This window comes from Lathyrus oleraceus, chromosome 6 (genome assembly GCF_024323335.1).
Source record: "Lathyrus oleraceus cultivar Zhongwan6 chromosome 6, CAAS_Psat_ZW6_1.0, whole genome shotgun sequence".
NCBI lineage: Eukaryota > Viridiplantae > Streptophyta > Magnoliopsida > Fabales > Fabaceae > Lathyrus > Lathyrus oleraceus.
Window position 1 is genome coordinate 414205874 of NC_066584.1, and position 72089 is coordinate 414277962.

The 72089-nt window shown below is 35.0% G+C and overlaps 4 protein-coding genes across 5 annotated transcripts; all 4 read right to left on the reverse strand.

Moving 5' to 3' along the window:
- Positions 1 to 21102: 21102 nt before the first annotated feature.
- Positions 21103 to 22344, reverse strand: LOC127095960 (uncharacterized). Its single transcript, XM_051034597.1, has 2 exons — positions 21810 to 22344; positions 21103 to 21647 (listed from the first exon to the last, which is right to left on the reverse strand). Exons 1-2 carry the CDS (start codon positions 22342 to 22344, stop codon positions 21103 to 21105), a joined length of 1080 nt encoding a protein of 359 aa, XP_050890554.1.
- Positions 22345 to 22707: 363 nt separating this feature from the next.
- On the reverse strand, positions 22708 to 23115 carry LOC127095962 (uncharacterized). Its single transcript, XM_051034598.1, has one exon. It carries the CDS (start codon positions 23113 to 23115, stop codon positions 22708 to 22710), a length of 408 nt encoding a protein of 135 aa, XP_050890555.1.
- Positions 23116 to 31440: 8325 nt separating this feature from the next.
- Positions 31441 to 40419, reverse strand: LOC127097937 (protein PSK SIMULATOR 1). Of its 2 annotated transcripts, XM_051036434.1 has the most exons (14): positions 40142 to 40417; positions 39851 to 39969; positions 39456 to 39768; positions 38003 to 38328; positions 37773 to 37865; positions 37589 to 37679; positions 37283 to 37376; positions 35553 to 35650; positions 35209 to 35278; positions 34170 to 34273; positions 32922 to 33038; positions 32502 to 32578; positions 32265 to 32309; positions 31441 to 32186 (listed from the first exon to the last, which is right to left on the reverse strand). In XM_051036434.1, the coding sequence occupies exons 3-14, from the start codon at positions 39657 to 39659 to the stop codon at positions 31667 to 31669; spliced, it is 1839 nt and encodes a 612-aa protein (XP_050892391.1). In that variant the 5' UTR covers positions 39660 to 39768; positions 39851 to 39969; positions 40142 to 40417; the 3' UTR covers positions 31441 to 31666. The 2 variants fall into 2 exon arrangements, with proteins under 2 accessions (XP_050892391.1, XP_050892390.1); XM_051036433.1 differs by having other exon boundaries at positions 39456 to 39969; positions 40142 to 40419.
- Positions 40420 to 42688: 2269 nt separating this feature from the next.
- Positions 42689 to 48474, reverse strand: LOC127097938 (protein-tyrosine-phosphatase PTP1). The gene is made up of 9 exons (XM_051036435.1): positions 48115 to 48474; positions 47938 to 48034; positions 47256 to 47338; positions 47011 to 47151; positions 46786 to 46920; positions 45588 to 45736; positions 45349 to 45490; positions 43166 to 43244; positions 42689 to 42981 (listed from the first exon to the last, which is right to left on the reverse strand). The coding sequence occupies exons 1-8, from the start codon at positions 48298 to 48300 to the stop codon at positions 43179 to 43181; spliced, it is 999 nt and encodes a 332-aa protein (XP_050892392.1). The 5' UTR covers positions 48301 to 48474; the 3' UTR covers positions 42689 to 42981; positions 43166 to 43178.
- Positions 48475 to 72089: the final 23615 nt, after the last annotated feature.

A 72089-nucleotide genomic window follows, 5' to 3' on the forward strand; every position in this document is an offset into this window, starting at 1 on the left:
TATGCCAGAGGGTTCAAGTGTGCTTGGATTTCAGTTAGACCAGAGATTTTATTAAATGTTAACCAGGAAAAGCCGATTATGCCAGAGGCTTCAAGTGCGTTTGGACTTTAGTTAGGCCAGAGATTTTATTAAACGTTACTCGAGTGAAGCCGATTATGCCAAAGGATTCAAGTGTGCTTGGAATTCAGTTAGACTAGAGGTTTTATTAAACGTTACCCAAATGAAGCCGATTATGCCAGAGGCTTCAAGTGAGATTGGACTTCAGTTAGGCCATAGGTTTTGTTAAACATTACCCGACCGAAGTTGATTATGCCAGAGGCTTCAAATGCGTTTGTACTTTTTCCTATATCATGTCTTGGGATTTTCTTTATAAAGACATTTGTTTTAACTATGGGTGCCTCATTAAAAACCGTTTTCCTTGCAAGGGAAAAGAGTGCATCCCCATCATTTTTATATATTACATAGTCTAACTGAGATAAAATTTGAGACTAGTTACATTCCAAGTTCTGGGTATTTCAACACCATCTAAGATCTCTAACTTATAAGCCCATTTATTTAACCTCTGACGAACACGGTAGGACCCTCCCAATTCATAGCCAATTTTCCTCTCTTCGTGGGATTAATCACTTTTTTTACCACTAAGTCACCCTCGTGAAACCCCCTCTGCCTCCTTTTGATATTGAGCCTCCGAGCAATTCTTTGTTTATCTGCAAATTCTCTTACGTGAGTCGTTTCCCTAATTTCACCCAGCAAGTCCTCTGAAACGTCCAAGCCTTCTGAGTTGATGCTTTTATCAAAATCTAAACACCTTCATGTCGGTGTGTTGATCTCAACTGGTATCATTCCAACCGCGCTATAAACCATTCTGAGTGAAGTTTCTCGAGTAGTTGAATGCAGAATAGTGTGGTAATGCCATAAAATTTCATATAGGTACTCGACCCATAATCCTTTGGCTTTGTCCAGCTTTTTCTTCGTCTCCGACAACATGAATTTGTTTGCTGCTTATGTCTGACCATTGGCTTGAGGAGGCTCTACCGAGATGAACTGATTTTGTATTCCCAGGTTTTTGAAAAATTCAAAAATTGAGGTACTAGCAAATTGAGCGCCATTGTCATATACGATAACTCAAGGCAGACCAAAGTGGAAAATTATGTTTCGCCAGTAAAATTGGCATACCCTTTCTGTTGTGATATGGGCCACGACCTATGCCCTCACCCATTTAATGAAGTAATCAACAACCACTATTAAGAATTTTAACTATCCAAATGCTACAGAAAATGGACCTAAAATATCTGCTCCCCATTGATAAAACATTCATGGTGAAAACATCGAATGTAACGCTTCTACGGGAGAATGAATAAAATGAGCAAACATCTGACACTTTTCACACATGCTTACAAACTTTGCACAATCCTGCAACATGCTCGGACAATAGTATCCTACTCTTAGTATCTTTCTGGATAATTCTCTTCCTCCAATGTGACTGTCACAGACTCCTTCATGTACCTCCTTCATGACAAAAAATGAGTCTTCCTCCGAGATGCACCTCAATATAGTAATCTCTCTGTCCATATTATAAAGGTGATTGACCATGATGAGGTATCTCGTGGATATTCTTTTAAAATGCTTGGCTTCTCTTTCCTCTTCGGGTAGTTCGTTTTACATTAAATACCGAATGATAGGCGCCATCTAGCTCTTAGCCTCCTTCAGTGTCATGACTTCCTCTACTTTGGTAATTGGTGTCTCTAGGGTTTCTTGAATTACTATTTTATTTACCCAATGCCCTTGGTACTTGTTAACTAGGCCAAGAGGTCGGCTTTGGTATTCTCTCCCCTATGGATGTGATTTATCTCAATCTCTTTGAATGCTTGGGACATCTTGATAGCTTTTTGTAGATATTTGATCAATGAAGGGTCCTTTTTCTGAAATTCTCCTTTGACTTGACTGGCGATCAACTGGGAGTCGGTTTGAACGAGTAAGTGTGTCACTTCGACCTTGTTCGCCAACTTCATTCTTGCAATTAAAGCTTTGCATTATTCCTGGTTGTTGCTATCCTCTTTAAAAGCCTTTTCACATTCCTCCATCCATTAGAGTTTCATTGATTTCCTCACCGCAACAAAGAAATGGATTGACTTATCCCCTGCACAAGATAAAAAACAAGATAAGGCAGCCAAACGCCTTGTTAACTTTTGTACCTCTTTTACTGTCGATGGACTTCTCATGTTAATGATTGCTTGGTACTCGTTCGGGTTTGCTTCTATACCTCGGTTGGTTAACATAAATCCCAGGAACTTCCCTGTTTGTACTCCAAACCAACATTTGTCTAGATTCAGCCTCATATCATAACCCAAATTGATGCGATCTTTTCTTCTATGTCCTCAACATGCTTCTGATCTTCTGGGGTTTTTACCACCATATCATACACATATACCTCCAAGTTCCATCATGTTTGGGAGGCGAACACCATGATCATCAGTCTCTAGTAGGTACATGAAACTGGGCAGAATGTACTCGAACGTGTTGCACGATCGAACATACAACGGATTCGCCACCGAAATTTATTTATCCCAAAAGAGAGAAGGGAAAATATCAATAAAACCCAAGGGGAAATAGAGAAACGAGTAAGGAAGTCGGTTATGCAATGGGAAGGTATTAGCACCCCTTACATCCATAGTACTCCATGGAAACTATTTTAATTACTCTTAATTGGATGGGTGTTGATATCTTCATTTACCTGCAAAATAGAAAATGGGTAAGAGAAAGAGTGCTCAAGGAGGAATGAGGCCCTCATGCCTACGTATTCTCATGGTGCAATGAAAAGTTAGAGCCTCGTAGTTCATGGAACCAGAGAAAGAAAGGGGAAAAGAAAGAAAAGCTATCTCCAAGGATTCGGATCCTTGTGCCTACATATCCTTATAGTGCAATAAGAAAGTCAGAATTCTGTAGTTCGGAGGACTAAGACCGAAAGAGAGATGAATCGGGTGCTGTTTAAACCATAAAAGGCTAAAAACTAACTAAAGTGGTATCAAAACCAAGAGAGGGAAGGGGTTAACCATAGAGGTGTGTCCCAAAAATAAAGGTAAAAGGGTGTATAACCATGAAGGTGTCAACTCAAATTGTGGTGTAATAACCAAGAAAGGAAAGGGGGCTAACCATAAAGGTGATTAACCTAAAAGAGAAAGGTAAAAGGGTGTATAACCATGAAGGTGCCAATCCAAATTATGATGGGATAACCAAGAAAGGGAAGGGAGTTAACCATAGAGGTGTGTCCCAAGAAGGAACAGAGTTAACCATAAAGGTGTGTCCCAAAAAGGAAGGGGGTTAACCATAAAGGTGTATCCCAAAAGGAAGGGGGTTAACCATAAACTTGTGTCCCAAAATGGAAGGGTGGTAATCATAAAGGTGTGTCTCAAAAGGAAGGGGGTTAACCATAAAGGTGTGTCCCAAAAGGAAGGGGGTTAACCATAAAGGTGTGTCACAAAAGGAAAGGGGGTTAACCATAAAGGTGTGCCTAAAAGTAAGGGGGTTAACCATAAAGGTATGTCCTACAAGTAAGGGGGTTAACCATAAAGGTGTGTCCCAAAAGGAAGGGGGTTCACCATAAAGGTGTGTCCCAAAAAGGAAAGGGGGTTAACCATAAAGGTGTGCCCCAAAATGAAAAGGAGGTTAACCATAAATGTGTGACCCAAAAGTAAATAGGGTTAACCATAAAGGTGTGTCCTAGAAGGAAGGGGTTTAACCATAAAGGTATATCCCAAAAGGAAGAGGGTTAACCATAAAGGTGTATACCAAAAGGAAGGGGGTTAATCATAAAGGTGTGTCCTACAAGGAATGGGGTTAACCATAAAGGTATGTACCAAAAGTAAGGGGGTTAACCATAAATGTGTGTCCCAAAATGAAGGGAAAGAGGAGCCACAAGGCTAAATGCAGACTTGGCAGTGCATTCACTGGAATTGTACTAAGGTATATGAATATAGGTGAGTTCTCTTAGCAACTGGGTCATTCATCCCATACTCAAAATATTCAGAATGAGGATTGGAATGCTCCCTCTCACCCCTTCTCTATTGCTTAAGGCTCATGGCATGCAATCCTTGTCAATATCTGACAAGTTGTTGAAATAGGTTCTTAAGGGTGATTTGTGGAGATGAGAAGATGACTAATGTAATGACTAGTGCTTGAGGTTTTTACTTGTTGGGAATTTGAGCTCCAAAGTAGAAGAGACAAGTCCATCTAGTGACCAAAAGGCTTATGGTGACTTGACAAAGACAAAGGGAAAGTGCAAAGTCAAAGGATCTAGTTGATCAAATGGAACTTGATCAAGCTAAATCAAAGGGAATGAGATGGATAAACATATAATGCATGATCATACAAAGACTAGCCTATGGTCTCATTGTTAGGTAGCTCAAGAGAAAGCCATATGGGTGTCAAAAGTGTATTGAGCCTGGGTCTCATTGTTAGGTAGCCCAAGAGAAATTCATGTGTGTGAAAATGTATGTTAAACCTAAATAGATGGATGTGATAAGAAGAGGCAAGGCAATGAACTAAACAAGATGGCAAGGTCATAAGTTTTAAAGTTCAACAGGTGAACAAGGTGCAAGTGACCAAGAGGTCAAAGAGTCCAAAGTCACTCCAGATCAAGCAAAGGTCTAAGTCCTAAGTCCAAAGTCCAAAGTGTCAAAGTCCAAAGTCTCAAAGCATCACTCCAAGTCAAGCATAGGTCTTAAGGATCAAGTTTATTCATTTTATCATATTTTAACTCATTGAGATTGTCAAACAAACCAAACACAAGATAAGAAGCATAAGATGAATAAGAGAAGATGAATAAGGTATGAAGTGAGATGATGAAGAATGAGACATGAAAGTAAATTGCATAAAGTAAAGGCATGAAAGTAAATTGCATAAAGTAAAGGCATGAAAGTAAATGTTAGGAGGTTAGTTGCAACAAGTTAGTGATCGTAAGGCAAGCAATCTATATGGAAAACATGTTATAGTATTTATATCAAATCAAACCCTCAAGGCATGAAGCACAATGTTCAAAATTCAAAGAAGAAAGAAAGGAACACAAGGCAAAAAGAAAGCAAGCTCAAGTGTTTGACTTATGATCCACTATCAAGCAAGTCAAAGGACCCAAACATATGGCAGAGCTTAGGGATAACTTATCACTAACTCAAAGTGTCAAAAATATGATTAAATAATCATCTATCAACATATTGAATTAGAGAAGATTGAATCAACCTAAGAGACCATCTATGGATGACTTGAAATGTAGAAGCATTGATCAACCAAGTCAAGAGCTCAAGAAAAGTCAAAGGCATGACCAAATTCAATTAAAAATAAAGTAAAAAGGTTTTTAAAATGATTAAAAATGGGAAGTTAAAGAGAAAATCCAAAACTAACATTAAAACAAAGAATAAATGGCCAAGAAAATTATACAAAATCCCAAATATAGCACATGAAAAGATCTCAAAGCTCTGATGCAAAAAGGTTTGAAAATGATTGAAAAATAAATTAAAAATAAAATGAAATAAAAATATTAATAAATGAAAAAATGATTTTAAAAAATGTGAGAAAAATGTATATAATGCAAAATATTTTTAGAGATCTTGTGTAAAAAAATGGGATAAAAAATGTTTAAAAATGAGTGAGAAATTAATTTGGAGAGAAAAGGAATAAAAGAAAATAAAATATAAAATAAAAGGAAAAAGGCGCCAACGGTCAGAAGTTTTGAAAAATCGCATTGATACGTTGTGAATGGTCTGATTTGAAATTTGCACCAAAGCGCACGCAACCTCGCTTCATCTTCAACCTTCAGCTTGTAAATCATGAACTAGTATTTTTAGCAACACCCAAGCATAGAGTTAGCTTCATAACACATCATTGTTCATGTCTCCCTGCATCAGAGTCATTGATTAACTCTTAGTAGGAGTATTTTGCTCAAGAATACAATGAACCCTAAGTGTTCAAAGTAAAATTAAATGACTAATACAAAAGATAAATTAATGGTAGGAGAGGGTTTTTGATCAATGGAACACGGTGAAGAGAGTGGTAACCTGTTTTCTCAAAGATTTAACTCGTTGCTACCTTTCCATTTTAAGCTTCGAAAGTCAACAATGGTAGAAATGGGGAGCACGATGCAAGAGATTTCAATGCAAAGTGATGATGCAGTTAGCTTCACAGGGTTCAGATAAAGCTTTCTAGGTAAATATTTGAGGTTGAAAGAGCTTGAAATGAAGAAACCACAAACTGGTTTTGAAGCAATATTAAGTTTAAGTGAGGCGGGGTTTTTCTGGATGTTCAAGCTTACAAATCAAGCAAAAATTATCCTCTATTTATATGAAATTAAATGGGAAGCTCACACATGCCAAACAAATTTGAATTCGTGTGAACTAGGGTTGACATTTTGGCAAATGGTGCTCGTGTGTGATGAGGCATGGAATGTGTGATTAGATGATGAAACATGGTCGTTTTGTGTTTGGTTGCATGTGGTTTAGCATCAGAAACAAGTTTCACATATGCAAGTGATCCCAATATGAGAAATGACTTGTAATTGCAAATTCTGGGCATCGGGCAAAATAGAGTTCAACACGTCATGTTTGAGGCCAAATGGAATCCACTCGTGCATTTTGTGATTTTCTTTGTGCCTTTTATTCATCTCATTACAATGAATTGAATTAAAAAATAACCAACTCAAAAGGATACTTAAGGTGAAAATGACAAGTGTTGAAAGTTGAGGTCGTGACATGCTTTCCAGGTCAGACATTTGGTCAAGCAATCTTGGCACATTTTGGGCATCTTGAGGCGCCAAGTTCATGAGACCATAAATTTTTATTTCCTCGTTCATTTTAGGTCAAACTTGGTCCAAATGATCATTGACATAAGCTTAACAAAATGCAAAAAGAATGGGAACAAAAAGATACTTGAGCTGAAAATGGCATGGCTGCCAAGTGGGGGTCATGACAAGGTTTTGGCATATTATGGCAACTTAACCCCTTCCAAAATTGAGGTCCTTATAGGTTGAATTTATTATTTATCCTTGAAGAAAACTTGTAGAGGAACTAAATAGTAACATTTGGATCAAAGAAGCTTATCAGTTGGTTGAAAATTGAAGGAGTTATGGGGTTTGGACCAAAAGTAAGCCATTCTTGTAAATTAGGTCAACCAAACTTGTGTCAACTTATGCAAACTTGAAGTTTCCTTGTATCCTAATCCAAAATGAGGATGGAATGAACATACCTTGAAGAAAACTTGATTAAATCTTGAATGATCTTGAGGATGGCTTGATGATTGGATGAAATGGCGTGGAAATAAACACATGAACCACCCTTGAATCAATTAACCAAAACTTGCATCCTTCTTGACCAAAATGACCATTTATTTTGTCTTGAATTTAGGCATGACCATATACATGAACAATGGAATAAACAAGTAACATCTCTTATGATGCTTTGGTTAGTTGAAAAGTAAACAAAGTGAAAAAAACCTAATGTTACGATTAAAACTAAGAATGTGGCCATGCTTGTGAATCCATGACCAAATGCAATGGTCATGCTAATGTTATGATGATGCATGATATGATTCCATGTATGCAAATGAGGCAAAGCAAAAGGTAAGAAAGGGGAGAGTAAATTTTTGGGTATGAAAATAGCCATTACGTTTTTTAGCCCGAAGGGCACCGCCTCGTAATAGTAATTGTTCTTGTTGGTCATAAATGTCATTTTAGGGGCATCTAATGAATTCATTTGAATATGGTTATATCCCGAGTAAGCATCTAAAAAACTAAGAAGACGAAAACTGGAAGTCCCATCAACGAGCTGGTCAATGTGAAGGAGCGGGTAGGGATTTTTTGGGCATGCTTTATTCAAGTCGGTGAAGTCTACACACATCATTTTCCTGACTTCTTCTTCACCATAACTATGTTAGCTAGCCAAGTTGGGTACCTGATCTCCTTAATGAAGTTGACATTCATTAGCTTTCTGACTTCATCTTCTATAACTCTTCTCTTTTCTTATCCTAAGTGGTGACAAATAATGTTGGGATCAATGTCAGGCATATCAGACGACTTCCACGCGAACAGATTCACGTTATTCCTTAAAACTATGATGATCTCGTCTTCTCCTCTAGGGGTATATTAGAGCCAATCTGAGTTGTTTGCGATGATTAAACATTAATATGTATTGTTTTTACATCCTTAATAGGTGTGAGACTATCCTATATCAAATCTTCCCTTGGGTCGATGTCAACTGAGTTCACTTTTACCTAATCGTCTTTGACTGACTCATCGGTGAGAGTTCTCTTCTTAAGCTTCAGACTATCTTTATAAGACTTCCTTTCTATCTCTCGATCCCCTTTTATTATTCCTACTCGACCGTATTTCAGAAGGTATTTCAGTGTGAGGTACAAAGTGGATAACGCTGCCTCTAGAGAATTAAAAGAAGTTCTACCTATAATAACATTATAGGGAGAGGCAGTGTTGACAGTTAAGTACATTATCAGAACACTTTTTACGCTTTCCCCATTACCGAGAGTAGTTATCATGGGCAAGTGTCCCAGCACCTACGTCGGTTCTCCCAAGAATCCAACCATCGAACTTTTAAAGGAAACAACTCGGTGATATCAAAGTTCACTCTCTTGAATGTTTCCCAGTATAGAACATCTGTCGAGCTTCTCGAGTCGACTAAAACATGTTTCACCTTCCAATTTTGGATTTGTGCTTTGATCATCATTGGCTCATCCTCGTGAGGGATCACTCTTTTGGCGTCCTTTTAGAGAATGTGATTGTGGTCATTTGTCTGTCTCTTCCGAAGGTGACTCCTGTCTGACGTGCATCACTATCCAGACATATCTTTTTCTAGCCGAACTTGTTTCTCCCTTTCCAAAAAATACTCCGGAAATAGTGTTTAATGAGTAACGAGCCATGTGATTACACTTGAGTGAGTCAGTAGCCCCTACTATTGTCATCTGATTATTGATGACAATAGTGTGCTCATGTGGGTCAGTTTTACCATTGAAAGATACTAGTGATGGTGGCTTGAAGTTCTCCATGGATAGATCATCTCAGATGGCATCGGATAAAAGTTGAGAATCCATAGGCTCCTCCTCTGTACCTCATTCCTAAAGACTTTATGTTTGCAAGACTTGGTCAATATCTTGCAAGGTTTTCCTTTGCTGGAGAAATGTCTCCACCACCATGAACAATTGAGTGATATCTGGTGGCGGGGATGGATCGCTTCGATTGGGAGACGATCCTGACATAGTCTAGCTGAAATGCTAACATTTTTTATGATAGTTTTGTATGGTCTGGGAAAGTTTTACTGAGGCCCCATGGTAGGTGCCAAATGTTCTTTCTAAAAAACACTAAAAGGTTGACTTCCTTGTTCTAAGTCAAGGAGAGCATAAAATGAATGGTTGGGGTGTCTGTTATGTATGTTGGTCTCGTTTTTGCTTGTCATTTACCCTCTGAACATCCTCCTATTTATAGGTATCCATCTCCTTCCCTTTTTTCCTCACTTGACTCTACATGTTCTTCATAAATATTTCTAGAAGTAACGTTTGCTTCCTTATAATTATCATGTAACGTCCTCTCCTTCACTAAATATAACTCCCTTTCCATAATGCATCATCTTGTAATTGTTCTTTTATGACCCTTCAGATGGCATCTTAGCCTTGTCATCGGATCCGATTTGTACTAGTTGAATCATCCTTGACTTATGGGAAGTTGGTTCTGTCCTGCTTACTCGGATAGCCTAACCAAATTCCGATTATTAGATGACATCCAAACTATCTGATTTGTTAACCCTACCATACTCGACTATCATGCCAACTCGACCTCAAATAACTCATGTGTTCAAAATAGGCTTCATCAATCTCATACATTGGTTGGTCAACTAGTTTTACTCGATTATCATGCCAAGTCGGCTTAAAAGAACTCATGTATTAAAAATAGGCTTCATCGATCTTATACCTCGATTGGTCAACTAATTTTATGGGATGTACACTAGGGGTACTCAAACTCTTACAACAAAACTTGGATCAAAGTTCCGAGGAAAAAGTAACAACTAAGAAACCCAATAAGACACTAAAAACAAAAGAGAAGAAGAGGGATAACCTTTAATGTAAAACTCCCACTAATTAACTTAATAAAGCCTTAAGAAAGATCTACCTATATAGAATAACAAGCCTGCAAATGAGACCGGAGGCAGCCAACCACGGAAAGGAATATAGCATCAATACTGCTTATAGCATTCATCTCACACCACCCACAACCTACAACCAATAGAACAACCACTAAAAGGAATATAAACCAAAGATCAACAGTAAAGCCAATCTGCAACCAAAACAAAGTGAAGCACCAACAACCGATAAAAGGTGTCACCACATAAAAGAAACAAAAAGCAACAACTCACAAAACCGAGGAATACTCCTCACACAACAAATTACCCATCCGCTAAACAAATTGTAATGAACAACAACATTAAGAGCACATTGAGAAGGCAACATGACAACACACTCAAAAATAGGCCCACAATTGCCTCAAATCCCACCAACTGTCCGCCCGATCCAACTTACGCCAAGCAAATTCTTGACTCAATGCACCAAAATGGCCAAACAAAATCCCTAAGGCAGTAAATAGTTGCACAAATTCGCTAACCAATTATGCCAATCAATGTGCGGAAGCCTCTTATTCCTAACCGACCACCACTCCCAAATGAGAAACTTTACGGACTCGACAATGTCCTAAATATTCAACACTTCATCCTTAAATAAAAATATATTCCTACTAATCCATAAAGACCAACAAATAGCTAACTAAAAGAAGTAAGAAAGATTGAACCTCCTATTAGAAGCAACAATGAAATAATGGAAGTGGGAAGAAAATTGTTCTTCACTTATATCAATCTCCAACTATAAGTTCATTAAGAACCAAACCTTCCTACTTGTAGGACACTTTATGAACAAGTGCTCCAGATTCTCCATAGCTTGCCAATAACGAGGGCCTATATTATGACATATATCGGATTTGTAATTGCAAGTGTACTTCAAGCACCCCACCATTTGCTTGTATATAATACTATCAATAACCTTGTCATCTTTATTTTAGCTTATTTTGAATATGGTTTCATAGGGCTATTGTTGAGTTACAATTCAATATATTAAATCTCTTCAATATATCATTGGTGCACTTCCTCTAGTGAATTACTGAAGCTTTTATGATAACAGCAAATACATGGCCAAGAAAGTAACTTAGGTCTCCTAAGTTAGTTAATTAAATTCAATGATCTTGCTAATATTGATATTTTCAAGCTTATTGCGATTTCTTCAAGTGATGAATAGATCATCCATATATAGACAAATTATGTTGAGATTGTCCTGACTCATGCCTTTTATATATACCGCTACAAGAAAAACAAACTTAACCTTAATTTTTTAGTGTTTTACGTCACCAAAGACGGACACTAACATGGTTATTCATTTAATATTTAATTTAGTCTTTAGTAATAACATCACAAAAAGCAAATGTTAGCTCCTTTCCTAATCTATATTAATTATATATTATTTATTTATTCATTTATTAAATATAAGTGTCTCATGGGGTTGGCGCTAAAAATTTTTTTTTTTTATTTATTTATTTATTAAAATTGTAGTATTTGTTCCAATCGAAGCTAGTTTATTCCCAAACAGTATATTTTTTTTAGATTAAATTACAGTTTTTGTCCTCTAATTTTATCTGATTCACGAAATTAATCCCCCTAATTTAAATTCAAACAATTTTAATCTCTCTCACATTTTTCATAGAAAATCAATGAGATGTTTTTTTTACTTATATTTTATCTATAAAATTTCACAATAAGTTTATATATGATGATTTGTCATGTTTCCCAATAAACTTATCATTTAAAAATGGAAACAATGTTAATTTTGACAAAATTGTTTAAATATAAAATAGGAGTCCAATTTTGTGAATCAGAAAAAAAATAAGGGGACAAAAACTGTAATTAAGTATTTTTTATTTGTTTTTATTGTTTATTTATTTATAAAATTTAGCGTCATCAAAAGGCCGATGCTACCTATTTATTTATTAAGTACTTATTTATTTATTAAATATTAGCGGCAGTCATATTTGACGCTAGAGTATTATTAGTGCGAAAAATATTACATTTTCCCCACATATTTTGTTTCTCCCTCCGCTTTTTTTTTCTTTCTGGGAACAAAAAATGAAGAAAAGAAAATTAAATTAAGAAAAAAGAAAAAAGAAAAAATTAACAAACAAAATTTAAAAAAAAAACTCTTTTTTCTCTTCTTTGATTACTTTCTTCTTCTTCTTCTTCACAGTTTAGAGTTTTCAAAAATTCATAATTCCTTAGCTAAGAGAAAGGAAAGGATTTCATAACAATACAACACAATGTAGCGCAACACGATTCCTTTTCCTTTTCTTCGTCTCCATTTCCTCTTCTTCTTCTTCTTCGTTTCCATTTCTTCTTTAAGTGTTTGCTATTCATTTGTGTAAAATCTACTTGTGTAGAAGTATCTTGTAACACACAAAATATTATTCAAACTATTTATTTGATTCCTTAAGGAAGTTATACTTGAGAAGACAAAGAAGGTTGTTCTTTGTAAGTCCTTAAGGAGACTAGGGTATAGTTGGATCCTTGAGAAGACAAATAAGGTTATTCTTTATATTTGTTGTAATTTGTTGATTATAGTGGATTAATTCCTTGTGTATAAGGCAAAATCACCTTGGCGGGTGGACTAGATTAGCTTTGAGTTTCAAGCGAATCAGGATAAAAAAAATACTTATGTTTTTATCTCTTTGTTATTAACTTGTTAATGGTGTTCTTGTTTTGGGAAAATCCTTTTCTTGTAAAACCCAATTCAAACCCTCGTTTCTTGTGTTTTTCATAACTTCAAAGAGGATAAAGGGCATATGGACATTGGCACAATTCACCTATCCGGCGATATTTGATAAAAGGGTTTCTAATGAATCGGATGAAGAAGCTCATTCCTCTAAAGAATTCCTAGATACCCTTTCAAATTCATAATCATCAAATAAAGGTATGAATTTTGGTTCTGGACTATCATTATCAAGAGAAGGTAGATGAGAATCGGGGTATTTCCCCATTCTCAAGGCAGATGAAGTTTCCTTCTCATAATCACTCACTAAGTTAACAGTATTATCACTCATCCGGACTAGAAAAATGGAAATGGCAAAGATAAAAGCTTGAGTTGAAGAGGTTACCTTGTTGTGTGAGATTGATGAAGCGTGGAAACTTCGGTCAAGTAACTGCAATCGTTCTGATTAATGCTCTTAAGAAAGAAGAGGTGAAAGTGTTTGTAAATAAAGTGTATGTGAATGAGCTCGAATGACAAAGATTGAAAATATATTCCAAAATGCTCAACTCCTCTTATTTATTGGCAAGAAAGGTAGGACAACCCACATCAGATAAAGAAAGGAGTTACAAAATCAACGAAAAGAAGAAGGAAGTTCAAGTGCACTATAAGTTGCATTGTGCCCTAACCTATCGCTATAACCCACGTGTTAGAAGAAGGCAGTGAAACGTTTCAATGATGGGAGTGAATTTAATGCACTTGTTCACCACTAATTTTTCAACTGACTCCAAGGTTTTCGATTCTAGCTCACACTGGAAAACATCTTAGAGGCCATCCAAAATCACTAAAGTCTTCCCCCTGGTCATTCAAAGCCCAGCAAAACCTTGGGGCAACTGTTCTGGTCCAACTAGAGGCCTAAATAGCTAAGTCTCAATTCATCTCAAATCCACCCCATGTAGCCCAAGGTATAAATCAGTTCACACAAGAAAGTAAAATACACTTTTTTGATATCCACTTTTCATTATAGTCATCTTGAAACTCGAACTTACTTGGGCGTTGGAGTGTTAATCATTCAAAATCATGTTGTATCATTTTATTCGATATCAGCACCAATAACTCAAGAGGTTATGTTCGCGAACTGTGTCCATTTATGGTTCTTGAATGGAAGAAGTCCACATCAATCATGAACCTCATACATATATAGTTCGTTTTGGCTCCCTCGATCTTGATGAGGTGGTGATGAAGGAAGATTTTGAGAATTTTTACTAAAACCTTGGCTACAATGAGGGATTTGGGCCCACTAAGGTGAAGCTTTCTCTTGAGAGGAAGTGATCCATTGATACCCATGTTATCATGGGTGTATGTGATTGTCTAGAGAGGAAAGATAATTTTGGTAAGGGTGAAGTCACCCTTTTTATTAACATGGGTGTTTGATAATGGAGTCATCCTTTGCACCATGTTTACCTTTGGGGGCGTGTTGTGTATGCTTTCTTTCAGATAAAGCAAGCTGTCTTTCATCCCCTGCAAGTTTTTTTTAACTATGTTATACATATTATTCAGTAATTCACTAGCATCTTGTACTCTGAGGTTAACTTGCAATAACTAGGAACCAGACAATGACTATGGTCTTGAGTCTTGTGGTGCTACCAGAGGTTTGAGTGAAGGATTGCCTTGTCAGAGATGCAAAATAAATCATGTGATTTGAGGGTGTTAGAGTAGATCTAGATGTAGTGGAGTGTTGACAACAGCTTGATCTGTTTTGCCTTGAGGAGGAGAAGGAGGAGGAAGAGGCTGATTTCTTATGGCTTGAGCAATAATGATTTTTTCGTGTAAAGAGGCAGAGCGAGTGGATTTAATCCAACCATCAGTGGAGGATTTTAAGATCAAAGATTCAAAAATTCTAGAAATCAGAGTTGATCAGTTACTAGAATAAATTGAGGACAGTGAACCTGGAGTTCGATATGAGGAACTTTGATTTAATAAGTTGAGAAAGCTTTGAAATGAATCGAAGTGAGAATGTGAAATCTTGGAAAATATGGGAATTTCTATAATTCCTATAGATGGTGCCATTGTTTCATTATGGAAACACAAATGATCGGAGAACGGAGGTTGTGGTGTGCAACGGTGGCTCTGGGCTTCTATTACGGTACATGAGGGGTTGGCCTACAAGGTTAGAACTTCAATGCTTAATTCAGTATGTGAATGAGATGAGTGAATAAAGTTTAAATTTGAAAATGTGTACGAAAAATTGGCGCATGTTCTCTTTATATAATGGAGTGGTTATAACAACTAGATATTCTTTAAGTGTGGGATACGAGGAAGTGTTAGATGTATCTTGGCTCAGGACCTCATATGCTCTTCCCCATGGTAACTCCCCTATATGAAATCAGTTTAGCGAATCATTGCTTTCTCTGAGCCACGGTCAATGATTGTTCTAGTTGGCCCAAGACCCAAAAATCTAAGGGCCAATCCAATACTAATCCACTCCAAATGACCCATCGTATAAATTCTTCAAATATGATACTCAAGGTACACTTTTTATCTCCACATTTTACTATACTCATCTTGAATTTTGAACTGACTTGGGTGTTTGAGTGCTAACCTTGTAGGTCTACCCCGCACCACCTATCAGAGATTAGCACCACTGATTCATGATTTCTCACTATCAACGTACTTCTAATTCTAGTTCCTGAACATAATAGTGGTGTCGTCTGTGGGAATTGACTCCTAGTTCCTGCAAAATTCCACAAGACGATCATCCATAATTCCAATCCATATATCTACCAAAATAAGATATGGGGATTATAACTCCATTCACCACATCAAAGATTCCTATTGAAGCTTCTAGTTGCGTCTGACCTTAATTATCAACTATTGATGAGATCTGCAGCACAACCCCATCCAACATAGATCTGCCATCGGAATGCCTCCTATGAATAGAAATCAATGCCAAACAGCAAAGTGGATATCGAGTGGAAATAGGATTTCTAGATCGAGAAAAGATCGATGGAGCTCTGAACACTGATCCATCGCTAATCTTAGCCACCACACTAATCGTACTTTGACAGGATTCCTCGTAGATGGTGGAGTCTTTTGCAACATCCTATATGCCAACACTTCGGAGCAATTAGGCCTCTAGCAACCAAATTTGAATTCATATTATGATGGAGATTCTCTGGCCTTCAAAGATTCGATAACTCGCACTTGCTAAAGGGTAGATAAAACATTGTCATTGGGAGAATGAGTATATGAGAGAAAGGTAACCCTTAACTTCCTTGTAATTTTGTGTAGCAGCTTCTTCAAGGGTATTATAGGAAGATCCTTCTTGGGAAAACTAGATGCGGTAGCATCCCATGTCCACCTGAAGATAACATATCATGATATGGAAGGAAAGTCAACTATTATCATCACCGATCTTGAGGAGGAAAAGTGTATCAAATAAATCATCCTTAAAGACCTCTTCGATTTCTCAATAGTAACAAAGGAAGGTCTTTGGTATGTCAATATGTTCGATCTGGATGCACGTGAATATGGAGTTATTCCCATCCTGGATAGTGAGTTTGAGGTTATCCATCTCGACGACAGTGTCGCCTGGCCGGTGAAAATAGGATTGGGGCTTCCCTTTGAGGCAAAGTCCACATTAATCGAATGTCTCACGGAAAACGCTGATCTCTTTTCTATCTCTTTGCATGAGATGCCTGAAAATGATCCCATGGTGGCCTACCATCATCTAAATGTCGACTCTGAAATATGATGACACTAGAACAAAGAAACGTGGATGTCCTTTTAAGTTGTGTGGGTACCACAAGGAAAATAATACTTGAACATTACTATGATGTGTGGTCTACATGGTCATGGATTGAGTTGTAAGTTAGGTGGTCATCTGATTATCAGTCATTTTGATTGTTAAGAGAAGACACTTTTTTCTGAGATGGCAATGATCATGGTTCATCCTAAAAATATATTTGCAACTTTGAAAAGAAAAAATATGAAAGTGTCTCTAATATTTAGCAAGTTTATAATGTTTGACACATAAACAACAAGGCGATTAGGGCTCCAAGAACTGAAATACAATTGTTACTGAAATTGTTGGATGAACATCACTATGTTTCTAGGCGTAAAGTGTGTAAGGATGGAAAGTCAGTTCGAGATATATTTTCGAAGCATCCTGAATCCATTAAGTTATTTAATATGTTTTCTATTGTATTGATAATTGATGCAATTTATAAGACTATACATTCTCTTCTTGAAACTTTTAGTGTTCCTTCTACAAAGATGACTTATTTTGTTGGCTTTGTGTATTTTGGAATGTGAAGAAGAGGATAATGTTACATGAGCCTTAGAAATGTGTCACAATATATTGAGAGACTAAAAAACATGCCACAAGTGATTACAAACGATTGCGATACCTCACTAATGATTTTCTATTACAAAGGTATTTCCTACAAACTACGATTTATTGTGTAAGTATCATATAATAAAAAATGTGAAAAGTGAACTTAAGGTGAAGGCGAAAATTGTTTGTGCATGGACTGGTCAGGTTAGACACTCTAAAATTAGCAAAACTAATAGAGTTGAATTTGTTCATGCTACATTGAAGAACTGGTTAGGAGATAGTAAGGGTAATTTTTTTCAAAGGTTGGGAATCAGTGAACAAAATGATTGAACTGTAGCATAATGAGATACATACATCATTTGGTTGCAGCATCACAGTATTAAAACATAGATTTAGGGACAAAAATAAGTATTCATAGTTGAGTGGTAATGTATCTCAAGTGGGATTGAACTTTATCTATCACACGTAAGGCAACTCTTTAATGTAGTAACATACTGCCATGTGACAATATTTGGAAAATGTTTGAGGATCGATGCCTGAAAAAAATCAGATGAAAATCAATAATATCAAGGTATAAGTACTATGAAATTAAAAATTATCATGTATATAAATTATCTAAAATAGACAGTTGTATCATGTCATTTGTCTCATCTTTCACTGAATTTCTTCATCTAATTTTGAGTAGAGGTAAACCAAATAAGACATCTTATAGTTATACTCGTGAATTATCTCAAAGTCTAAAAATGAGCTAACGTAGACAACACCGAAATATGTCTGATTCTGCGCACAAATATGGTTGTACCAATTAAAAATAAAAATTGTGTGTTCAATGCACATTGTTTATAATAAGTGACATGTCTATTATCACCAACATGATTAACACCAAAAGTCAAGAGGTCTTCTTAATTTTCCTTTTTAACTGGGTATCTGCAATCTTCTTTTGAACCTTAGCCATATTAGCCCCTATGTGTGTTACCATAAGCTTTAATATGTTGGCTCTTTGAATTGGACAATGATTTAATAATCTGCATGTGATAGGAAGATGGAGGATGCATGATACATCATCAAGGGTGATAATTATCATCTCACCAATGGGAAGATGGATGAAGACATCTCAGAGTACCATATCTCAATAGAAGTTGACAGAATATCATGGTCAATGTAACTATATCATGTTGTACAAAAATCCTTCGGCCCTAATGCTTTTAATACTTCTTAAAACTATAGTTCATTTGGTTGTGGCGTATTTAATATCTTCCTACCATGATATATATGAAATCTCGCAACGAAAGTTTTGACAAACATAACTAGCGAAGAGTGCATATATATGTGCATATATATATATATAAATATATATATATATATATATATAATATATATATATATATATATATATATATATATAATATATATATATAATATATAATTAGAAATTTTTGTAATACAATAATAACTAATAATTATTTTTAAATAATTAATAATTAATTAATTATTCAACATTGGATTATTCAATCATTTGAGTTATAACTCAAAATTTTAATTTGTAGAAAATAGGTTTTAAAATAGACTATTATGTTAGACAAAATTATTAAAAAGGCCAGGCAAAAAAATCTATAGCAGACCATAGGTCATGCTCAGGGCCGGCCCTGAGCAAGAGCAAGACGGTCATTAGTTCAGAGCCTCCAAGCTAAGGGGTCTCTTTTTGTTTTTAAAAAAAACGAAATATAGATTTAGTAATCTATTAAATAAATTATAAAATTAAAATAAACATGAATTTGTTATTGGCCAAGCAGTAGAAGATTTATTTTTAAACGTGATGGTAAAGGTTATGGGTTTGATTCTCCTTATACTTTTTTAATTTATTTGGAGAATTTGCATAAAAAATATTTGAAAGACTATTTTTAATTTATTAGATATTTTAAGTTGTATGAAATGTTTTTTTATAGTTTACACAAAACTTTGAGTTTTTTTATTGCTTCAATTGGTTAATATATAATTGTATTTTTTATACATTATTTTTAATTATTAAAATTATATTTTTTTTTAATTTAGGCTTATTTTTAAAATTAGGATAGGGTCTTTAGGTTGATTTGATCGATCATAGATAGTGACACATGTGATTATATTTAATTTATTTTTTAAATTATTATCATGATTGACGTGTCGATGTCGTGTACGATTTTGAGGGCGCGCATACCGCTGAAGCTCTTGTTCATTTTGTGAACATGGAAGGAGGTATTTACGTGATTTGTATAAAAAAATCTTGTATGCTTTTTCAAGAATCTTTAGCATAAGATCACTCTTTCTTTATTAATTTTATAATTTCATACATTTTTTTAGTAATTACTTGCTTTTACAATTTTGAGTAATGTTAGGAATACTTAGCAGTATAATCAAACCACCTCATGTTATTTTTCAATTTTATTCATGTCTTATAGATTGCACTGTTATAATATATATTACCTTGGTAATTAGTCATCTATTATGTTCATCATATAATTTTGAATGTTTTTAAATTTTATTTTGTTAGTGCTCATATTTGATTTTTTATCATTACTATAAAATATATTGTTAATGTAGGTACGAACGTGAAAATACTTTCTCTTCCATCTAGTGTGGTAGTTTTCTTCCCTGGTAACTTTGAGAATATTGTCTTAGATGAAACAAAAGATGTTTCAATTGAGTTCTATGCACCATACTATGTATATATTAACTTGATCTTCTGTAACTTTATGATATGGTAGTTTTTTTCTTCTCGGTGTCTCTGAATATTATTTTTTTGACAAATTCATCATTGTATTTAAGTGTGGCCATTGCAATGCTCTTGCTTATATGGGGATATTTTCTTATCTAAAACTTCTATCATAGCTAACTTATCATCTTAATTTGATAATTTTCATTTATGATTAACTATATCAAGGTTGATCATAATATTGTTTATACTATTTATTTAGACTTTAAAAAATATTTTTGCAGTATTCAAATTGGAGGAGAAAGTAGTTATAGTTAATATCGATTCTAACAAATATAAGGATTTGGTAGAGAAGTGAGTGCAGTAACATAATTTTATTTGACGAATATAAGATTGTTCTTATTTAAAAAATTGTATTTTTTATTAGAGATTTATTTTTATTATTTATCCTGGGTCTCTAAAAAGTCAGAACCGACCCTGAACATACACACGCCACACAAATATATTGTAGGATATGTTCATATGGTCATGCCTTTCAAAATATGGTATGGCTTATTCTCACCTTTACCTATACTTTAGTTGTTCGTCGATCTTTTTTTTATAATCACAACCTTAGTTAACATCATCACTAAACATCTAAACAAAATTGAAACTCTAATCTACTAAAATCTCAATATATGTGATAAAATGGATATGTAAGATGTTCGGATAACACTATTTAAATGGATTTGAATAGAATTATTTTTACGTGTTTGCACCAATAGTAACTGGTCAGGTCCAAATAAACAAGTTGATGATGAGAAAATTATGGTGCGATAGGGACAATTTTGGAACTTCATAGAGTCTGAGAAAACTACTATGGATGTAATGAGCAACCCTTAGAGCATCTCCAACAGTGAACCCATTTTTGGGTTCCTTGTGGGACCTATTAAGTCACGTCAGCTTGAAGCAACTCATTCAGTTTTTCACTCCAATGATGCAACTCTGAAGAACTCATATCGGGTCCCACAACTTTACTTTATATATTAATATATTATTCATATTAAATTTTATATTAATTAAAATAATAATTTTAATTATTTAAATTAAAATTGATATAAAATAAATAAAATTCAAATTAAATTTATAATCTAAAATGATAATTAAAATTAATCTCAAATACATGATATATAATTAAAAATAATAAAAATAAATAACATCTCATAATTAATCAAACTTAAATTTCAACATCTTCATGTCCAAAACGTTCTCAAATATACTCGACTAGATCTCCTTGAAGTTGACGATGGACTTGTTTTTCACGAATACTTGCTCTTCTTTGTAGTCTTGTTGCAAGATTCGGATGAGGACCGCTAAATGTTTCAGTTGTTGAGTTGTTGATATCCATATTATCATAAGAGTAATCAAAATTACCTCCATATGTATGTCGTTTGTCTTCCACAATCATGTTGTACAATATGATGCAGGCATATATAGTATGCTTGATGGTGTCCATGTGCCAAGCACGCGATGGGCCACGTATAACTGTAAATCGAGATTGAAGCACTCCAAATGCCCGCTCCACATCTTTTCTAGCTGATTCTTGATGTTGAGCAAATATTTTTTTCTTTTCTCCCTGTGGCATTGAAATGGTCTTGACAAATGTAGCCCACTCAGGATATATACCATCTGCTAAATAATATCCCATATTATATGGTGTCCCATTGATTGTATATTGCACATTGGGAACATGTCCTTCCAAAATATCGTTAAACACGTTGGATTGGTTTAGCACATTAATGTCATTGTTTGAACCTGCAATACCAAAGAAAGCATGTCAAATCCATAAGTCTTGCGATGCCACTTCTTCAAGCATGATTGTGGGCTTACCATGATCACCTTGACAAAACTGTCCCTTCCATGCAACAGGATAATTTTTCCATACCCAATGCATACAATCAATGGAACCCAACATACCTGGAAAGCCATGTGACTCTCCCATTTGTAAAAGATGTTTAACATCAGTGTTGTTAGGTTTTCTCAAATACTCAGCCCCAAATACAACATTCACGCCCTTAATAAATCTTTGTAAGCACTCAATTGAAGTGCTTTCACCGATTCGAACATATTCGTCTACAAGGTCCAGCATGCGAATAACAACTGTACATTTCTGCAATGGTGAAAGACTCATTTTACTAGTTGCATCGACCCTCATTTGGAAATATTCATCATAATTGCCAAGGGCATCTACGATTCGAAGAAATACATGCCTATGCATTCTGAACCTTCTCCGGAATTGAACATCTGTGTATACTGGGTTCTCTGAGAAGTAGTCATTGAATAATCGATTGTGCCTTTCTTCGCGACCTCGATCTATAGTTGTTCTTCTCTTTCGCCTAGAAGAACTCCCAGAATTCTGAAGTTGTTGTTCTTCATCACTGTTGTCCATAAATTCTTCTTCAACCAACGCCCAAAATTCTTGATCGTTATTATCTGAATTGTCTGAATCCATTGTAGTTAGTAAAGAATGAGAGAAAAATGAGAGATATGTGGTAAATATGAGAATGATAGTATATATAATGGTTTGAATAATGGCTAGTTTGAATAACGGCTAGTTTAATTTAAAGTGGTACTAATGACCATTTTACATAGGTGTTGATAAAATAAAGTGGTACTAGTGACCATTTTACATAGGTGTTGATAAAATAAAGTGGTACTAATGACCATTTTACATAAGTGATATTAACTACATTCCATATTTTTTTTTCATCTTATTACAATATTTTTCATGAATATCTCGTTGACTATTGCTCATAGTAGAAGTGTCATTCGTCATGATTTGTATTACCTTTAATTCTATCTCGTCCTCCTTACATTATGCAAGTCTTTCCATGCATTTTGCTCTTTTATTCCTTGCATCTTGCGTTGCATTTGGAATTTCTGATGCCTTACCCTTCCTTTTTGCTGCTTTTTGTCCCATTGGATGCTCCATTGGTGATGATGAGTTAAACTCATAACTTGAAGTTGTATCTGGGTTCTCCGATGATGCCCTACTAGCAGAAGTATTTGTTATTTTTGAAGAATTTCCAATCGATTCTCCGATGATGCACCGTTTAGCTTCATCTTTTAACAATCGCCGTGCGTACTCAAGATTGAATGTTGTACCTTGATCCTGAGCAAAAAAAAGCATGTGCATCTGACATGATATCCAACTCCGATGTCCCACTTTTCTTTCCTTTAACAGCATTTTTGTAACACCCAACAAATTTTTGAACCATGCCATTTATTCGATGCCATCGACATTTTAATTGTCCCCCTGACTTTTCCCGCGATTGCCCATGATATTGGTTATAACTAGCAGCGATTCTTAACCAAAAACTCTCAGCCTTTTGATCAACCCCCACAATTGGATCCTTTGAAACATTGAGCCATGATTGGATAAGTAGTATATCCTCATCCCTTGTAAATTGCTCTCGAGATTTTTTTTAACGATAACCCTTTCTTCTTTTTCGGTACCAACTTGAGTAGAAAATGGTGGAACTTGAGTAGAGAATTCCATACTATTAAAATTCATTTGAGGTCTAGGAAACATATTTGAATTGTTTGGTAACAGAAGAAATATGGCAGGATTTGTTGGCACCGATGGAATTTGAGCATTTTGAGGATTAGGATTTTGATAATTTTGCATGTAATTGAAGAAAGCTTGTTGATAATGAAAATGATTAGGATCCATTTGAGAATAAATTGTTGAAAAAAATTAAAAGTTTAGGAATAAAATGATGAAATTGTGAGAGAGAAATTTCAAATTGAAGAGAAAATAAGAGTGAGAGAAAATTTGTATTGGTAAAATTTTAGATATAAATTATATGTATAAAAAAATTGAAAAAAAAAAAGCAACTAGCCGTTGAACGGCTAGTTTTCATTAAAAAAAAGAAAGAAAAATGCATGATTTCCGTTGCTCTCTCTTCACCGTTTGTCATGCTGGCTGCAGCATGTGATGTGTCAGGCTGGCGATCCAAGGGAAGAACGACACAAAATCCAATGCTAAAGTTAGTCTTAATTTAGTAAAATAACCCGCAGATATCTTATTATAAAGTTTCTCACTTTATTTCTTTTTATGCTAAAATGAGCTAAAATGCACAAGATTTTTTTTTCAATTTAGTTTATATTAGAAGTAATTCATATTTAGTTGTACTATTTTCTTAGCCCCTAAGTTTGTTAGAGGGTATTTTAGTATTTTATCCTATTCTAGTAACCCTAGTTTTAGCTTATAAATAGGGTGACAATCATTGTAACTTTTATCATGTTTTTGTAGTCGTCATTCTTAATAGAATATTTCCATTCATTCTACCTTTGCACCAACAATTGGTATCTAGAGCTCCGGTTCGGATTCATTAGGAAAATACGGGAAACACGAGTGAACGTGAGGTCTTGTGTGTTTGATTTTGATTCTTAGATTCGTGTTGAATCTTGAACAAAATCTGATCAGAATTTTAATTCTGTGGGTTGGGAAACACGTGTGAGAAATCTGAGTGTACTGTGCAAGGTAGAAAGATGAACGGAAACGGCAACATGAACACCAAACTTCCAGTATTTGACGGTAAAAACTGGAATCGTTGGATGATCCAAATGCGTGTACTGTTCGGTGCTCAAGATGTTCTAGATCTTGTCACTGATGGTTATGTTCCGGTAGCAGCAGATGCGACGGATGAACAGAAAAACGCGCAGAAGGAAGTAAGGAAGAAGGATCAGAAAGCATTGTTCTTCATTCATCAATGTGTTGATGTAAATGTGTTTGAGAAGATTGCAGATTCAACGACAGCAAAGGCTGCGTGGGACACACTGATTAGATGTTATGGTGGTGATGCATCAGTGAAGAAGGTGAAGCTTCAGTCCTTGAGAAAGCAATATGAGAATCTCAACATGAAGAATAATAAGAAAGTTTCTGAATACATCTCCAGAGTGATTCTGATCACTAATGAGATGAAAGCGTGTGGAGAAACTCTTTCTGAAGAAACAATCATGGAGAAGGTATTGAGATCCCTTACCTCTCAATTTGATTACATTGTGGTAGCAATAGAACATTCCAAAGATCTGAGCACCATGAGAATTGAAGAGCTGCAGAGCAGTCTAGAAGCGCAAGAGTTGCGTTTGACTGAGAGAACTTCTGAAAGGGAAGTAGAGCAGCAGGCTCTGAAAGCAACTTCTGATAGGAGGTATCAGAAGCAGTCAGAAGTCAGGAGAAGATCTGATGGTGGTCAGAAGTCAGAAAGCTCAACCTCTGATAGACAAAAGAATGCTCAGAAGGGAAAAGAGAAGTATGACAAGAAGAAGATCCAATGTTACTATTGTAAGAAGTTTGGTCACTTTGCTAGAGACTGTTGGTCAAACAAGGAGAGAAAATCAGAAGAAGCAAATATAGCCAGAAGTTCTGATGACGAATCTGTGCTATTGGTGGCCTCTGAATCTGATGATATGGATCTGATAGACTGGTGGTATATGGACACTGGCTGTTCAAATCATCTTACTGGAAACAAGAAATGGCTGGTTGACTTTGACTCTGAAAAGAGGACAAAGATCAGATGTGCTGATGACAAATATCTTAATGCAGAAGGTATGGAAAATGTCAGAGTGACTCTGAACAATGGGAAAACAGCATTGATTCAGAACGTGTGGTATGTACCTGGCATCAGAAGCAATCTGATGAGTGTGGGACAATTAATTGAGAAAGGTTTTTCAGTTACCATGAAGGATAATCTTCTGAAGCTGTATGACTGCAATCAGAAGTTGATTATGGAGTCAGAACAGGGAAGGAATAGAACATTCAAGGTGAATGTCAGAACTGCAGACTCAGAATGTCTTAGTGCAACAAGTGCTGAGAAGGAGAGTGAGTTGTGGCACAGAAGATTTGGTCATTTGAATTTCAGAAGCTTAAAACATCTGAATTCAAAGAAGTTGGTACATGGAATTCCTGCAATTAAGAAGCCTGAAAAGTCATGCAAAGTTTGCATGGAAGGAAAACAACCACGATTGCCATTTGCGTCAGAAACTGCTCCAAGAGCAAAACATGCCTTGGGAGTTGTACATTCTGATGTGTGTGGTCCATTTCCAGTAGCATCGATTGGAGGGAATAAATACTTTGTGTTATTTGTTGATGAATTCACAAGAATGACATGGGTATCCCTTATTAAGTTTAAACACGAGGTGTTTGATGAATTCAAGAAGTTCAGAATGAAGGCTGAGAATCAGAGTGGTCAGAAGTTGAAGATTCTTAGAACTGACGGTGGAGGTGAGTATAACTCCAAAGAGTTCCAGAAGTTCTGTGAGGAGAATGGAATTGAGCATGAGGTTACTGCTCCTTATACCCCTCAACACAATGGTCTTGCTGAAAGAAGAAACCGCACTTTGCTTGATATGGTGAGAAGCATGCTAAAGGAGAAGAAACTTCCTCAGAAGCTCTGGGGAGAAGCTGTTGCCACTGCAACGTATGTACTCAACCGATGTCCTACGAAGAAGTTGAAGGAAATGGTTCCAATACAGAAGTGGACTGGAGATAAGCAAAGTGTTAGTCATCTGAAGGTGTTTGGTTCTGTTTGTTATAAACATGTTCCAGAAGCCAGAAGACAGAAGCTGGATGATAGAAGCAAAGTGATGATTCTGATAGGGTACCACAGTACAGGTGCATACAAGCTCTATTGTCCAGAAACCAATAAAATTGAATTCAGCAGAGATGTGATTGTGAAGGAATCAGAATTTTGGAATTGGGATAAGTCTCAATCTGATTCTGATGTTAGAACTTCTGAAGAAAGGTCAGAGTTAAGAATTTCTGAAGTTGGAGTAAACTCTGACGTTGATTCTGATTCTGATAGTGATTCTGACTCTGGAGAAGACTCAGAAGATGAAGGTGACTCTGATGATCCAGACTCTGATGACCCAGACTCTGATGGTAATTCAGATTCTGGTGGCAATTCAGACTCTGGAAATATGTCAGCCCCTGAAGATGGTCAAAGCTCTGGAGGAAGTCAACCATCTGAAGCTAGAAACTCTGAAGCTCAAGACTCTGAACAAGTTCAGAGACCACAAAGAATCAGAAACATCCCTAGAAGATATGCAGAATTTGACATGCTGCAAGACACTGAAGTAGACTCTGAAGGAGAAGTTATTTAGTGTGCCATGTTAGTAGACTTTGAACCCATAAGTACAGAAGAGGCTCTTAAGCAGAAGCTCTGGCTAAAGGCCATGAAAGAAGAACTTGATGCTATAGAGAGAAACAAGACTTGGAAGCTGACAGAACTTCCAAAAGACAAGAAAGCCATCAGCGTCAGATGGGTTTTCAAGCAGAAGTTAAAACCAGATGGTTCAATTGGCAAACATAAAGCAAGGTTGGTAGCCAGAGGATTTCTACAGAAACCTGGGTTGGATTACTCTGAAGTGTTTGCACCTGTAGCAAGACATGAAACAATCAGAATGGTGATTGCAATAGCTGCTAACAGGAATTGGCCTCTGATGCATTTAGATGTAAAATCTGCATTTCTGAACGGTCCATTAGAAGAAGAAGTTTACGTGTCACAACCTCCTGGATTTGTGAAAAAGAATCAGGAAGGGATGATGTACAGATTATACAAAGCTCTATATGGATTGAAACAAGCACCCAGAGCTTGGAATCAGAAGATTGATTCATTTTTCAAGAAGCAAGGCTTTCAGAAATGTGAGATGGAGTACGGTGTCTATGTTCAGCATACTTCTGAAGGAAATATGACTCTGGTATGTTTATATGTTGATGATATACTGCTGACTGGAAGTTCTGAACAGGAGATAGTCAAGTTCAAGAAAGTTCTGATGAATGAATTCGAAATGACTGATCTAGGCAAAATGACATACTTTCTAGGGATGGAGTTCAGATACTCTGAGAAAGGTATTATTTTGCATCAGCTCAAGTATGAATTAGAACTTCTGAAGAGATTTGAACTGAAGAATTGTAAGATTGCTGCCACACCTTCTGATACAAATCAGAAACTGGATTCTGACTCTGATGGAAAGGATGTGGGCGCTACAACCTTCAAACAGTTGGTTGGTTCTCTGAGGTATTTGTGCAATACCAGACCTGATATTTGCTATTCAGTTGGGATGGTTAGTAGGTTCATGAGTAAACCTAAGTGGTCCCATTACCAAGCTGCTGTCAGGATTCTGAGGTATATCAAGGGAACTCTGAAGTATGGAGTATTATTTCCTTCTGGAAGAAAGGATGAGTCGGAACTTCTGAGTTATTCAGATTCTGATTGGTGTGGAGACAGAGTTGACAGAAGAAGTACGTCTGGGTACTTATTCAAATTTCTGGGAGGTCCAATTTCTTGGTGTTCCAAGAAGCAACCTGTTGTGGCGTTGTCAACTTGTGAAGCTGAATACATTGCAGGTGCTGTTACTGCATGCCAAGCTGTGTGGATTCTGAATTTATTGCAGGATCTGAAGATTAAAGTAAACAGACCTCTGAAGCTGATGATTGACAACAAGTCTGCAATCAATCTTGCCAGAAACCCAGTGTTGCATGGGAGAAGCAAGCACATTGAGACCAAGTATCATTTTTTGAGACATCAAGTTCAGAGGGGAGGGAGTGTTAGAAGTTGTACAGTGCAGCACTCAGAAACAGTTGGCAGATGTTCTGACGAAAGCTATCAAGACTGATCAATTTCTCAGATTAAGGGATGGAATTGGTGTTACAAGTTTTGATGGAATATGAATTAAGGGATGGTATTAGAAGTAATTCATATTTAGTTGTACTATTTTCTTAGCCCCTAAGTTTGTTAGAGGGTATTTTAGTATTTTATCCTATTCTAGTAACCCTAGTTTTAGCTTATAAATAGGGTGACAATCATTGTAACTTTTATCATGTTTTTGTAGTCGTCATTCTTAATAGAATATTTCCATTCATTCTACCTTTGCACCAACAGTTTATCGATGCTTATGAGAAATGTCATAATTGATTCTGACAAAACTAAGATTCATTTGATGAGTCATTTAGTTTATCACTCATTTGATTTAGGTAGAGTTGCCTCCTAAATTCGTACGAATTTAACCACATATTAAAATATTACTAAAGTTATTTAATAGGTGAAATATATACCTGCATATTATAACAATTATATTAATATGAGAAAACTTATTTACGCATCTTATATATTTATGCCGCACCACATAAATTTTCAAAAATATTATTTAGTTTGGGAGGTTTCTGACGTATTTTTTACATATTCAACAAAAGTGATTTTGAGAGGTGTTTTATAAATTGAATTATTTTTATTTTGGAGATGTATCTGTTATAGGTTCTATCTTGAAATTGATTTAGTAGAAGTTTCGGAGATGTATCTCTAGAACAAAATAATATGGTGTAATTCTGGAGATATATCTCCGGAATTAATATGTCAGTCATTGAAAGGTCCATATTGATCTATGCATTCTATAAATTAAGGTGCTCTTATGTTGTATTTCACACAAACTGAAATTGTCTCAAATGTCGCCACTAAACATTGACTGGGATGTCGCAAATGTCTCATTCTCCAGCAGAGCTTACGAGCGCACGTTCAAGCTCAACGACTTCACCTCCCTCGATGAATCAAAGACGAAATTCATTGTCTCCTATCTTGCGGAGATAATCGAAAGATTAAAAAGCTCGAGTACCGTTCATCATCGATTGGCAACGGAGGGAAGATTGAGTTTAGCAAATTTGAGCTCAACACGCAAGCGGATGTAAGGGCTCTGTGGAATCGTTTTTCCGTTACGAAACAAAATTTTCGCTCGAGTTGGAAACGACGATTTCAAGATCCGTCAAAGATATTTTGAAGATATTGAAGTGTCCACCTGAACATTGAAGTTTAATGCATTTTATCTTGAACTCATTTAATAAATCCTAATTTTTTTTTATGAATTTTAATTTCAATTTGGAGAAATCATTTGTTTTTTGAGTTTGGTATTGATGTCCAATTATCTTCATTCTTCTTTAATTTTGTTGTTGTCCAATTATCAAAGAATCTCTTTTCCTCACGTGATTCCTTAGCTTTTGTTTTTTAATTTTCCTTTCAATTAAAAGATATTTGTAAAACAAAAATGTATCAAATTATCAAAATAAAGTGCCAAAGAAACTTTTTATAGTTTTTTAAAATTAAAACTATTTTTAGAAACTAAGTTTATTTTTCAAAAGAATAGAACAAAATGGTCCAGGATGTTTTGCTTTATATTTATATCCCTATTTCAGGTTAGGTTTGAATTGATGAAATATAATAAAGCGGAGCAGAATAAAATATAATTGAGTAGAATTGAGCATAGGAATAAGAGACATAATTTAATAAAATAAAGTGGAGCAGAATAAAATATATATTTAACTATACCGTTTAGTTAATTTATTAAAAATGTCTCATTCTATTACATACACCCCAAATCAAATGAAATAAAAAAATGAATAATTTGATGAAATGAGATGGAATAGATTCAATCATCTTTCATTTCACTTATTCCATTATTTGCAAATCTAAATAATAGAATCACATTAGTTGCCACTTGATTCCATTTTTCACAAATCCAAACATACCTTCAAAATGAGAATTTTTCCGGTCACCCCTCAATTAAACCTGACACCTCCCCAATGCATATGAAAAGACAGCATTGCCCTTACACATTTTCGAAATTTATAGTACTTAAGCAGTTTTTAAAAATTCTGGGACAATACCAGAAATTCCCTAATTTCCGATACAAAATCCCTTTTGGTTTACCAAAATTTTCAGAATTTTCAATATTAAGTATTTGGTATTTCACTAAAAATTTTAAAATTTCCGATATGAATACAAAATATGTTTTCATATCGAAAATTGTACAATTTCCGATAATTGTATTTTTTTTTCTTTTTTTTAGGTGAATTTTTTTTTCCTTCTTTCACACAAATTATACTATTGGAAGTTTTGTTAGGGTTAAAATTTTCAATACCAACATGTAAATTACAAATTTTTAAAATTATTTGGAACATACTGGAATTTATGAAATTTCTGGTATATCAGAAATTTGTAATATACTACCAGAATTTTGGTACATGCGGAAAAATTTAAAACATATATTTCATTCAAGTTTCTATCAGCTGCAGCTTTGAAAATATGAAAATATGGGGATGCCAGATTTAATTGGGAAAGTGCCAAGTTAAATGCTCCCTCAAAATGTTGCAAAAGAAACCAAGCTATAAAATTGTAAAAACATGTAAAATCGGAGAATTTCAGACGATTGCATTAGAAATCTATACCTACAAATCATAAAATCATACGCTTTTACATGTTAAAACCAGGTTTTAGCAACTGTGACTCTCGTGTAATTTACATGAGAGAACATAGAGTGAAATCTCCTATCATCCAAGAGAGATAAATAAATTGAATGATGGGAGATTCAACTTTTGAGTGAAAATGACATCAGATGCATGCTTCAAATACAACATAAAATATACAGTATATCCTTGATATGATCTGGGAGTTCCATTCCATGTTAAAGACTCATCTGAAACTTGAAAAGTGCCTCACATGTAAGGCAATATTATCAAATTTCCACTTTCTAACAGTTCTATATTTTCAACATGGATTGTAACGTTTAAGTATTATATCAAGATTAAGCTGAGAGAAAATATTTATATGACCATATGATCTGTACAGATACATCTAATGAAAACTGTGATCCCCTTTGTTCCCATACCACAATACATCAATCTCAAAATGATTATTACCTTGCCCAGCAAATCAACAAAACAGAAACAGAGGGGAGCATTCAAATTGAACAAGCCAAAAAAATTCATTTAATAATAACAATTATGAACCTCCAATGCTATCCACCCTATCAATGACATCCAACGCCTTCATTCGGTCTATATCAAAGTCGATGAAAGGAACAGAAGGTAGCCTCCGTCTTGTGCAGAATATATCGTTTTTGCTTTCACTGATTGGGGAATGATTACTACTCTTGCTTAGCCTATGGTGTTTGCTCAACCTAGTCTTGGCAGTTTCAAATTCCTGACTTTTACTGATTCCGGGCGTTAGTTTCCTCTTGCCAACGTCTCGAAGCATTTGTTGATCTTCGATTGTTAACAAGGGAGAAGTAGAGCAGCCTTTTTGTGTAAACAATTGCAATGTTTTCTGGTTAGGAGAACGAATCGGAGATTTGACAGGGGACCTTATTCCACCGTTACCAACTCTTACTTGGCTGACTAGGTGATGTAGCCAGACAACCAGTTCAAGTATATACAATTCTGTTTTATCTTTATCGGCATGGTGTAGTGTTTCGATTCTCAACAAGTCTGACTGGCCCGCAGGTTTACGGTTGACATCAGACCTATAGAAACTTGACTTAGAAAAACGGTATGTACAACATAGACATGGAAGAAAGAAAACTAAAATTATGTCCTCTTACCCTGTGTTTGCCCATTCTCCAACCCATCCAAAGCCATGATGAGCTCTGAAGTAATGCAATTGAAAAAAAGAGAATTAAAATTGAGAACAGAACATATCGAGATTAATTAAAGAATAAAATGGAAGGCATGAAAGTCAACCATAATGAAAAGCAAATTTAAATAAATGTTTTCGCATGCACCATATAAACAATACTGAGAATAATAGGAAATTGCTGAGTCAGAGCTATCAAATATACTTGGTTGTGTTAGCAGCAATAGGAACAAGCCACTTCAATGTTTTCTCCATTTCATCTTTGATTTGTGGGACAGTAAGCTGCAAAAATGTTTCCATCATTTCAAATTTGGATTTATAATTTGGTCATAATCAAAATAGGCAATGAAGCTCAAGCTCGGTATAACTACTTTGGCAGAAACGAAGTTCAATAAAATCATTAAAAGATGTAATTAGAAAATCATTAAAAGATGTAATTAGAAAATCATTAACCAGTATTGAATGAATTAGGAATAAAACTTTGTCCATGAAAGGGAAAAAAAAGACATTTAAATTCAAATCAATCAATTGGTATACATATTTGAGAAAATGATGTATTTTATAATCTTCAAACTAAATCGGATTTTGCTTGAGAAAAAATGCAAAAAAGAAATGGGATACACACCTCTTCTTTAACCTGAAATGACTGTAACTTAGAGCGCAGTGCTGATTTTACATTAGGAGGCAGCCCTTGATATAGAGCATCCCGAGTATTGGGAGGCACAGAACCTGATCGAGACACCTGATTAAATTAAAACGTCAACACTCACGGCTACCTTTCCAGATGCTTTGCTATTTGTATTTCAGATGCAATAACAGTGCAATTGTGACTACCATTATTCTTTGAAAATAGAAAGAAAATAGATTCTCTTTTTACAACTGACCATTTTACTAGAGTGAAAATAATATATATTAGATGCAAAAATTGTCACGATACAATATGATAATGAACTTTTTACAGCTATACTACTTGTTCCAAATTGTGTTTACTTTTTTTTTTATCTGACATAATAGTGATGTCAGAATCAAGGTGCTCAATGAACCCAGGAAGCTGTAGAATCAAACTGATTTTAAAATGAGGCAGGACAATGCAGGATGAGGATGTTAACAACACAGTATTTATCTTGTACGTGATAATACTTCTGCTTCACAGATTTTACTTCCTGCTAATATTAAGCTCGTTTGTTAATATTTATTATTAACTGGATATAGCCTGACTTTAAATAACATTTTGAAAAAAAAAGATACCATTATTATCACAAGACCATGCTCTTTAATGGAGACTGAGAACTGGCAACATTCGTTGGCTGCGTAAGTCTTAAGATAAACTATTTGAAACAAATAAAAACAAAGAGGGATTTAATTTAACAAATATTAGTAATCCCAAAGTTTAGGGAACTTGGAAGCGAAGTAGTGACGGGATTTAAATAACATTTTGAAGTTATATTTTTTAGATAAAAGGACGAGGGAAATAATAACTAGATAATAGCTTGATCCAAAAGACTAGACACTAATCCTATTCATAGGGAGACATAGACTTATAATCCTAAATAAATATGAAAATGTGGAAACAAATAATAATAATAATAATAATAATAATTATAATAATAATAATAATAATAATAATAATAAATAATAATAATAATAATAATAATAATAACAACAATAACAATAATAATAATAATAATAATAATAATAATATGCAATATCAACACTAATCCTAAGATATAACCTAAGATAATATTAGAAACTAATCCTAGGAGATACACTAACATACTCTAATATATAAAGATATAGAGATTACTATAAGATATTTTATAATATTCTAACAAATATAACAGAATATATAACTTCAGTAAAATCTTAAACTAACCAGAGTATCAATTTGAGTGATAATGTTTGCATAATGCAAAGCAAGACCAGAAGCCCCCAACTTCTTATGGTTGCCTTGAGAATCTTTCATTTGCTTATCCATATCTGTGAGGTTAAACAGGAAAACAAGTATAAAAGACACATTCTGTTTAATGCGGCATCCAAACAATAGAGAGAAAGGAACCACAACTAAACCTTGGGACTAAAGTACAAAAAGGGCAGCAAAAGGCTAACGGCTAACTTATCATAAAGTTCATTTGCATAAAACAAATACAGGGATAATTATTAAAAAAACAATGAGATGGATTTCTAATATCCCAATAAAGGAATTGACCTATGTAGTTAGAACAATATACCAATGTTGTGGACTGTTGCTGAATACTATATCCAGAATCTTATGCCATAGTGATAGAAAGGTTTCTCGTTCATCAATAAATAGTATAATCTTTCTATAAACTTAATCCAACTTTTTTGTGTTAGGATAATAAAGGGAAGCAAAAGTAGTTAAGTTTAGTTAGGTTATTAGTTAGAAGGGAGGGGACACCCTTGGGGAGAATTCTATTCTCCATTTTCATTTAGTTCTCAATAACACATTCAGTTATTTTTATTCTTTTTATCTGTCTACCATTTCAACTCTTTGGGCTCCTAACAAATTGACATGTTATACAAAAGATAACTTGATATCTAACCAATATCTCATCATCAATACTCGGGGAACAAAATTTGTTAGTTAACCAAAAATTGTTACTCAAATAGTTACTCAGTCGGAAAACTGTTAGGCTGAGATGTATATGATGAGAGGGAAGGGAAGGGATTGAAGGGAAGCTATCTTGTTATTTGAGAAAGATTTCAGGCATTTGCGATATTGAGGAACATATCTTCTTCTTCAGCATTCAGAGGAGACTTTGCTATTAGCTTTAATAAAATACCAGGTTTTATAAATAATAATAATAATAATAATAATAATAATAATAATAATAATAATAATAAAGCAAACCGCTAATCATAATCAAGAATTCTCGCAATTCTGGAATGCATACCGACACTACCAAATGCTTCGTTTATCTCCAAATATAGAAAATGGACGATATCTACAAGCTTTTCCATCACCTGAAAATACAATAATCATATTTTATGTCTGCATGATAATAAAATTGCTTATGAAAAAGTGGCTGAAAAGAACTGAAAAAAATGTTATTCAAATTAAAATAACACAAAAAACAAATATTAAACATAATCAAAAAGAATTCAGGAACAACACTTTCCAGATATCAATTACCAACAGTACTCGTCCGAGACCACAATCTAATCATATATTTCTAATAGTGCATTGAGCAACTTTTTGAATATTCATAAAAATAAAAATCAACTAATGTCTTCTTACCTCTTCCAAAATCTTGGACCACAGTGATTTTTTCTTCAAATTTCTTACATGCTTCTTTTGACTCTTCAGTTCTGCTTTTAAAATTGCAAGGCTGTCTCCTACATATTTTACATTTTACAAATATAAATCACCTAAAGAACACTTAGGGTAGTAAGATAGACTAACACTAACATATTCATTACTTTTTTAAAATTGTAAATGGTTAGTCAGATATTTGAACATCTGGAAAAAAAATTATGTTCCAGAGATAGGAGTTACAGCATAGTGAACTTATAAATGTAAATAACTAATGGAATTCAGTTGAGATAAACTGAAATGCATTATTTCTGTCAAATGATGAAAATGAATTGTTACTTTACAAAAGGTTGCTCCTATCTATCACAGTAGAAGCTGTCATAACCGAATCTGAGATCTGACTGAATGCAGTTCAGCTAGTTACTGTTTCCACAACTCTCATGGGAAATAGTAAGGTGTGCAGTAAAGTATATACAGCTGACTAATAATAGTCCAATAATAGCTAACTGATCAATATGAAAGTCCAATTACATATTGCATTCCAAATTGCATCCTACTTTGAAAAAAAATATATTACACAATAGAAAGAAATATTCCCCTGCTAGTTCTTAACAAATGCTTGATCTTCTCAGAGTTGTTAATCCCAGATAGCGGAGCGGGGCAGGACCCCAAAAATGGGATAGCGGGATAACTTTTTGAACTAATTATATAAATAATTTATGAAACATATACTTAATGTAAAACTAAACAAATAACACAACACTCATTAAAAAAACAGGGGAAATTTTTTATAAGAAAAAACAGAGTAGAAGAAGACAGAAGATAAGAAAAAGAAAAAAAGAAAAAAAAGAAAAAATAAAATAAAAAAATGAAAGAGAGAAGATGACAAGAAAGAAGAAAAGCAATTATTATGTAACGCGGGACAGAGGAAGAAGACGACGGCAACAGCGGCGGCAGCGGCAAAGGCGACGGTGAGAGGCGAATATGATGGCGGAGGGAGTTACAAAACAAGGTGCGAGGCGAAAGAAGCTTGTCTGTTTTATTGAGATAAGGAAAAAACAAATTTCGCAAATTTCAGGGGTAAAATTGAATTTTCGAAACAAATTTGGACAAACACTCCTGGCCCGGGAAACGCCTGCCACCCGCGACCCGATATCCCACAAATAGCAGCCGAGATTTGAAACTGGGACGTGCAGCGCTTCCCGTAGCGGAGGGTGGCCGCGCCGGGACAACTTCCCGGGATAGCGTCGCTATGCCGCTATTAATAACACTGGATCTTCTAAGATTCTACCTCTCTATTCTAAAGAAAGAGGATGTTCCTGTTCTTATTGTCAACCTTTGGAGTTTAAAGAAATTGGAGGGATCAAGTTGTACACAACTTAGAGGTTGTGTGCAGTTTTGACAGTTCTCTGGAGTTTTTAGTGATACTAGAATGCTTGTACTTTCCTAAGCTCTTAGTTGTCCTTACCACTGTTACAGAAGAACTAGTTTTTGTGATTTTCTCGTGGAGATGTTACCTTTACTTTTTGAGGAGAAACTAACTCTTAGATGGGAACAGTGACTTGATAGTTTTAAAGTATTGATGAGATTATTTGTTTTCGTTGTTTTCTTCATAGTTCAGAACACCTGTAAACTTAATGGATCCATGCACACTTATGTCACAAAATGAACATAACTAGGATATTGACTCTGAACATAAATTGGCCAACATTTACCTCTCTGTGTGGCATTTGAACTGTCCTCTTCTTGAAGCTTGCGTCGATAATCTTGATCAAACCTGTCTAAGGCATGCAATTCATGATATAATTCCTGCATCCAAGAAAAAGTTAAACTACTTCAGGAATAGTTTTAATGAAATCAGTGGTGCTGCTAATAGAAATAAGAACCCACTGTGTAGTATTTTATGATGTTAAAATATGCATATAAATGAAGAAGATAGACAAGATATAGAGCAAATTCAGCGCACAACTTTAAGGAAGAAGACATGGATATGTGGAGTTCCTTATAACATGTTTACTCACAGCAGTATATTGAACAAAAGTCATTAATTGTTGCATCACCGTCTCTGCCTCCTCTTTTAATTGCCTTTGTGGTGAAAGCTCTGAACCTAACCTAAAAATGAACAAAGCAAGCCATGACTAACACATTATTAAATGTTACAAGGAAAAATACACGGTAAATTTAAATCAACTCAACAACAATTACTTCTCGAAATAGCGTTCCAGGTTGTGCCACTGAGGATCTTTGCATCTATTTCCAAAACGCACAACTTCGCCCGAAAATATTTTCAATTCTTCTCTGCCAAAATAGTACAAGATAGTGAAAGTGCGTAAGTAACTGATGTGGATTGAGGTCCACATCAGTAACTGAAGAAAATAAGCTTCAACCAAAGTAAAGACTTTTAAGTTAATGAAATACATTTATGGTTAATTTACCTCTTGTCTGCAGCAGCAATTCTCAGGAGTTCATTCATATCTCTAGATACTAAATTTTGCACTCCATCAGATGGCAGAACGGCCTCTTTTAAATGTTTAATGCTCTCTTTTGAAAGAGATTGCATTAGATTGGCACCCTTAACTATTGTGTTTGCAACTTCAAAGGCCAAAATTGAAATTTTATTCCCTTTAGTTGTAACTCCCGATGTAAAACCACTACTGAGATTCAAATTTGTCATACTACTACCTAGTGTGTCCAAAACATCTACGGCCTTGCCAAGTCCGGCTGTACCAGCTCTGCCCAAGAGGGAACTCACTTCTGATACCTGTAATACATCAAAAGAGAAGATGAAAAGGAAATCTAAACCTTGCTTTGTTACATAGGAGGCCTTATAAATAGACCTGAAAAGGGGGAATCATCTACCCGTGACATTAAACACTCTTTATCTTTAAGACATATGTTCAGTACCAGGTGAAGCATTAGCTCATTAGCAAAAGGGCATTTGATCAATATAACTATGAACACAACAAACATAGATCTTTAAGTGCAAACTCAACCCTTTTTTACTGTAGGTATATATATATTACCAGGCGGGGAGGCTAAAGAAAGGAAATATTAAAGGATTTTATATTTTTCTAGAATAGTGACAAGGTTGAAAGATAAGATATTCACTAAGTTAGCAAAAGTCTAACTTCAAAAGCCTCCAGATAAACTAGTAGGCCGAAAACATAAATCTGTATCAAGCGAATTTTGATGGCGGTGATTGTGGTCTAAAAACGCTACCTGAATATTCTAACCATAAATAACAAACATCAAGGTACCTATAGATTAGTGCTGTTTCACACGAGGGTTTTCAAGTTAAGTCTAACGGATTTAACAGTGCCATTTAATGTTGTGGCAGCATGAAGATTTTGCAGTTCTTTAATGTGTTTTAAGTGACAAAAAGCATTAAGAGCTTCCACCTAATAGGTCTAGCTTTTAGAGAGTTGGTCCAAGACATTGTATCAGAACCTCTAAAAGTGAGTAGTTAGGAGTTTGATCCTGGATGTCCTGGTTCTTCTAGATAAAGTTGAATTGACGAGTTAGGCAAGTCCTAAGCTACCACCTAATAGCATAAGCTTTCGGGAGACTTGAACTTTAGTAGAATGAAGTGCATAGACTCTAGGGATGCCTCATTGCAACAGAGCTTGCTTTGAGGTTTTGCTTATGGCTTCACCCAAGTTATCTAATCATTGTTTTATCAATAGTTTCCTTTTGAATAATAATATACATACAATTTCTTGCATCCTATTTTCATTCTTTCATATATGTTTTCCTTTTCAGAGTGATATCTTATCCTCCCCCAGTTGTACTTAACATCTTTTCTGCCAGAGTCCTCTACTAACACATTTTGATCATCCATATCCAAACACACAAGAAACAGAAAGATCAAACACGAGAATAGCAACATACCTTAACAGTTTTTCTAGATTTATGCGATAACGTCCGAGGCAGTCGAGGAATCCCATCATTGATATCTTCCATACCCGGCCCATACGGAACCTTCTCCAATCCACTAAAAGAAAACGACTCTCGTTGATGCTTATCAAACTCATCAGCAAGAGGAAGCAAAGTTGAATTACTATTTATATTCGCAGAAACCGACTGATAAGCCATTCCATTTCCACCTTCATTGTCATTATTAACATGACCATTCGCAGAATGTCTGGAACTTTCACCAGGTACATTATCTACAGCTACGCCATCTACAGTGGCTTTCCATGATCTTGAACAAATGCCACCCATATTATTATACTCAATAATAACTAAACTGTGTACACAATTTGGATAAAATAGAAAAACCTCACTTCAAGAAGTGAAAACATTCAATTGACAGGAATGTTATGATGAATGCTCAGATTTTGATTATACCAATTCTGATCACCTTTACAGCTCCAGTCCATCAACTCTAATCAACTCACCAAATCTGAATATAAAATTAAATAATATCAACAAATCATGAAGAAGAAAATAACCTAAAAAATTAAATAAACAGTGGAAGGAAAATTGGTGAAACAGTTAGAAAATGAAGAAAATCGAATGAAAGTTAGTTATATAATTTGATTAAAGAGAAGGGAAGTAAAGTTAGATGATGGTACCAGTAGCAGAGATCTATGAGGAGGTGCATTTGTGAGAGAGAAATGAAAAGGGGGGTGAATGGGGAGGAAGTGAGAAAGGGATCGATGAGGAAATTGCAGAGAGTGAATGCAGGGTCCCGGAAGGGAAAGAGGAAGAGAAGTTAAACGCAAACGCAAACGCAAACGCAAACGCAAAAGCTAGAAGCAGAATCTTGTTTGTTTCTCTCTCTCTCTCTCTCTTTTGTTGTTACGGTCAAAATATTACAGACTCAGAGCTGAAACGCCCCCACTACTCACTCACTCTCCAATCAACGCTGTTTTGACTTTTGACTGTGGTAAAAGTGATCGATTCATGAAAGTTTGCATTTGGTTTTGTAACTTTTCTCTTGGAATGACAAGAATCTCCTTTGTAATAATGAAACTATTTTATGTTGGAGTAGGTAAAAGTTTTTACTATTATTTTTTAATAATTAGGAGTATTATTTTGTTCTTCAAATTTTGCAATTATAAAACAATTTGATATAGTTTCATGATATTTAATGTGTAAAAAAATTATTGATTTATAAATATGAATAAATATTGTCGTGTAAAAAAGTTAAATATATAATAAAATAATTTACTCTCTCAATCTTATTTACATATCACATTTTTAAAAAAAGTAATTATTATTATTTGTCATATTTTTAAATTCAATTCATTATTAATTATAAATTTATCAGTAATTATTTATTATAGAAAAATAGATAAAATTAAATAATACTTAATTCTTAAAACGAATGTCGAACATATTAATATAAATAGTTACATTTTTATTATTTAACACTTCATATGCATGTCTTCTAGCATATTAATAAGATTAATTTAATAAAAGGACAATTTTTTAATAATTTTATTATATTTTTAATTTTGTAAAAAAACCTTAAACAATACTCCCTCCAATCTTAAATATAAACAACAACAACAAAATTTTAATGATTTTAAATATAAACCAAAGGTACATATATTTATTACATTTAATGTCATTATTCTTATTTTCTTCATATTTTTATATTTTTTGATGATTATAAAAAAAATAGAAATAAAATTAAAAATAATATAAGACTTAAATACATTTAAATATTTTTTTAAAGAGTGAGTTTTTATTTTGTAAATTATGAAATCGGAGAGAGTACTTATTAAATGATAGAATATTAAATGATAAAAACAATAATCCTATGTTGGTATTTATAAAAAAAAAAGTCTAAAAACTACGTCCAAAAAAGAAGGAATGAGTAATATTTGATGGGTTTGTGTGAATTTCACCATTAAATTGATAAATAAATATCAATCCAGTAATGTTTTGGTAGTTTAGAGAGGGGACCATTTTGGAAAAGATAAATAATGAAAGAGAAATGAAAGGTATTCATCCAACTTGAGTAGTGTTTATTATCTTATTTTCCTTTATAAAGTACAACTTGGTAATCATCTTCGGTTAAATTAAATCTGTAATTTAATATAAATTATTTCGTAATGTATCCATTCCATTTAAATGCTACAAAATTTCCTAACATAGTAGTACTACAGTCTTAACTTCTTTTCTTTTTTTTATTAGCAATCTTAACTTTACTTACAGTTCATTCTCAATTTTCTAGCACTTCATTTCTCTTAGTTGTTTTGCTTAAAGAAAGCATCACTTGATGACTTTTATCTTCTGAATTTTTCATATACCAAAAGGGCATTTATGTCATGGTGATAACCCAACATATTTTTCAAGCTACACCGCATCCAATGACAGCAACAACTCCACTTGTTTTTGGCACAAAGCAATTTGCAGTTTATATAAAAAAAAAACACGCAATTCATTGATTTCATATTGAATCAACCCACCTTCTCAGTAGAAGTAATTCTTTGGAAGTGAGAACAAGGTTTTCTCCATTTTCAATACAAATCCAAAACAAGCAAATTTGGATATATTCACAAGAGGATGAGCACAAAGCAGCTCAGTTGTGAAACGCACGTCACGTTTTTGTCTTTCAACTTACTTAAATACTTGTATGAAACTTTTAGGAGAAAACATTGTGAAACTTCAAGGAAATTTCTTGTAGTTTAATGAGGAAACAAAACAAAAAATAGAGAAAACTATTTCTCAATTATTATTATTAGTAGTAGTATTATATTGATATTATTTCTCAATTATTTACCTTGAACAAGAACATGGAGCAGTATCTCCCTAATCTATCCCACATGTGAAGTTGACCTTGTTAGGGCGTACTAGCTAGTCCCAAATGCCATTCAGATGTAGTCTGCACTTACATGTGTAACTTTTCTTCTGCATCCATTCTTTTGTCTATATCTAGTTTGGATATTGACAAGAAAGAACTACTAGTATTCACGTGAGCGAGTCTGGTTAAAAACTAGTGAGTATAGTTATGACACTCGTCTAGTAAGTTTCCTAACTTGGCACCTAGTCTATATGTCAACTAATGATTCAGTGGCTAATCAACAGTCAAGACCTATATTTTTAGGGCCAGTGTCAACCTACAAGAATCACAAGATGGCACTTGACCACAATAAATAACATGATGACAATTGACAACAGACTTTAGTTTTTTAAAGGTCATTAGTGTCTTTCAGTTCACCAATAGAATTGTAGAAATATAATGAAAAGGATGCTGATATTTGTTAGCTTTCACCTGACTACAAATATACATGAATGCTTGAGAATAAACTGAGTTCAATGAAAATCATAAAATCTCCTGAATGCTAATGCTTCAGAATCAGCTGCTGGGAAACAAGAGCATAGTAGGACCCAAGTGGAAAATCGAAGAATCGAACGTTGGCTTCAGAGTGAGGCAATCAGACTAACATTCTTTGGTCCACCACTGAATTTAAATCAAGACAAAGATTCACCAAGTTAATGAAAGAGAAGTTTTAACAATGACATAATAGAATTAATGAAAACAGAAAACAGATGTATGAAACTAATCCTTTATATAAAGAATTTCAGGATCTGGGCGGTTTGTAATATTTGCAAAACTACAAAGGGAACAGAAGTGAAGGACGTACCCTTCTACTCTCATTACTGTTGAGATACAAGGTCTTCTAGTTCATCTATGATAGCTTCATAGCAAAAAATGTACTGATCCTGATAGATTGCAGAAAGAGACACCAAAAAGTTTGATCACTATAATGGTCGCAGAAATAAATTAATAATAATAAGAACAAAAATAATTTTGGTGAACAGAACAAATAGGGGTACGGGGAATGAACGTAGGCTCCTACTGAGATCATTTCCAAGTGGCTGCGGGTAAACTGAGGCATCCTAACCAAAAGGCAGGCTGGCTAGAATGTGACCTTGTGATACAGTATGGAGAAACTAATTTATGGATTATTTTGTTACTTTTTACTACTACAAATGTAATATCAGCCTTAGTAACTTCAAGATAGACAAGGTAAACATAAATAGATACGCTGTGTCCTCTAAGATGAACACGGGGTTGTGCTCAACATAATGTTCATGCAATATAGCATGGCTTGCCATTGTTTTTGCTGAAATGACTGTGCTCACCTTTAGGACGGCATTGCCTAATAGCACACCCATGCAATTCAGCACGTTTCAGTGTTACTTTCCGACAACGCCGTGCCCATTTTGAGGATGGCGGTAAAATGCACAACATGATCATGCTATGTAAGAAACGCAGACGTGTCAAATGCTAGTCACTTATTTTCGCAAGGACTCATCTCCCTTCTTATAGATACCTGTATTTGAGGGCTCAATGAAAAATTTTCTAATCTTTTGCAGACATTCACTATCTTCTCGTCATTATATTGAATCGTTTCTAAGGATTTCCAAGCAGTTACAAGTTAGAGTTTGATTCCTTTATTTGCACATAGAGATTGTTCCTCCTAAAACAGAGTTCTTGGAATCTGTTTTTTTCCCCTAGAAATTATGGATTCTTTGTAGGTTTTATAAGCCGACCCCACTTAGTGGGATAAGGCTTAGTCGTTGTTGTTGTTGTTGTTCTGGGTTTCTTTTCTATTATGTGGGATTAAACCCGTAGTTAAGACTATGATTGATCTTAATTATGTCCGGACTTTTGATCTTTTTCTAAATTGAATGTAACTCTGGGCTTCTTTCGTTCAATCTGGATTTATCTTATCCATTCTTTTAAATAAGGATTGCCCACCCTTAGCATAGTTAATTAGTTGACCAGCAATCATACCACAAATAATTTAACAGATCTATAGAGTTATTGGACTTGGATTGAAGAACCAAATCGCAACCCATGTTCCAATCGTTTGACAAACCTGCTAATTCACCATCCATTCCTTATATAACTGTCTTACACACTCATTGGGGGTTCTATGATTAAGGAAAAGAGTATTATTACTGTACTACCATAGATATTAATAGTATTAGAGTGGGTGAGAGCTGAGTACGATAGGATAGGAACATAAGTTATAAGAGAGATTAGGAATATATCTTAGATACTGCATAGGTCAAGTAAGGTATCAGGGTCATTCATATTTAAATTATTGCTTGTCATTTCTAGGATCCTAGTGTTTTCTTTACTTTCTTTCTTTACCTACTTTTTTACTTTCCTTAAGCACAGTAACATATCTTGGTTTAAAAACTTCTTCCCTTAACATTGATTTTTCAGCCAAAAGGGCTAAGGAAGGGATATATGTCTACTAAATATTTACCTGTGACAATTCAAAACATGTCCGTAATTTCTTGAGCTTATTATCCTTCTTTCTACTAAGTTGTATCCTACCTTTATAAGAACGCTTATGGTTGAGAAAGTCTCTTCGAATCTTTTCGTTTGCCTTAATTTCCTTCTTACTCTAATAAGGAAACTAGTAGTGGGAGCGTTCTTTCACAGAAAAAACAATTATTAGTAGTAAGAGTGTCCCTTCCGATCGAGTAATAAATATTTCTTCTTCTTTAACCAAAAGAAAGTGATTGATAGGATTACAACTGAAGAAGAACAGGGTACTTTCAAGCTTTAATTTGTAATTACATCCTGGCTAAACAATCTAACCTAGTTCCTTGCAACAATCTACATTATTTTCCATCAAACAGGTTAGGTACCTTACCATTCCTCTTAGATCTCAAAACCTCTTGCCTTCTGATTTAGTTTAGAAATGGAACTTAACTAATATGTGGTCCAACTATATTCCTGGCAACTCATGTAAAACCAATATGTTCATTCATAGCAATTATAAATTAAATTAGAAAATCTGACTACCTGTGTCTGAACCATTCCAATACGCTGAGATCTGAACACAGATACTGTATTGGCAATGTCTATAGCAGACATATCACCAGCAAGTATTCTCTGAATCGTGTTATGAATTGTGCAGTATGTTCCAGTTCTACCAATACCTGCACTGAGCGAGAGAATTTGTCTCGGAAAATATGCATGTTACTTATTGTCATCATTGCCATAAAATAAAAGGTGTAACCAAAAGAAGGAATCAAATGAACCTGCAGTGCACCACTATTGGGCCAAGATTTGGTGGCAAGTGGTATAATCTTTTCCAAATTGCACGCACAGCCAAAGTATTGTTTGGAACTCCATGGTCAGGCCACTCAGGATACTGAATATGAAAAACAGATAACGGTGTATCTTCTACCTGCAACAATATCAATCAAGATTAATGTGAACCAAAATGTTTAGATCTTTGATGGTGGAGAGAAACTTTGTGCCCCTTCCAAAATCAAAATTTATATGATTTTCTATCTTTCAGTAAAAAGGAAAAGTATGAAATGAAAATTTTTAAGGATGATATTTAATGATGCAATTGGCCTTATCAGCCAGTACAGTATGTTTTCAATCGAGAATGAATAGTGTCTGTGTTATTCATGTTATCTGTATTCATTTCTATTTACTGTCAGAAATAAAATTACTTGTAAATGGGTGAATATGCAAGTAATACAACAAGGTTGAGCAAAAAGTTCTCTAGATTAGAAAGAGGGGGGGAGGGACGTTGTGTGGATGCATGTTCAAAGGTTGTTTGTTTATCATAATTATATTTATGGTATTTGTACTTCCGCAGATATCAAGGTATAGCTCTTTTATAACAAAAAAGCACAATAACTAGTTGCAGCCAACTTTGCCAAGCAATGTATAGCTCTTTTATAATTAGAAATCAGTGCTTCAGACGGATTCATCTCATTCAAAATGATAGAAACCGTCTTTCTAAAAATATTTTAATTAAATAATTTCTGACCAAAAAAGTTTTTGTTGACTTCCAAAAACAAGAGTAACAGCCAACTTCTGAACTTTAAATATAAACTAGAACTGGAACCACCACTCCCCTGGAGTAACATGAGCACAGCCCATCATTCTATTAAACTTGAATCCTTTAAGTTGGAGTGGCCATTAAGCTTTTGATGTTACAGAAATGCTGTTAAGAGAAATTTTATTAAGGATACCATTCAGGTTCGGCATTGAAATGCAGGGTACGAAAGAAAAGTTCAGATATCCAATGCCCTAGAGTTGGTTCAGCAGTACTATAGCAAACAAAGTATAAACAAAGGCCTGAAGAATTAGCTGAAGTTTTGAAAAAAGAGCACCAAATCAACCGTCTCCGTCAGAAAAAATATCACTTATGCTAGTATGTAAAGAGAGAGAGATAATCTAATCAGAAAAAAAAAAATTATAAGCTGGAAATCATCCCACCTCTTTACGGTTCACCTCCAAATGTCGCAGCACAAGTGAAGTTTTAGTAGTTTTCGTCCATTTACATGTAAGAGAGATATTCCCGAATTCTCTAGGTCTATCTTCAGATTGAAAATAATCTCCACACTTCACCGTCTATAAAATTAAAAAGCACAGTACAAAATATTGATAAAATATGAAGTAAAAAAAACAATCTCAAAGAGAAAGGAAACAAGTTGGGATCACCTTGTAATTGTCGACCAACCCAGTAAGCATCACAATTGCAGGGCAGTGATATTGTATCATCATTTCCCAAAAATCCTCAAAAGTGTGTGGCATTGGACCTTGCGTGGCTATAAACTCGGACACAATTCCAGGGGAAGAGGTCTACAGTAAAAAAATTGAAATATACAGTTCCCACTTCAAATAACCATAAGAATCCAATTAGCTTTTAACACCATTATCAAACAAAGACAAGAATATATTTATACCGAGATTTTGCTTGCATTGATATACCCTAGTGCTTCAGACCTATAATCAGAACTCGATTTAAGAACAACCCTGTTCTTGTCAACTGAAACAAAGAACCTTAAAAATTTAATTTTCCCCAAATACATACATAGATACAATACAAAGGACGTGTTTCAATTGGCTTATTTGAGTTTATCCAAAGACACAAGTATTTGTTAGACTGTTTGAAGAAACTAATGGAAACAACTTATGTCATTTATGTAGATTATGAGATGGAGAAAATAGGATATGCACTAACAGTGTAAATTAATTTTACACTGTCAACCAATGACCGTCATGCATTCTGTCAAATACGGAAATTTTCAAATTAGTGGTATGACATGGTTGATTGATGAATTCTTATTGAATGACAAGGTAAAAACTATTTCACAATGTCAGCGCACGTCCATTAAACTCTTATGACATGTACATAAGGTATTTTCAACTTATTTCAATATGCTCTCCATAAGTTTTCCATAAGCTCTCCAGGATAGTTTAAGGAAACTGTTGTTATAAACTTATATGAAAACAATTTGACTTTATAGAATAGTTTAAGCACTTAAGCTATAAGCTATAAGCTGAGGATAAGTGCTTAATTAAGATGTGTATCCTAATAATAACCTTGAAATGAATGCATGTGATATTAACAAGTGGTGAAATTACATGGTATAACATCACTGTATCGATTTTTGCTGAGATTAGCAGAATTAAGAGCAACATTGCATCTTCTCGTCGTCTCACTCAGCGTTATCCTATTCGACTGAAATCACAACACAAGAGAGTATGATATTTTAACGTTTCGATATGAAAATGAAGAAACCAATAGGGATTGGCGTGAACCTGCAAGTGAAAGAACTCTTGGGAGACGGTGTGAGGGTTGAGAAGTTTGTTCTTCAACAGGGCGAGTGCTTCAGTGCAGTGTTTGATCTGATCGGAAGTAAGGGGAATTCGGGAAGGGAAATCAGGTGAGAAAGTTGAATTGTTGTGAGAAGACGTGGAGGAGGGAGGTGCGGAACTCCCAGCCATGACGGATCTCCGGCGAGGACGAGAGCGGGTAGAGACGAGGTTCCCCAGTTCAACCGTAGAGTGGGGTTTGATTAATTTGGATTTTCAGTTCTCACTCACTTTCCTATTCCCTATAATAGTGAGTGCCTTTTTGGGTTAAAGCTTTAGCTTTTTCCAGGAATCACATGCTTATCATATTCAATTATTTTCAGTTTAGATGCCTTATTTTTATAAAAATAATAAATTATTTCCTCCATCCCAAAATAATTTTCCAAAATATTTATTAATTTATCTTAACAATGCAATTTTTATTTTTATTTTTTATTATATCTTTTAATTAATTTTTTTATTTTATATTAATATAAATTTGAATACACCAATCGTTAATAAGGATAATTTAGTAAAATTATTATTCTCTTTCATTCATTATATTTTTTTAAATTATGTGAAAGTGTTAACACTTATTTTGATATTGAAAGAATACATCATTTAAAGTGGAGGAGAGTCATTCATGCAATGTGATTATGAGAAGAACCACTTCAAACAATATTTACAATAAATTTTTATTTATTTGTACAATTTCAAACTAAAAACAATTCATCATGAATTTTGAATGGTGTTTACCAAGTGACTTTACATAAGAGGAATATTGAATTGTGTTATATAATTTTTTTTTAAAACACACTAGAATTGTTGTAATAGGTCTTAAAACCTCAATTGATTAAAAAAATAAACATATTTTAGTAATGACATATTTTCGAGTTTTGGCCTACTAAAGTTTTAGTAGTAAGTTTCAAAAGTTATATAAGGTAGAAATCCTTCAGAAAAGCAAATGATAAAATTCCTTAGAATAATTCTAAGGATTTGACAGCCTTTTGCGCTTATCAAAGGGATTAGTAAACACTTTGAATTTATGTGATTCTTATATTAAGAATTTGAAAAATTGGGAAACACTTGGGTAGAAAATAGGATTTGTTCTTGAAAACTTCAATGTAATATCTTGTAACAACTTTTGAAGTATAATGAATTAGAGAGTTGCCCTCTCTCATATACGTAGATTGATTTGATCGAATTGAGAAAACAAATTTCTCACTATTATTTTTATTGCTTGAGGTCATTTGTCTATTTGTTATTGTTATTTGTATCACACCTCAAATTTTTTTGGTATGACTGAACTCTAAATAGTTCTTCTGAAGGGGTGTAAATTATTTTATCAATTCCACAACAAGTGGCGTCCAATATGAGGTAAAGAGGTTAATTTTACAAGTAAGCACCATGGGTTCCAAATGGAACATCGAGAAGTTTTCCATAGACAATGACTTTAGATTATAGAATGTGAAGATGCAAACATTACTAATTCAACAAAGTCATAAGCATTAAAGGGAAAGAAATTGATGCATGCAAGTGTTACACAAACTGAGAAGACTAAAATGGTGGATAAGGTCAGAAGCGTCATTATTTTATGCCTCAGAGATTAATTATTAAAGAAAGTCATGAGGGAGAAGACTACGACTGAGATGTGGGTCAAGCCCAAATCATTATACATGAAAAAAATCATTGGCTCACGGATTGTGTTTGAAACAACAACTTTACTATTTTTGTATGGTGGAGAATAATCTATTATGGGGTAGCTGAAAGAATTTCACAATATCATTGATGATTTACAACATACATATGTGAAAATTGAAAATGGGGACATGACTCTATTATTTTTAAGCCCATTACCCATATCCTTTGAGCACTTTAAGGATGTCCTTCTTTATGGTAATGAAATAACTATCACTTTGGATGAAGTTCATAAAAACGTAAGATCAAAGGAGTTATCAAAGTTGAAAGATTTAAAGTTCAACGATAGAGGTGAATGTTTAAGTGTCTCAAAAGCAATGAGTGAGAGTAGAGGAAACCAAAAAGGAAAGAGATCCAAGTTAAAGTCCAAGTCCAAGGTTTCTAATAAGTCAAAGTTTAAATGTTTCACTTGTCAAAAAATCAGTCATTCTAGAAGGATTGTCCTGAAAGGGGGAACAATGGTGATTATGTTCAGATTGTAATTGTCTTAGGTGAAGATGGTTATGAAAGTGTTGGCCCACTAGTGGTAACAAGTTTGTAAAGAAAGAAGAGTTAGTTTATAAACTCAGGTTACTCTTATCACATGCATTCGAGGAAATAATATTTTGAAACTTTAGAGCTAAAAGAATATGGATTCGTTCGACTCGAAAACAACAAGGAATGCAAAGTTCATGGTATTGGTATAGTCAAAATAAAAATGTTCGATGATCATGAGTTCCTTCTATGAAATGTGAGATATGTTCCTGAACTTAAGCGAAAGTTGTTGTCTAAAAGCATGTTTGACGATCTAGGTTATTGCACTATAATTGAATGTGGGGTGTTTGAAATTTCGCATGGTGCATTAATAATGGCTAAAGGGTCCAAAACGTGTGGGTTGTATACTTTGGATGGTTCCACTGTTATTGGTCATGCATCAGTAGTTAGTCAATATCTTCTTGATAAATCTAAGTTATGGAATTTGAGGGCATATCAATGAAAGAGGTTTAGTTGAACTTGCTAAACAAGGTTTGATAGTGAGTGAGAAATTAATTGAACTTGAATTTTGTGATAATTGCATTCTAGGAAAACAACACAGGGTGAAGTTTGAGAGTGGTATGCATAATTTAGTATACCATTTAAGTATGATCACTCAAATCTATGGGGTCCGACAAGGGTGGCAACTCATGGGGATGGATTCTATTTCCTCTTTATTATTGATTATTTTTCTCGAAGATTATGGAACTACATTCTAAAAAGTAAAAGTGACACTTTTGAAAAAATTAATGAATGGTATACTCTTATAGCGAATCAATTGGAAACTAAATTGAATGTTCTAAGAATTCGCAACGACTTGGAGTTTGTTTCAGATCAGTTTAATGAGTTTTGAAGGAAACATGGTATTAAGAGGCATAAAATCGTTGTTGGCACAACTAAACAAAATGTCTTAGTTGAACACGTGAGTAAAACCATTTTGGAGAGAGTGAGGTGCATGTTGTTGGGAGTTAGGTTACCAGAGAGTTTTTGGGGTGAAGTTGTTGCTACAACAACTTACTTGATTAATAAATGTTCATCCACGAGAATAAAATTCAAGACACATGTGGAAGATTTGAGTGGGAAATTGACTAACTACTCAAATTTAAAGATTTTGGAGCTTTGGCGTTTGCTCATATCAAACAAGACAAACTTGATGCTAAGGTTGTGAAGTGTGTCTTTGTTGATTATCCTGAAGGGATTGAGGGTTACAAATTGTGGAAGATGGATCCTAGAGGATCAAAATTTATCATAAGCAATGATGTTACTTTTTATGAGACTTGTATGGGGATGAAGTGCAAAGACCCGGAGGTTAAAGAATCTGAATCTATGGTGAAAAAGACTCGGTTTAAGATGAAGGTTCATACTAGTGAGACTAGAAACTGAGAGGTATTTCAAACTCGTATTTCTAGTACTATTGAAGGGCAACGTACAATGCCTCTTAATTATCAGTTGGAACGTGACACAGTTATTAGGGAGATTATACCACCTCAAAGGTACAATTATGTTGATCTTATTCGTTATGCTTTGAATATGGATGGAGGATTGCAAGACTCATATCCAAGGACCTTCAAAGAAGAAATCAAAAGAAAAGATAGTCAAAATGGTTGTAAGTTGAGTGTGCACCTAAGAGGGGGTGACTTAGGTACTATGAATTTTTTTCTGGTTTTTGACTTGTTTTAAGAATCTTTCCTAAGTGATTACTATGTGATGAAAGCGGTAAATGCGGAAAGATAAAGAACACCGAGAGATATCCTGGTTCCCCTCACAGTCCGAGAGTACTTCAGTCCCCTTTCAACATGAAAGAGATTTTACTATTATTAGGACTTATACAAGACTCTTCCTAGTCTTTCTATACAGACACTAACAATCACACCAAGAACAATCCTCTTGGATTTTTCACTAAGTTCAAAAAGAGAACAATCTTCCCTTTAATGAACCTCTTATTTCCAACAATCCTAGACAACAAGGATACACAAAGTAATCTGAATTTTTTATAAGTATGTGAAATGGAATTTTATAAGTATCAATCTATGGATTGATCTTCTCCTTATAACAAACAAATATCTTAATGATATACAAGTGTTCACTATGAATGAAATGAAACTTAGAATGTTTTTCTATGAAGGTTAAGTGCATAAAGTTTAACTCTTAAAATTATGGTTTTGAACACTTAGAGAATTTTTGAAAGATGAAGAGAATATTTGAATGTTTGAAAAATTGCACAAGGAGGTTATATTAAAATCTGAAGAAATGGTGTTTATATAACCCTAATGCACCTCTACAAATGAGTACAAACCATGAAAGGATGTCATGCTTCACGAACTAGTTTTGAAAATCAAAGGAATGAAAAAATGCAATTTTTTCAGGAACTGGTACAGTGGTAATCAGTTAACCAAAAGTAGTTAATCGATTACACCCTTTAACGTGCAAAAGATTTGAAAATGGTTGCCTGTTAATCGATTAGCACAATGTTGTTAACCGATTAACAGCCCTGTAGAATGCAAAAATAGTTATTTTTCAAAGCGAAAAACTTTGGTAAGATGCATCCAAACATTTTAAATAGACATGTTATGAATGTATGAGGACTTGAGCACTTGTATACTCATTAGAAAGGTTGAATGCTATATACCTTATCATTCATGATCAATCCATAAGTATTTCTTCAAGACTTGACATAATATGAAACTTGTCTTTTCTTTAGAAGTCTTTGAGCCATTTCTTTTTGTCAATCCATTCTTGCTTTGTAGAATCTTGTCATCATCAAAACACTTGAGAAGCATGCCTTCACATTTTCCCCCTTTTTGATGATGACAACCATATCTTGAAAGTTTACTTCAATCTTATTTCTCTAAGACAAAATGCTCCCCCTTGATCAATGCTCGAAAGAATTTTTGCTAGCTACACTTTATTAGAGAAAAAGCATACAACATAACAACAATACTTATCCCCCTTTATCATTACCAAAAAGGAAGGGAAAAGACTTAAAAATTGAAACTTCATAAGTTGTATGAGTTTAGCAAAGAATTATGTTTAGCACATGTAAAACATAAATCATATGAACCATGAATTATAGACACAACGCATAACATAAAAACATATAGCATAACATAATTGTTGTACAAAAATATAACACACAGTTATTCAAAACATAAAGTACTTAGAACATAACATAACATAAACCTTAGAACAAAAGTACTTAGAAACTTAAAAGGAAGAAACATAATAGCAATACAATACAAGACATCTATTGACTTAAGTGAATAAGACAAAACATAAATAAAATACATTTATGCACAAATAAATTAACACATATGGCAATTCTTCCCAGGTGTAATCGGTTAACCATATATGGTTAATCGATTACAACATCAAAATATGCAGAAAACACGCATGAAAAGTGGTGTTAATCGATTAGCCAATTTTGGTTGATCGATTAACGCATAAAAAAACAGTGACTTCATAACTGGCAGCATGCATGAAATTTCCATAATTTATCACTTTGACATGTTATATCATATAATAATGCAACTTTGGATTAACCATACATGTCATAGAAATTATTTTAGCATCATGTAAAATGAAAAATTATAAATATAATGAAAAACTCACATTCTTGAAAATTAAATAAAAATTTTGAAAGTTAAAATTTTATGTATCTTTGATTCATTATAGAGTATAATGAATAAATATTGAAGAATTATATGTCACATTTATTTAAAATGTCAAGCTCTCTTCTAATTTTGTAAAAAGCGGCTTTGTAAAGATATCTGCGGGTTGATTTTGAGTATCGATGAAAGAAATATCAATGTCACATTTTAGAACGTGATCCCTTAAGAAGTGAAGTCTAATGTCGATGTGTTTGGTTCTCAAGTGCATGATTGGATTCTTTGAAATATTTATTGCACTTGTGTTGTCGCATTTGAGAGAGATGTTACCTAGATTTACACCATAATCAAGAAGTTGTTGCTTCAACCAAAGTATTTGTGCACAACAACTACCGGTGGCGATATATTCTACTTTTGCAGTGCTGATAGCCACACTCGCTTGCTTTTTACATGACCAAGAAACTAGAGCATTTCCAAAAACGTGACATGTTCCACTCGTGTTTTTCCTGTCCGTCTTATATCCTGCATAATCTATATCAGAGAAACCAACAAGACTATTGTAGCGGTAAATTCATGACCATTAAGCTATGGATAAACTTAACGTCAATAAAACCAGAGTCGCCACCGCGCTTTTATTGTTTCCAAAGGAAAAAGGAAAAGTACGAACAAAACCCAAAGATAAGAAGTTTTCAAATCAAAACTAATAAAATGCCAGAGATTGCAGGTAAGGGGGTTGGTTACACAGAGGGAAGGTGTTAGCACCCAGAGTGTCATAGGTACTCCTATGGAGCCCTTTTTATATGTGTATGTGTTTTGGTATAAAATACGTTTGCAATAAATAGAGTGTGAGGATGAGAAAAGAATTCATTAATTATATTTTGTGTTTGACAAGACCTTCGGGCTTGTGCCTACGTACCAACATAAAGATGAGGGATCAAAACCTCGTAGTTCGTGGTATCAATTTCAAAATGAGTGGATTGCTTTTAACAAAAATTAAGTTTAAGAAAGGCACAAAGGGCCTAAAAGAGTTTGAATGAGTGTTCAATTCTTTTTTTCTTTTTGAAACTTTAAGTCAATATGGTTAGATTTATTTACAAGTTTGATTAAGAAAAGAGTTTTAAAATGCAATGGCATAAGGCCAAAGTTTCTAATTTGCAATAAAGTCTAAGTTTAGAAATCACAAGCAAAGAAGATTTTGAAAAGAGGGAGAGATTTGAAATTTAAGAAGTGGGAGGATATGAAGAGACTATCCTAAGTAAAAATTTAAAAGTTAAGAGTTGAAAAGATCTGACCAATGGGATGCAATCCAATAGACAAGAATGTCATATAAAAACCCACTTTTCCTTTGTACTTTAAATCAAGCAATATCAATAAGCAAGTAGCACAATGAAAAGCAAGGCATCAAATAAATATATCCACATCCAAGCTAGCAACTTCATAGTCTTCTTCAGAATTTTCCCCATGTATCAGATAACATACTCCTTGAATGGCTCAGGATAAGACATTAAACCCAGGTTCAAAGTAACATTTGCATCAAGACCATGTAGCAGATGAACTTAAATGGATATCAATATTTGCATCAGATGAAAATTTAAATCACAAGAACTTGGTTTCAGAAATGTTGGCATTAGTCAAGTTCTTTTTGCATAGGGAATGTTGCCTAATTCTAAGTCCCAAGCTCAGATCAAATCCAACAGTCCACACTAACATTTTTTAGGGGTTTTTGATGTTTATTAAATATTTTAAGGTCCTAAGACCACAAGCACAAACAAAATATATAAACAAATATATACAATCACAATATGTGGCTTAAGTGAGCAAAGGGAAAATGACACTAAAATAAACAAGTTAAATGATATGTGTAATGGCAAATGATAAATGACTTGAATTTAAATGGTATAAAGTAAATGACTTGAAATTTAAAGCAATTAATAATAAGATTTAGTCAAATGTTAGTTGATTAGAGGTTAGTGGAGTTTTGCCTTTTCAATTGTTTAACTCATTCTTTGGAGAACACTCAACCCTCTATTCACAAGCATGGATCCTTGAACCAAGACATCTTCTAAAGGAAGGAAAAAAATCCAAGTTTCCATACAATACCATGAAAGGGGGGAGACTTACAATCTCACTTACTATAATGCTATGCCTTTGGGTCAAAATTTAGCGCCATGTTAAGCAATCGTAATTGGACTTATGTAGAAGTCATAACTATCTGAGGCCAGACAATAGAATTTTTGGTGTTAATGCATGTTAGAGATATGATATACTGAACCATACTCCTAAAACATACCACACACAAAAATAAAATGATCAAAGGATGAACCTAATCCCATCCATACTTGTGTTGGTTCATCTAACACAAAGTTATTGATGAACCAATTAGCCTTAGGATATTGAGATGCCATTGGTCAATGAAAGGGATGGGATATAATGGGATTGAAGATGAAGGGGGAGGGGAAATGAGACGAACACAAATTGGTCATGGGAGGAATTTTATCAAATTAAAATCATTCATTCATCTTGGGAGATGAAATGTACATTTCATCAATCCCCTAAATCCAATGATTTTAATCCAACAAAAGTCAAATCAACCTTGACCAAGGCCCAAACACATAGTCAAACTTCACAAGTCAATAAAAATGGCTCAACATAATTTTTTACACAATTAAACAATTAAAATTCAAATTAAAATGCATTAAATTAAATTATGTTTGATCAAAAACCTAAAACCTCTTCAAAACACTAAATAAATGGCCAAGAGATTTATCATAGGTCAAACAAGGTCAAAGCACCTTGGAGAAAAAATTTCATTATTTTTGAAAAGTCAGAAGTATTTTTAAACAATTAAAAATATGTACAAAAATAATTAAATCATGAAAAATATCAATATTGATCTAAAATATAATTTTAATTTAGAAAATGAAAAAGAAAAATATTTGAATATTTTTTGTGAAAGTCCCATATTTTTTGGATCAATAATGAAATTAATATGAATTAATGAAAATAAAGCAATTAAAAGAAATTTCAGAAAATCAAAAAAACGTGGATCATCGGATCTCCCTCATTAATTGAGGTGACATATTAGATGGATCAGAGCGCGCGTTCCACATATGCCTAAGTCAAATGAGATGCACGCGTGGCAATTAGAAGCAACGCCCAAAATTAAAACAATTTAAATGGATCATATGGTTGAGATGCTTCCAACACATCGCCGGGCCAGAGCTCCGGTCTTCTTCTCCGGTGGACCTCATTGGACTGGTCCACCTTCAACCATCACCAAAATGAAAAAGCAAGACATGGATTCAAAGAAAAAATGCTCAGGAGCTCAAATTTGGCCTCAATTTTCTCTAATTCCAAGTATATGAAAAGATACAGGGAATTGAATTTTGAGGATCATGAACTGAGTTACTTCGATTTGACCTCAAAGCAACTCAATCTTGTTTCCTACATTGGTATGACTTCAGACAACCAAAAATCAACAAGAATAGTGGAGAATTGAGAGAGAATCAAAGAGAAGAAGTTTATGAAAAATCACATTCGAGTTGATCTAATTTCACTTGATCTTGATCTGGATTTGATTGCTTTCTCCTCCTCTTGCTTGCAGAAACTAAATGAGATGAAAAGGGAAGTGAATTTCTGGAGTTTGAACTTCTAAACAGAAGATGAAGTTCAAGCTCGATTTCAAGAGAAACCTTCAGAAATTATATGGCAGTGAGGGTTTGAAATGGTCTAGCAAAGCTTGGGCAAGGTGTTGATGATGAATCTGAAGCCTTAACCTTGTTTAGTTAGGCAATGCACTTGATATTTGCACCACTTGAAAATTGGAAAAAATTAGAAACCTCTTTGCATGGGTGCATGGGCAATGATTTGGGCCTTGATGATGGTGTAATCCATTCCCAATTCATGTACAAAGTATGCTGAAATCATCATGTGGAAGCATGTAAAAGGAAATGATCATGTGAAGTCCAATCTTGCCAAAACACTTCCCATAATAAAGCCATGCGCATGTCCCTCAAATTTAATTCAAATGAGATGATCTTGGATGTCTTGGAAAGTTGAGATCAAGGGGAGCAACTTTCACTTTGAACACTTTTTCATTTTAAGCTTGTATCATGATGCATTTTGAGGTGGAAGTTTGGGAAATCAAACATATTTGAAAATTTTCTAAGTCCCAAGTTAAATGTTCACTTCTTCCACCTTGAATAACTTTTTCTATGTACTTCAAATGAGAAAAGTTAATTTATCAAAGTTTTGTCTCTTTCAAACATATTCAATTTTGTCACAAATTTGACCTCATTTGGATTTGGCATGAAGGAGTTATGCATTTTAGAAGTTGAGGAAAATCACTTGTTCAATGGTATTGGCCCAAAATGACCTATAATGTTTTCACTTGGCACATGCATTTGCAAGTTGAATTTGCACTTCCTCCAAACATCAATGTTGAATTAGACATCTTGAATTTTATCATGTAATTTTAATGGATTTCATCTCATAAAAAATGAGCAAGTTATGGTCTTGGGAAGTTGACCTCCAAACTAGGGTTTAGACAAAATGACCTATAATATTTCACCATAAAAAATGACTTTCCAAGAAAAATTTGCTCTAGACCTCAACATTAAAGTTGTTTGTAATATCATTTAGAGTAACTTGTCTCTTGGAGTCATTTTCATATGACAAATATTGTAGGAGATATGGTCTAGGGAACCCCAGTTTTGGCCAGTTGACTTTCTCTGGTCAACCACCATGAACCAACTTGCTAGCTTGACATTCCCTTGATTTTTGGGACTAATGGAGGATCATATATCCATAAGATTATGTAATGTGAAGTATCCCTTGAAATATTTTATCAATTGTTGAATAAACTTGTTGAAGAAGTCACACAAGATACCCAGATGAATTAGGGTTTCTAAGGCAAACAAACTCCAAACTCTTGATGATTTCTTGATCAAAATGACATGTGAAGATAGTGGGTGTCATACCCCAAAATTTGCCCGTTGATAATACAAGGCACTTTCCAAGGCACTCCGACTTATTCTACAAGGCACTGACATTAAAGGAACAAAAACCCAGCTCACAACAGGCCCAATCCAGAAAATGGCCCGGACTAGCTTGCTCGCTAGGCGAGCAATTCCTTCGCCTAGCGAACATTTCATCATGACACTCGCCCCAGCGAAGCATCAGATCCAGTAAAAGCCCAAAATAGCTTGCTCGCTAGGCGAGCAATTCCTTCGCCTAGCGAAGCTTGCGAATATCAGAATTTCTGGGCTTCATTCTGAGCCCATTAGGTCATCATAATCACTATAAATAGCCAAGCTTCAGCCACGAAAATGGACAGACGAAGACGGACGGAAACCCTGGCATAGAAACCCTGGAGATCAACTTGAAAGCTCCCGAGTAAAGAAACCCTGAAGGCCGCTCTTTCGCTCTGAAGCTACCGCCGCCCAGCTCCGCCCGATACCAGAAGCAATCCGCCAGTTCAGTGTTACAATTCAGCTGCAACAGGTTTGCGCGTCACTATTGTTCCATGTTTCCAAGTTGTTATCTCTAAATACATAATGCATCATGATCGAATTTTTGGATATGTAGTTAGATTTTGCATGTGAGTTTAAATATGCATGCCTATCCCGAATGTGCGACCATGTTATTTCTGTAGTTGAATACCACAAGGCTTGCAGCATGCTGAGATTATACTGTTCTGAAATTCAAAACCAGCAGCCGCTCGCTAGCACATCGCTAAGCGAGCCGGTAGCGAGTATTCGCTAGGCCTTCGCTAGGCGAAGTAGAGGCGAACGGGACAGTGGCTGTTTGGTCTCTTTGCTGTTCTATCTTATGTTCATCTAATCATGATTTATTATAGTTCTGCATCATTTGGCCTGAATTCATGACTGTTATGTTTATTTTATGGTGCAACTTTCAATTATGCTTTATCTCGATGCTTTAATCCGTGTGTTGAATTGTGTAAAGGCTTACTTATTCCCGAAGAAACGGCCGGCCAGGTATTCCACTTTATGTGTGGGATACCCTTATGGAGATTCACTCTGAATTATTCAATTGATTTTAATGTATTTCATGGCAAAGATCCACCCTAATGGCTTAATTGTTCTTAACGTATTGTTTTTAACATGGATCTAATTACCTACTTGATTACGGCCACTTAATTGAATGTAAAACTTTGCCTTTAAATAAGTGATATCGGACCTCTCTTTGTTACCCTACGCTATTACGGTATTATGGTCATGCCCCGCGAATGTGGGGATACCCTTAGCCAAGACCCTTCGATTAAATCATCATAAAATAAATCATAGTCCCTCGGATGTTGCCTTCAAATATATGATTTTGCCCCCTCGATGACCCTTCGGTGTAGCCTACGGTTAAATGATGATAGTCCATTCGAATGCTAAGGTATCCTTACAACCGCTGCTTTCAATGACCTATCGATGACCCTACGATGACCCTTAAACATCCAAAGGGTAAAATTACTTACTTCTCAATAGTAAGGACAGTTTTACCCTCATAAGGATAGGAAACGTTCATAACGACCTTAGGAAGGTATAACTCTCAATTGCTGGATCATAACCTAAAACATTTCCCACCCCTCACACTTTGCAAATCTTAGAAAATCACCACTTGGTATACATTCATACTAGAATCATTACCAAGTTACATTTTTCTAAACCGTTTTCAAAATCAAACGAGATAAATACTTTGTATACATTCATACGAGAATCATTACAAAGTTAAACTCTCTTTTCGAAACATTTTTTTTAAACAATTCACGAACACTTTTCAGACAAAAATATAAGTGATCCAGCAATTAAGAGCCCATGGATAACCATGGATACAAAGGGTGCTAACACCTTCCCTTTGTATAATGTACCTCCCGAACCCAAAATCTATTGAGGTCTTTCCTGTTCTTTTCCACCTTTCCTTATTGGATAAAAGAAAAGTCGGTGGCGACTCTTGCTATCCGCGACATTGCGATAAAAAGCAAAACACCCCAAGTCAGTTCACCGTATGACAGAACTGGCGACTCTGCTGGGGAAATTACAAGAGAGGTTACCTTAAAAAAACAAGATCACTTATTTAAAATTGTCTGATTTACTTTTAAGGGATTGCTTGGGTATTCTTGAGTGAAAGATCCTACACCCGGATCTAGTGTGCCTTAGGTAAGTAGCAATAGATCATCGCGACTATCCGGCGTATACTGGAATGGTTAAAATGATAGCTACGGTTAATGTGACACTTTGGATGTCCTGATGTTCCTCATGTTTACTTGAGGAAAAATTTGGCATTCGCGTGGTGTCATCAAAGCATTAACCAGACCTTTAGAACCCTAATTGACTCATCCTAGCCATTAGAAAGTAGTGAGATAACTGGCTTCGGTTCCGACTGAGGTTGGTTGATACTCGATACTACACTCTTTGAGATTGGACTTTAGGGAAGCTTTGGTCAACCACTTGGTGTTGCACTGAAGTGGACTTAAAGAAAGGTCAATGATTTGAGATCCTTCTAGAACCCGGTTACTATTCTAGGACAGGTTAAACCAACCAAACTTCAGTGGGGAGGGTACTTACCTATGGAACTCATGCAAGCCTTAAAACCTAGGAATGATTGTGTGACTTGTTTATGCTTATTATTTGCATAACATCATAACATCATAACATCATAACATCATGGCATTGTACTAACCATTTCAAGGGCTTAGGGATTTAGCTTTGCTCTGTTAAACAGGTTATGGCTTCCAGGAAGACTATCCGGATTAATCTTGTAGCAATCTCTCCTCAACTCAAGGATTTAGTGTTAGAACTTCCCGATCATGCTCAGTTCATCAAGAAACATGGTTCTATCCTCAATTTGGTTACCACTGGTTTCAAGGAAGATATGATGAGAGTTCTGTTCCAGTTCTTCGATCCTAAACACCATTGCTTTACTTTCCCAGATTATCAGTTGGTACCCACATTAGAAGAATTCTCCAAGTTGCTTGGGATACCTATCCTTGATCAACTACCGTTCAGTGGTTTAGAAAAGGTTCCGAAGTCTGAAGAAGTTGCCGCAGCTTTACACATGACAAAGTCTGACATTGAAACTAATTGGGTAACAAGGAGTGGAGTTAAGGGTTTACTTGCCAAATTCCTGACAAATAAGGCCCGAGAATTCCTAAAAGTTATGAAGGTCCATGCTTTTGAAGATGTTCTGGCGTTACTAATCTATGGTTTGGTGTTATTCCCTAATCCAGACCAATTCATAGACATGAATGCTATTAAGATATTTCTCACTCATAACCCTGTGCCTACCTTGCTGGGAGACATTTTGCATTCCCTCCACACTCGTACCATGAAGAAGCAAGGGACTCTCATGTGCTGCGTACCCTTATTGTCTAGGTGGTTTATTTCGCACCTTCCTCAATCAGTCTTGAAGAATGATCAGAATTTGAAATGGTCTCAAAAGATAATGGCACTCTCCCATTCAGACATCCGTTGGTGTTCTAATCTCAGAGAAAATGTTATCCTCATCGACCGTTGTGGAGAATTCCCTAATGTACCACTCATAGGGATAAGAGGAGGTATTACTTATAACTCGGCTTTAGCCCTACGCCAGTTTGGGTATGCTCGAAGAGATGGTCCACATGAAATGATTATTCAAGGTACAGTGTTTGACTATGACAATTGTCGCACCTCGAAAAATGCGATTCCTCGCGATGGTCGCGGAAAAGTTTTATGTTCGAACAGAGTCGCCACCGAACTTTATTTATCCCAATGAAGGAATAGGAAAATATCGATAAAACCTTTTAGAAAATGGAATAATGGTCGTCGCAACCATATTCGGGTTCGGGAGTCGATTACGCAAGGGGAAGGTATTAGCACCCCTCACGTCCGTTGTACTCAACGGGAACCTTTTAGTCTAATTTGCTATTTGAATGTTAGTTAAATATTATTTGCTTTCTTCGAGTAATTTAAAATTGATAATAAATATGGATGAAGACCTCAGGAGGGAAAAGGGGAGGTTTTTTATTAGTGTGCTCGCGAAGATACAGCAATCTCCTGCCTACGTATCCTTATGGTATAATAAGGAAATCAGAGCATTCGTAGTTCGGGCAACTACGGTTTCGGGTGTGTTTTAATTGGATGAACGACTGTGTAGGTCGGCGTTCTAACGGCTAAACGCTGGCATGTATACTCTCGGGGGAGGCTCTAGCACTGGTTTGTTATGCGCATTAGAAAGGATTAACAGTGTTCTTTTGGAAGGTTTTGGTCACGCGGGGGTGACGAGTTGAATTGATGTGTTTGGGTTTGATTGGTTTCGATCGCGCGGGGGCGAGAAGTTAGTTTGATTTGTTGAAGATGTTTTGGAGAACGACGAAAGGTTGAGCAATGTGGTGTTCACCAATTGTCCAATTCTTTCGAGGAATAATAAGGCGTCCGCCTTCTAGTCCCTTTTCGTTCGGGTTATTTTGAAAGTTTGTTTGTGGATGTTGAATACGCACGGTAGTGAGGCGTACACCCCCTACTTGCTTATTCAAGGAATAATGAGGCGTACGCCACCTATTCCCTTATCCAAGTTTAATTAACGTGTTTTAGTCGGAAGTCGATAATTTGTGCAATATGGCGTACGCCAATCATCCAAATAATCGAGAGATGGTGAGGCGTACGCCTCCCCTCTTTTATCATTCGAGGTTTAAATTGTAAAAGATATGTTTAGATGTTGTATTTGATTTACGAAAATAGTTTGAATTTTGGATTGGTAGGTTTGGATTTGTCGATGATTTGAGCTTACTCGTTTGTGTTTTAAGTTTGATGACAAAGATTCGAGCAATGTGGCGTACGCCAATTATTCGAATAATCGAAAGATAGTGAGGCGTACGCCTCCTATCCTCTTTTCATCTGAAATGTGGAATTAAAAAGGATTTGGAATTTAGAGATGTTTTGAAATATTATGATTTGAAGTTTAATCGGGTGACAAGAACTTGCGCAATATGGCGCACGCCAATTATTCAAGTACTTGAGAAATAGTGAAGCGTACGCTTCCTATCTCCTTTTCATCCCAAGTTATATTTGAAAGAGAAAAAATCTTTTGAAATTATATTTGATTTTGAAAAGTGATTTGAAATTGTGTTTAAGGATTTAATCGGATGACAAGACCTCGCGCAATATGGCGTACGCCAATTATTCGAGTACTCGAGAAATAATGAAGCGTACGCTTCCCATCTCCTTTTCATCCCAAATTTTATGTTTGCAAGAGAAAATTCCTTTGAGATTGAATGGTTTGGAAAAATGATTTGAATTTGTGTTCATGAATGAAAATGAAATTTATTTAGTGTATTATTTCATCTACTCGATTAATCAATAACCAAGTAGGTTTCATTGTAAGAAAGCCCAAGAGTAAGCTATGTGAGGTTGATGGCGATGCGAAGAGCAATCGACTTACAAGGGTGTTTTAAAATGGACTCGATATTTGAATCGAGAATTGTAATTTGTGCATTTTTTTGAAATTGGTTTTGAATGGATAATGAATTGAAATGAACTTGAATTAAAAAAAGATTATGAAATGGTTTTGTAAAAGAGAAACCTTTGATTATTATCAAAATTTACTTAAGTTGATTAATCGAATTAATTAAAACTAATTATCAAAATTATTTAATTATCTCAAATAATTAAGTTAATTAAGGTTAATTAATTAAAAAAAACAATTAATCAAACAAAAATTCAACTAATAATATTTTTTATGAAAAAAACAAATTAGTAACAACTTTGACTTAAAAATTGAATAGGTGACAAATTGGGCAATTGGAACTCCGCATGAAATCGAAACACAGTGAAGAATGTACAATTGATGTATTAACACTTTGGCAGCATAACGGTATTGGATTACCGAATCCACAGTTTTTTAATTCAATCATTGATCCTAATGAAATCCAAACAATTATTGCCTATCTATCATGACTTTTTATTAGAACAGAAACGCATCATCTCCGAGGAGAGCTCATAAATCCAGCTAGTACAGAATAGGGAAACAAATTTTGTTCAATGTTTCAGCCAATGTTCATTTTCATTTCTATTGATAATACACTAATGGCAAATAAACTTCAACTTTAACAAAAGATTTCCTGTAAAAACCAGCACATCCAAAAACCAGCACATCCAACAATACAACACACTTATAATGGCTAACCAAACCTAAAGTTATAACCTATAAACACATTTTGATATACCACTCTTAATAGAGAAACACATGCTAAGAATCAAAACCAAATCAAGGTTAGTCATTATTTACAGATCCTCAATTCATAAACCAAACATCAATCGTGACATCACCGTGAGAAACAACAGACATAGCCAGAAACTTTATCTCAAAACATACATGAGCCAATCAATTTTAACATACGAAGACTGTAAATGCAAAGAACATAAACATAACCATTCGCAGTGTATCCTTGTCCAAAATTAAATGTAAACAGCATAAACTTAAATTTAACGCCTTGACAGAAATATTACCCAAATCGACCAAGCTATCACTTTCTGTCCGCTGCTCTGAGTCTGTTGGGGCGTATCGTCCTTCCTTCACTGTTTGGGACGTCCCTTCGAAACTGAGTTTCTACCCGTGGCCCTCAAGTGCAATTCACAACAGCTTATATGTTTCTCCCACTTGTACAGGTTCAATAGCCTTCCTGGAAATTGCTTTAAGGTTCATTGAAAACTAAAAACAAGGTATAAACCAAACAGAACTGCAACTCAAACGCGATAGTGACGATGTAACGTTCGTCGGAAAGGTTTTTTTTGTGAGTTTCGAAAGGGACGAAATGAAGTGAGGATTTGGGGGTTTTGCAAGGCGGAGGTTAATCGGTGTATTTCGGCGGATGAAATGGGGAAGACGATTGATGGTTTAGATGTTACGGCGTGGAGGTTGTATGGTGTTCGTTGGGGTTTTCGCCGGTGGTGATGGCGGATCGTTGCCGGCACAGACGGAGAGTTTATGGTGGAGATGAGGGGTCTTGACGGTTGGTTGATGACGATGACGGGGGTTTAGGTAGAGGACGGCGGCGTCTGGGTTTTGGCTTAGGTAAGCGGCGACTGAAGGTTTTGGGTGCTGATGAAAGGTTCTATGTGGGTTTTTTCTGAGGGTGAGGAGAGATACGTGAGACAGGGCGTGAGGGTTTCGGTGATGGTGGATGGAAGGAGTATGATGGAGAAGGCGCGGCGGTAGGTTATGGGTTAGATGAGTGAAGGGTTTTTCTTGTTGTGTAAGCTGGGGATTTTTCAGAGTATGAGAAACGTGAGTGTTGAGAGAGGTGAGCGAGGTAGTGTGAGAGAGTGAGGGAGCTAGGTTTTCTGAGAGAGAGTTGAGAGAGTGAAGTGTGTGAGAGAAGAGGGATGAATGAGTAATGATGAGAGTGAGAGAGATAGTCTGAGAGAGAGTGAATAGCCGTCCGAGAGGATGAGAGCGTGAGTGGATTTTATTTCTTTTTCCTTTTCTTGTCGTTTATGTGAGGAGGGAGAGAGACGTTGGAGTTTGTTACTGAGTGGGGAGTTAGTGGAGTGAGTGAAATAGGGAGTGGATTGTGAAGAGATTTTGAATTTGTTTTTAGTGGATTAAGGTATCCAATGCAAATTATTATTTATTTAAATTGTTATAACAAATAAAAACTAACTAATAATTAATTTAAACTATAAAATAAAACTCTAACTAATATTTAAAAATTAAAAAAAAATCATTCTAATTATTTTAACTAAATCCTTTTTTTAAAACACTAACTAATATTAAATAACTACTATTAAAAAAAACTAATTAAAATCTAAACTAACTAATATTTAGAAAATCTAACTAATATATATAAAAATAAAAAAACAAAAAATTAACTAATATTAAAAACTAACCAAAATTTAATTAAATAGCTAATACTTAAAACTAACTAAAATTTGAATATTTGACCAATTAAAAAATAGGAATCGAGTAAAAAAGAAACTGGTCACACTAAAATTGCCAAGACAAAACATACTTATTAAAAATACAGTATTTCCTCAAATTTTGACGATTCAACCGATTTTTCTGTATTCTCAAATAAATTCATTTTGGCAGACATTTTAGGTGTTTATTCATGATACAAATGTATGTCATGCTATGCATATGATGCTAAATTAAAAAATGAAATTAATTCTATGAAAAATTAAATATGTCCGGACAAAATTGGGTATGACAGCTGCCCCTATTTAATTATCTTGAACCAGAAAGTAAGAATGATGATAGTCTTCGTACATTCGTGGTGGAAGGTAATTAAATACTAAAAGTCCCAAATTTTGTCCTTTGAGATGCAATGGAGAAATGTGGAAAGAAAATGCAATGGGTTACAATAAGAAAAGTTATTAGAAGGTAAAATGAAACAATCAAGACTCTCTGGAATCGTCAGAACAGTATCTTGGATGTCATAATCGAGATATTCCAATAATGGAATGATACCTCAACTGTATCTAAGACTTTCTGATAATTAGCAGAACAGTGTCTCGATTTGAACGCACGAGATTCTCTGAGGATCAACGAAGCAGTACCTTATATGATATAATTGAGATATTCCGACAAGGGAATGATACCTCAACCGTATCTAAGATTCTCCGAGGATACCTAGAGCAGTATCTCTAAAAATGAATGAGACTCTTCATATTGATGAAGCAGCATCTCAAACAGCAGAAATGAGATTCTCTGTATCGAGTCGAAGCAGCATCTTATACGATAGAATTAAGATATTCCGAATAAGGGAATGATACCTTAATTAAATCTAAGACTCTTCGAGGATACTAGAGCAGTATCTCTAAAAACTGAACGAGACTCTTCATATTGATGAAGCAGCATCTCAAACAGACAACTGAGATTCTCCATATAAATGAAGCAGTATCTCAAATGTTTATCTGTTGGGGGAAATATTTTAGAAAAGACTCCTTTTGGAAGAGATTTACTATAAATGCTCTGCAGTGGAAAAGCTCATAAGAGACTTTTTAGGGTAACCTCTGCTTGGGGAGCAATGATAGCAAAGATGTTGGGGAATATCATTATTAATCACAAAGTTAAAGAATGACTGGCTGAGAAATAATTCCATGAGCACATGCAGGGTAATAACTTTATTGAACTAAATGAGGAAAGTCTGGGATACATGTGGACGACCCTGGATCTTGATATTTTATGTTTGATGTTTGTATTATGTTCCACTTTGGGTGGCAATGCCATGCATGGGATGATGCATTAGATGCATGAAGGGATGCAATTGTTGGGAATATTTAGGATGTGTATGTATGAATGCGAGTAATTTTATTTATTTTTTATGAAATTTCCGTTTTGACGGGAGTGCTTATGCATGGGTATGCTGATGATTGATAGGATTGTGTTTGATGAATCTTCCTAATTGGCAGGAAAATTATGCATGGAATGATGCATGTCATGCATGTGGGAATGCAATTGGGTAATTGGGTGTTTTTGTAGGGTTTTATTTTTTAGATTATTGGGGAATATCATCACCGAAGAGTTGATGGAAAGGCAACTGTCATAGTCAAAGGGTTGACGGAAAGGAACTAAAGGATGTCGTCACCAAAGGGTTGGTGGAAAAGAAACCTCACTAGGGAGTGGCATCACCAAAGGGTTGGTGGAAGTAGTTAAAAGAAGTCATCACCAAAGGGTTGGCGGAAAAAGGTAAAGAAAGACATCACCAAAGGGTTGGTGGAAAAGAAACCTCACTAGGGAGTGACATCACCAAAGGGTTGGTGGAAAAGAAACCTCACTATGGAGTGGCATCACCAAAGGGTTGGTGAAAAAGAAACCTCACTAGGGAGTGGCATTACCAAAGGGTTGGTGGAAAATAAACCTCACTATGGAGTGGCATCACCAAAGGGTTGGTGGAAAGGATGATCATCATCAGAGGGCTGATGGAAAAGAAAGATTAGGTTATGTCCATCAAAGGGTTGATGGGAAAGAATTATGATGTTGTGTATGCGCATGATGCATGTTAATGAAAAATTCTTATTTTTGTGAGAGATTTTTGATATGCAACTTCCTTATTTGGAAGGAAAGTCATGTGTGTTTATTGTATGCGATGCATGTGGTAATGCAAGATGAATATTGGTTGTTTCTGGATTGATCTCCCTTTTTGAAGGTGAGACTTTCTGGGTACCAATGTTGATTGGATTTGAATTTATGAAGATGCCAGCAAAGTGGACTTTCAGTGGTTGCCAATATGGATTGGACTTTGGCTTTGAAGATGCCAATAGGGATTGGACTTTGGTTGGAGATGCCAATAGGGATTGGACTTTGTGTTTTTTTTTTTTTTTTTTTTTTTTTGTAATTGCCAATTTTGGATTGGACTTTGTTTTTTGGTAATTGCCAATTTGGATTGGACTTTGGTTGGTGAAAGGTTTTGACTTCCCGACATTCTGTATTTTGACGATGCGATGATCAAAAGATAGATGTGGATGCTTTTGGTGCCCCAAGTTTGATTATTTGCTGGTAGATTGTGTATTTGTTCTTGAGAGAACCTTAACTGCTTTGCCTGATATGCCTTGTAGATGATTTAATGAGCATAGCGACGTAATCAATGCATGATGATTGTGATCTTGCTCTGCCCCAAGGCTCTTCGGAACTTGTCTGCCCCAACCTGTAGGGTCTTTGAAGGAATTCTCCTTTGAAAGGAAACCTTGTGAATGATTATACCATGGCCTGAACCAAATTTGCCCCAGTGTATGGGTCTTTCAGTAGTTTGCCCAGGTTGAGTTTTTGAATGGCTTGCCCCATATGGACTGAATATCTTGAAATTATTTGCCTCCTTGATCAACTGATGTTTGGAGTTTATCTTTTGACTGACCAATTCATAGTCATCGGATACCATGCCCCTAATCCATAGGGCCAGGAAGTAGTTTTGATTTGGGTCAGCATTGACGAATGATCAAGTTCTTCACTTATTGCTTTTTTGAAGCTCCTTGATGTCAAGTACTTACTTGCAGTTAAAATTGTTTATTTAATCAATGGTAATTTTAATGCGACGTTCATGCAGGTTTGAAAAATCATTTATTGAAGTGATGTGATAGTGTGTGACGAATGATCCATTAGATCAAACACATTGCTGATTTAGCTAGTGTGTGAAAGATACAGTGAGAATATGATACCAATATAGGTGATTTAGCAAATATTTAGGAGTCAGTTTACGCAACCTTGTTGTAGTATGCTTTCACAATAAACCCTACTTCAATTAGGTCTTTTAAGGGTTGTAACGTGGCTTGGTTCATGGTTATTGAAACAAAGGATGTAAGGCTCAATTTTTTTTAACCCACCCCTTCTTCATGATGATCTCCAATCCTACGTTCAGTTAAGTGAACACACACATTCGACTTTCAAGAGAGTTTGGCCGTGTAAAGATGAGGGTTCAAGATTCGCTTGAAATGGCAGTCACCTTATTTTGCTCTTCATGAATGTTGGTGACCCTTTGATTCTTGACATGGTGGTCACTGAATCTTGTTTTATTTTGTTGAGGTTTTTCATGACCTCTTTTGATTTTTGCTTTGATCCCTAACTTTTGCCTGGACTGCTTTTTGAAGCTTTTTAGTCCATCGGGATTGCCCTAATTTTTGCCTAAGTCTCCTTTTTGGGTGTTCGACTTAGCGGGCTATTTCTTTGATTTTTCTTTGGAAGATTATGACTGCCAAGTCATCGGTCATTGAAGAACGACCGACATCAATCTTGGGATATTTCAAGGTTCCTTTGACACTTTAGGAAGTGTGCGAAGAATGGCATGTAGTTGATCCACAAATGAGATATTTTGTCTTGTAATCCAAATGTGTAGTTAGATTAACCGAACACTACCCTACCCCGGGTTAAACATAAGGGTTTGTAAATCCGAAAGAACTCCTACTTCTAGGCTCGAAGTGGTTGACTAGGGATTAACTCCTTATCTCTCCAGTGTTTGGGGATTTGAAACAATGCCTGTACATCATCAGCAAGGTTTTATCCGAAAGCATACAATCAACAATTATGGGTATTTCGTTTTCGTCATTCTCCCTTCAATCTTTGCTAAAACAACAATTTGATAAGTGAATGGGAGAAATATTTTTTGTATCAATGGAAAAAATGAGTGAATACGAAAGGATTCATTCAAAACATGCATAATCATTTCATTAATATTACCATTAAAGGAAATCAACAATACTTGAAAGCAGATAAGTACTTAACATGCAAAGAAAAAAACAAATGAAATGCGAGGAATAGCCAAATGATTGCCAGTGCAGAGGAAGCTCTCTCGAGTCTGGTTCACTTCTGGGCTAGCTTTCTTCATAGTAGCAGTAGTTATGTTCGTCGAGACCAATATGATCATCATCTTCAGACCTATTCTCAGAAATCTCTTCCACAGTTTGGACTGATGGACCCCCATAGCTAGGCGAAAAAGTATTATTGATTTGCAAGCTTCGGGGCGCAAGTGAGAACATCTTGGAATCAAGCAGATTTTATATCTTGCTTTTGAGCACCTTACAGTCTTCAGTTGAATGCCCTTGTGCCCCAGCATGGAAGTCACATCGGGAGTTGGCGTCAAAACTTGGCGGATATGGAGGACTTACTGGTTTTATCTCCTTTGGCACTATTAGTCCTCTCTTGATCAAATATGGAAGTAATTGACTGTATGGCATTGGAAGCGGATCGATATGTCTCTCTGGCTTCCTTGGCCTTTGTTGAGCATGCTGACGATGCTGATGCGGAGTATTCTGCCGTTTGTATGGCTGTTGAGGTGGAATCTGCTGTTGATATTGAGGAGATCCTCGACTTGTAGGATACTGACCATAAGGAGAGGATGGTCTCTGATATAGAGCTTGTGGGATTTCCCAAACTGCATTAACTTCAACCTTTTCTTCCTTTGGGGAACTGGCAATAGATTCACTCTCAATGCTATGGCTATTTGACGCGCATTGGATTCTTCCACTTTTGAGGTTGCACTCGATACGTTCTCCGATTGACACCAAGTGAGCGAAGTCTGATGCTGCACTGCTAATCATCCTTTCGAAGTAAGGACTTTGCAAGGTATCCCTGAATAATTCCATAACTTCTTTCTCTAAGAGTGGTGGTTCGACGCGACCTGCTAATTCTCTCCATCTTTGGGCATACCCT

What these genes read in the sequence shown, in the direction of transcription:
- LOC127095960 (XM_051034597.1), bottom strand. Translation starts at nt 22,344, where the DNA reads ATGGATTCAGACAATTCAGATAATAACGATCAAGAATTTTGGGCGTTG. An exon ending in AGAGTCACATGGCTTTCCAG is followed by an intron (nt 21,648 to 21,809) that starts GTATGTTGGGTT and finishes TTGGTATTGCAG; the next exon opens with GTTCAAACAATGACATTAAT.
- LOC127095962 (XM_051034598.1), bottom strand. Translation starts at nt 23,115, where the DNA reads ATGGCATGGTTCAAAAATTTGTTGGGTGTTACAAAAATGCTGTTAAAG.
- LOC127097937 (XM_051036433.1), bottom strand. Translation starts at nt 39,788, where the DNA reads ATGGGTGGCATTTGTTCAAGATCATGGAAAGCCACTGTAGATGGCGTA. An exon ending in AATCTAGAAAAACTGTTAAG is followed by an intron (nt 38,329 to 39,455) that starts GTATGTTGCTAT and finishes GATGTATTACAG; the next exon opens with GTATCAGAAGTGAGTTCCCT. An exon ending in CGAAGCATTTGGTAGTGTCG is followed by an intron (nt 34,274 to 35,208) that starts GTATGCATTCCA and finishes TTAACCTCACAG; the next exon opens with ATATGGATAAGCAAATGAAA.
- LOC127097938 (XM_051036435.1), bottom strand. Translation starts at nt 48,300, where the DNA reads ATGGCTGGGAGTTCCGCACCTCCCTCCTCCACGTCTTCTCACAACAAT. An exon ending in GGTTGGTCGACAATTACAAG is followed by an intron (nt 46,921 to 47,010) that starts GTGATCCCAACT and finishes TTAATTTTATAG; the next exon opens with ACGGTGAAGTGTGGAGATTA. An exon ending in TTGGAATGGTTCAGACACAG is followed by an intron (nt 43,245 to 45,348) that starts GTAGTCAGATTT and finishes GCAATCTATCAG; the next exon opens with GATCAGTACATTTTTTGCTA.